Source organism: Lolium perenne, chromosome 3 (assembly GCF_019359855.2).
Source record: "Lolium perenne isolate Kyuss_39 chromosome 3, Kyuss_2.0, whole genome shotgun sequence".
In the NCBI taxonomy this organism is placed as follows: Eukaryota; Viridiplantae; Streptophyta; class Magnoliopsida; order Poales; family Poaceae; genus Lolium; species Lolium perenne.
In genome coordinates this window covers 26,902,022-26,974,110 of record NC_067246.2, presented here as the reverse complement: position 1 = coordinate 26,974,110, position 72,089 = coordinate 26,902,022, and the positions used below count along the sequence as shown (strand labels likewise).

The 72,089-nt window shown below is 45.3% G+C and overlaps 2 protein-coding genes and 1 long non-coding RNA gene across 5 annotated transcripts in view; all 3 read left to right on the top strand.

Annotated features, from left to right (window-relative positions):
- Positions 1-2,635, top strand: part of LOC127341018 (uncharacterized) — a 5,891-nt gene extending 3,256 nt beyond the window's left edge. For 2 of the 3 annotated variants that reach the window (XR_007875128.2, XR_011754697.1), the window contains 3 exons: positions 42-406; positions 1,327-1,514; positions 1,706-2,635. This is a non-coding gene — a long non-coding RNA (uncharacterized lncRNA). The remainder of the gene's footprint in view (positions 1-41; positions 407-1,326; positions 1,515-1,705) is intronic. The other variant, XR_011754698.1, reaches the window with a different exon arrangement.
- A 17,057-nt stretch (positions 2,636-19,692) lies between these two features.
- On the top strand, positions 19,693-20,793 carry LOC127341016 (horcolin-like). The gene is made up of 3 exons (XM_051366784.2): positions 19,693-19,873; positions 19,977-20,405; positions 20,509-20,793. The coding sequence occupies exons 1-3, from the start codon at positions 19,718-19,720 to the stop codon at positions 20,746-20,748; spliced, it is 825 nt and encodes a 274-aa protein (XP_051222744.1). The 5' UTR covers positions 19,693-19,717; the 3' UTR covers positions 20,749-20,793.
- Positions 20,794-21,308: 515 nt separating this feature from the next.
- Positions 21,309-23,321, top strand: LOC139837828 (uncharacterized). Its single transcript, XM_071827122.1, has one exon. It carries the CDS (start codon positions 21,309-21,311, stop codon positions 23,319-23,321), a length of 2,013 nt encoding a protein of 670 aa, XP_071683223.1.
- The last annotated feature ends 48,768 nt before the right edge of the window (positions 23,322-72,089 follow it).

Genomic DNA, 72,089 nt, shown 5'->3' with positions numbered 1-72,089 from the left:
TCGAGTCTCCAAATGCTTGACGTGTCTTTGTTTTGATTTAGGGACCCCGTGCCACCTATCGTCACCGAGCTCCTCTGCATCCACCATGTCCCTCCTCGTCATGTGTGGTGGCCAGAAGGCTCGCTTTACTGGAAGCGAGACAGACAAAGAGGCCAAGTCATATGCGCCATCGTCGCCCAAGTTGTGCACTGCCATAGAGACGAACAAGGAGGGGCCATCGCCATCATCCTTTCCCCTCAGTTTCCACAACAGAGCCCCTCAAACGCCACTGAGAGTCGACCTCGACGACGTCGTCATTCTCTCCTCAGGCTTGCCCCTTGCTATGTATAGCATCAGTGATCGATGATCGACTGAGACTACACAAAAAGAAAATAAAACTCCACTTGATGTCGAAGTCGAAACAATGGTGAGTGTCCTAAACCCTGTGTTATTAACCTTATGTAGGAACTTACATTGAAGGTAATTCCCAAGTTCTATGCATTTGTTTAAGAAAGGCAGAAAGTCCATTGTTTGAACGCTCTTTTTTTCAAAGATTTTTCCATGAACTCTTTTAGTTGATATCTACTTGTTTAGCAACGTTTTTTTCTAATCTGGCCGTAGATGATAGCTTTTAACTTTGTAGCTGCTGCCATTCTTTTTTCAGTGAAGAAAAACTATTTCATTTTCTTCAGTGTTCTGGAATCTTTTCCATAATTTTCATATGTGATATCAGCTTCTACAGTGAAGAAAGAATAGGTGTAAGATATTTTCCCCTCTTGGACAAGTGACCTGCTTCAAAGATATAGCCTATTTGGCCTCAGCGTTGTGATGATTTAGCTTACTAGATATGCCCACATATATCTGTGTATGCAATCCATCTTATCTCCGGAAGGTGCGGCTCTTAAGCACAAAAGTTAACCTACTTATAGTTTGGCCCCAGTTTAGTTTCGTTACCACATTTAGATTGATTGAATCCTTGCTGAACACTACAGATGTTTATTTGACTGCTCCTTTGGTTGTGGGAATTGGCAATTGCTCTAATCTAAAATGCGCTATGTATTTACAATACTCAATGAACAGTGCATTAGTTTTTTTTTATTTGCGTGCATTTATAATAGAAGAAATGTTCAGTCGACCTTACAATATCAGGTCATTTATAAATCAATAGTATTCTATCATTTAGGAAAACATTCAGGAATCACTGCTCTTTGCATTTTCATTCATTAGTCATTACTTGAGAATATCGTGTATTAGTTTCTTGACCGATTTTCCTGTCAAGCTGGATGGGTCATATGATCTTATGGTTCTAACAGTTTGGTCGCATCGTCCTGGTTGTATTGTCGCCAGCAGGACGACAGGACGGAGGCGCATCGGTGGAAAACTGGTCCTTGCTCCGGTTCATCAGGGAGGACAACGGTCAGGGGAACATCTGCAAGGCCTCATCTACGGTTTCTTCTTCGCTGAAGATGTTGGCGTGCCTTCGTCGGGCTATCTCTCTCTGTGGAATCCTGCTACGCGGCGAGGGCGGAGATCAGGTCATCGCTCGCACTCCTCCTATCCGATTTAATCCCAGAAGATCTCATCGATGCTTATAGGGTGTTCGATTAAAATCCTAGCTGAGATTAATTTATGTAATATTTATGCTCCATCTATCTATTTGCAATATTGCAATTAAGGTGTTGGGATGTTAAGGAGAGATGTCATACGGCCTTTTTTTTCCATCCAGGTTGCTGCCGCAGTTCACAAATGCCATGGTCTGAATTGACCGGTCATATTGGGCTCACAGGTTAATGTCTGTTTTTGTCCTTGACTGATTGCTTTTTCAAGGTGGTTTCATATATTTGTTGGGAGTAACCATTCCGAGGTTGCTCTACAGAAGAAGTAGCTCTATTTTATAGGACTGCTGTAACAAACCAGGAATCTAGACAATAAGCTTCATCAGCAGCAGCTTCCCTGGTGTATGTACTTGTTTGTTTTTCTTGCCTCTCTTTCTGTGATGTTTTAATACTGTCCGTCTTTATCATAATTGTTTATAGATTATGAATTATGAATTGCTAATACAACAGTGGACATCAGAACTGTATTCTTGAGCTCCCATTCTTAATTGGACACCACAAGAGTACACCAGTTTGCTCGACCTTTGTGAGCCCATCACGGTTCTCAAGTGCCTTGATGAAACACCGCATTTTTATTTCATAAAAGTCGATGGTATGGTTTTGCACTTGCTAAATAAATCTGTGTCGCTGTCTATTACCTTGGTACACATACCGCATTTTTATTTCATAAAAGTCGATGGTATGGTTTTGCACTTGCTAAATAAATCTGCGTCGCTATCTATTACTTTGGTACACATATCGGCATGTTTTCAGGTGCATGTATCAGTCTTGGTCTATGAGGAGATGCGTGATATTTATGATGATGTGCTGGTGGCGACCTCGATCTTGAGCCACCACACCTGGCTTCTACCACCATGCAGTTATCTTACTGCATTTAACTATATGCATTTTTCGTGGCGTTGTTTTTTCTTTTCCTGAACCTTTAGATATACCGATGCAAGGCTGTAGAGAGAGTATACTTTCGTGGGGAGCTGCCACCCCTTGTTGGCAGTGTAAACTTGGCCTTCTTTGGCTCTCTTCTGTGAGATTGTACACATTTCCATGGTGTGTTATCGAAAAAAATTACTGCAGCATCTCGATGTAATGGTGTGTCTTCGAAGAAACTAAAGCAGTTAAATTACGACCTATTTCTTATAATAATTAAATATTGTAAACTTATGGTTTAAATTTTGATTTGATTCTGTCATTTGCGCGATAGCGCAACCGGTCATCTAGTAGTGGAAGAGATGCAATACACAACGGGATGATAGCACAATGGTGGCAAAGAATGTTACGAGCGACCAACAGTAAGAAAAGAGGGCACCTTGTCTTCTTATGATGTGTGGGTGAAAAAAAGTGCCACATAAATGAATAGCCAAATGAAAATTAACATTTTCTATCAATTATATTTTAAACTATTTTTCTATTTCTGTAGCAATGCACGGATATTCAACTATTTTTTTGTAAAGGCAGGGCTGAAGCGGTTTTGAACTCGTGGAAAATTTGTCCCACTTTTTTGTAACTATCAAACTTCCGTAAATCACAGACTGAAACAATCACATATTATCAACTTTCAGGTTTATGGTTTCATTAGATAAGGGGTTTTACAATGACAGACGAATGACAGATTTGCTTCTAGTATAAATATAGGAAGAAATATAGATGCACCAGTGTTGTTCATGATTTGGTCGTCAAGCCTAAAAGAAATCTATACATTTATCAATCTATGTATACACCATGCAAGAAATATGCTCTTGCGTGAACGTGTGAAGCTGCTAACAAACCGTATTGTACTCCGTACTACTACACTGTACCACATGCCTACATTTCTTCTATGCCTTGCTTCCGTGCGTATGCGGCACCCAATACGAGATGCGTCTCTTACAAAGCGTCGTCATCAACAGATTGAAACAAGATCAAATCCATATGGTCGAAGAAATCCTATCCGTGGGCAGTCCATCACTGCTGCACCCGCTTGCTTCCTGGCGCCACTCGTCCAAAGTGTGGTCAATCGCCATAGCCAACTCGCGGTAGTCCAGTTGGTCCAAGAGAGCCTGCTCGTCATTGGACATCGGTAGCTGAACCTGATCGTCCTGCCCATCCATGACATGTTCTTGTGCAACCTCGCAGCTGGTAGCCAAGACAGTTTCACTAGCCGCGCCCATCTCCTCGACAGCCTCGGTGAAGTCGTCGATGTGTTGTATGGCCTTGCGGGCAGATCTCACCTCATAGTCAACATTTCCGGTGGTGGCCGCCGTGGTGATCATGTCCATGGCCTCGTCGATATCGAACGCGAAGTAGATCCTAGCTCTCTCTGCTTGGTGGTGCGGCATGACGTCTTCGGCAGTCGCGGATGCTGCTAGCATCTTAGGGAGGGCCTCCCTAAGCTCAGCCAGGGCGTCCAGCACGACGGTGTTGGTCTCATCCGCCGCGGCCTTGTCAATGGTCTCTCCGAGCACTCGGACGTAAGCGGCGAAGCCAGCCTCGTTGGCGGTTTGCTCATTGTCAGCGTTCTGCACCGCTGCCATCATGTCGACCTCATTCGACAGAACCTTATCGTTGACGTTTTCTTCTTCTTCTTCTTCTTCTTCTTCAACCAAGACAGTTGCCATCTCTGCCATCTCCTGGACGACCTCGGCGAAGTCCTCGATGTGTTGTATGGCCTTGCGGGCAGATCTCACCTCATAGTCAACATTACCGGTGGCGGCCGCCGTCGCGATCATGTTCATGGCCTCGTCGATGTCGAACGCGAAGTAGATCCTAGCTCTCTCGGCCTGGTGGTGCGGCATGACGTCTTCGGCAGTCGCGGACGCTGCTAGCATCCTAGGGAGCGCCTCGCTGAGCTCGGCCAGGGCGTTCAGCACGTCTTGGTCGGTCTCGTCCGCTGCGGTCTTGTCAATTTTCTCTCTGAGCAATCGGACGTAAGCAGCGAAGCCAGCCTCCTCGATGCATGGTTTGATATGTGACGGCGTTCTGCGCCGCTGCCATGATGTCGACGGCCTTCAAGGTAATCTGATGGTCGACGTATTCTTCTTCAACCTGGCAGCTGGTAGCCAAGGCAGTTTCTTTTGTCGCGGCCGTCGCTGCCATCTTCTCGACGACCTCAGCGAAGCCATGGATGACCTCTCTGGCCTTGTGCGCGGAACTCACCTTCCAGTCAACTTTACCCGTTGCGGCTGCCGCCATGACCATCTCCATGGCGTCGTCGATGTCGAACGCGATGTCGTTCCTGGCACTCTCGGCCTGGTGGTGGTGCTGGACGTCGTCTTGGGCTGTGGCGGACACTGCTAACACCTTTGGGAGGGCTACGGTGAGCTCCTCCAGGTAGTGCACTCTGTATTTGTCGGTCTCGTCCGCCGCGATCCTGTTGATGGTCTCTCCGAGCTTTCGGACGAAACCCGCGAAGAAGGCAGACAGCTCGATGTTGTGGGCGTTCTGCGCCGATGCCATCACGTCGAGAGCTCTTGTGCACGTAGAGAAAGGGCATGCATGTCGCTATATATAGGCAGAGGCCGCACAGGGAATATGGTTCCGGTGAGAGTCGGACATGGGAACAGGGTACGATTTCGTATCGATAGTAACTCTACCCCGGATCGGACTGGCCAGGACACGGTGGCACGAGGACATCTACACGACGCCCTTCTTTGGGCCATACCCGAGACGGATTACTACGGGAAAGAAGGACTTTGCCGTGCAACAATTCACACGGCAAAGGGCTCTATACGCACGGCAAAGACTTTGCCTTGCGACCCCGCACGGCAAAGATCGCACGGCAAAGTTTCCGACGGCAACGACATCTTTGCCGTGTGCGTCACGAATATTGCACGGCAAAGGCTTTGCCGTGCGTCGATTTCTTTGCCGTGCGCTAATAGCCTTTACCGTGCTGACTGCCTTTGCCGTGCGTCGTGAGGCTCTGCCGTCCAGGCTGCCTTTGCCGTGCGCCATTTCTAAATACCGCACGGCAAAGCCTAGTTTTGAATTTAAAAAAATTACTGTCCGCCACCGCTTGCATCTGCCGCTGCGTGTCATGGCGCCAGTCCATCGTCGCGTCCAGGTTGCCGCGCGCCAGGCCGCCGTCGCGTCCGCGTCGCCGTGCGCCATGCCGAGGCCGAGGCCGCCATCGTCGCGTCCGGGTCACCGCGCGCCAGGCCGCCGTCGCGTCCGCGTCGATGTGCGCCAGGACGAGGCCGCTGTCATCGTGCTCCATGCCGAGGCCGAGGCCGCCGTCGTTGCGTCCGGGTCACCGCGCGCCAGGCCGCTGTCGCGTCCGCGTCGATGTGCGCCAGGACGAGGCCGCTGTCGTCGCGTCCGCGTCACCGTGCGCCAGGCCGAGGCCGCCCTCGTTGCGTCCGGGTCGCCGCGCATCAGGCTGCCGTGCGTCCGCGTCGCGGCGTGCCAGGCCGAGGCTTCCGCGCCGCCGTGCGCCAGCCCGAGGCCGCCGTCGTGCCTCCGCGTCGCCGCACGCGAGGCTGAGGCTTCCGCGCCGCCGTGCGTCCGCGTCGTCGTGCGCCAGGCCGAGGCCGCCCGTCGTGGCGTCCGGGTCGCCGCACGCCAGGCCGCCGTGCCTCAGCGTCACCGCACGCGAAGCTGAGCTTCCGCCCTGTCCTGTCCAGCACGAGAGAGAGAGCTAATTATTTAGGAGAGAGAAGGGAAAGCAATGGAGAGACAGAGCGCGCTCACGGTGGAGATATTTTGGTTGAGGCTCCATGTGCGCGGGGTCCCCACATCCAGAAGGGAAAGCACAGGGAAGGATTGGAGAGATGAAGGCCGTTGGATTTTTAAAGATCTAACGGTGCAAGGAGTAGATCCGTGGGATATAGCTTCTTTGCCGTGTGTAGTGTCCTGGTACACGGCAAAGAAAACTGCCGTGCGGCGAATCTTTGCCGTGTGCTGGTTTCTTTCGTTGCCGTGCGTGTATTGTTTGCCGTGCGCTGATTTCTGCCATTGCCGTGCGGTCTTCTTTGCCGTGCGTTTAATCGAGTCTTTGCCGTGCGTCATTTCTTTGCCGTGCATTTTCCTAACTTTACACGGTAAAGATTTCTTTGCCGTGTGAGGACGCATGGCAAAGAAAGGCTGCACGGCAGTGCCTATTTTTCCCGTAGTGTATTCCAGTACATGCAGTACTCTAGCTGGCTTACCAGGACTAAGGTATCCTATCAAGTATCATGGACATGGAGACGACCCACCAAAACCAAGACACTTATTTTTGGAAGTCTTAATTAGTTCATCAGGGGAAGAGCGGCCATAGAAAACATTGCATTGGCGTCAGAGTTAGTGCAATACGCAAATATGAGAAGAACATGGTTTCAACATGAAGATACCATCACAAGAATTTCAATGTGAATAATCCGGCAGGAAACACCAATCGCAATCCATTACCTGGAAGATGGGATGCCTGAGGGGCTTGGAGTTGGAGCAGCCCGGGCAGTCCAGGACGTCCATCCCCATGAACACATTCTGCTTCTTGACCACGATGCCCTCTCCCTCTTGCCGGCTCAACTTGCTGCCTTTGCTGATCCCCTCCATCACCATGGTAGCCCGGACCTGCAGATTAGAACGCACTGGTCAATTCCAACAGTTGAACCTGCCTGATTTGTTAGGGGTATATGGCGGCGATTAGCAGAGAAGAAGCAACAATGCAACCTTTATACTATTAAAAAGAATCAAAAATTTCGTGTATAGAAAAAACCAACAAGTTCGTGCGCGAGTATGGTTTTCTCCAAGATTTTTTAGGGCACGTGTTGGTGTTGTGGGTGGAGGGTGGGGCAGTGCATGTGGCCAGGTTGTGGGGTTTAGCATTAGCAATGGCGCATCAGTACTGGTGCGCCACTCACATCCGAAACAACACATTTCCTGGACTTACCAGTGGCGCACCTTGGTGTGCTGCGCCACTGGTAAATCTGGCACTATGGTCAATTAGGTTTAAAAATAGCAATGGCGCACCTCTTTACATATTGCGCCACAGGTAATTTGCTAGTTGTGGAGCACCTGTTTTTGGTGCGCCACGACTATTATGGTGTGCCACTGATAGTGATTTTATGGCTAAGCTTTTTTCTAGTAGTGGACTATGGTAATTTCTCAGATTCTGGTGATACACCGTTGCCCGGGCGAGTGCTACATCCCGGACTTCATCCAACACGTCCACATCGTCTTCGATTTCTTTGGTCGATGCAACCTCTTCATATTCTATAACTCGTGGAGCTGGTGTGTAATTTATACTAGAAGAATGGCTTCGGTGCCATGAACCAAGAAGAATGGAGTATTCTGCGTGGCCGTGTTTGGAGTTGTTCGCAGGATCCATAGAATAGAGGGGAGCTCCTCAATCCAAACGCGCTTGGCCCTTCCCAATGGTGTTAACACCGTTTCTTGATGCCACTGCATTTAAAAAAAAGAACTAACAAGCAAAAAATAAAAACAAGCAAACAAAGACTAAAAACAAGACAAATAAAATACAATGCAAAATCAAAAAAGAGATAAGAGAGCTCACACTGATGTTACCTCCCCAAGGTTTGGTGAGACACGGTGGCAGAAATATCTTCAGGCGCCCGAAAATGTCTTGCAATTACCATGGGAATTGCTATGAGCTTCTCACGCAGCAACCACTATAATGTAACTCTTCTCAGCTCCACGGCAATGGAGCCAGAAAATGTCTTGATGACGTTGGGACTCCAAGTGCAGAGTGGTGTGTCAGCGTAGTATTTTCCACACAAGGGTGACTCGAGGGTTTATATCGAACTATCGGGGAACTAGATGTAAGAGTATTCTCCTCTCTCTTCTTCAAGCAATCCTGCAGGTAAAGTAAATGTCTTGTGTCCCCAACTCCACCATGTGGTTATCAAACACAAGGTTTCGTGTAAGTAAATAACACAAGTAGAAATAAAACAGGTAAAAACTAAACTGGATAAAATAACTAAGTAAAAACTGTAAAGAGGTTGATTGTTTTTGGTGTAATGGATGCAAATAAGAAAAGTAAATATTTTTGTACTTTTCGATTAAAATAGTGCAACAAATAGAAAACAAGGTAAAAGCAATATAAATGTGTTTCTTATGATAAAAAATGGACCAGGATTGATGGATTCAATTGACTATTCTCTCTTAAATTTGTGGTGGACAAAAAAGCAATTCATCAATAAGATATGAAGGTGCATATAATATTATATGTAAGATCAGAATTAATATGAGCATCACGTCCTATCATAGAGATGATACAACACACCTCTCTTATACTCCACAAGAAAGAAACTTCATCAATCTTGTATTAAGAATTAACAGAGCATAGGAATAAGTACTTTGACATGAAGTTTGAATAACAAATATGCTACCTTGAACAAACAAGATCATCATTACTGTCACATGATGAACATAGCACATGCATTCACTTTATCCCTAGTGAGGTAGCAAAAGAAAGGCAAATTCATAATAGATCTTGAACATATTGTCAATATCCAATCACTAAAACCATGCTACTCCATCTAATACACACATCACCCCACACACGTTCTTGCACATAAGTTTGATCAGAACAAATACTTAAGAACGGGGTACATAATATGCATCTTTCATACATCTCACCGTATAATAAGATCAGATCTCATAAAATAATATCATACAATAAGGATCCACCACATTGGTATTACAAATATGACCATAATCATGATAGGAAGCTCATATGGCACTAAGAACTATGAAGAACATGAGAGAAATAGATCAAGCTACTGTCACAAACCCGTAGTCCAGAGGTGGACTACTCCCTCTTGGTCATGGTGATGATGATGAAGACGTTGGAGAAGGTGGAAATCCCTCTGGCGGTGATCCCGACGGAGTTCCCCCCTCTAATCTTCTCTGCAGATGCCTCGGTTTCCGTGTTTTCTGTGTTTGTGCGGCGCTCTCCTCCCGAGAACAATTCGGGGTCATATACATAGTCGTTTTTGGACAAAAATACGTCGATTCGCGAAAGATAAGGGCAAACAAGTGATCGACGGCTGAAAGAGGGGAGGGTGGCACAACCTCCCTTTCTGGCCGCGCCACCTGGCCTGTTTTGGCCCTCAAGCCTCTCCAGGTGAGTTTCCAGGGCCCATGATGCTTCTCCCGATGAAAAAGTGACGCTCCAAAAATCCCCGGTCAATTTGACTCCGTATAGGTCTCTGAAAGTGAAAAATACACAAAACCTTTGGTTTTTCTGTTCTGCAGCGTTATAACCCAAATAAAGGGGATCATTGGTCAATCCCCATAAATCAATGTAAAACATGGTATTATCATCATATATGTTGTAAATATGTGGGAATTCAATATGATAAAGGACAAAGTTCATGTATGCATTTGACGTGCATCACATACGCATGTCAACCCCCTTGTCAATGACCTCACATGTCTCATCCTCCAGTACGCGGATGATACCGTAATTATTATCCGCTCTATTCCACTGCATGTGGCCAATCTAAAAAGAATCCTGGATGATTTCTCCTCTGACACCGGCCTCACCTTAACTTCCACAAAACCACTTTCGTTCCCATTAAAACTAACCAGCGCACCGTCGTTGTCAAGGCCACTTTCTTTGGTTGTGCTATCTCTTCCTTCCCCAAAGCTACCTCGGCCTTCCGATCTCTAACCACAAGCTCCGCATTGTGGACTTCAACCCCAATTATGTCGAAATGTGATATGTGCCTTTCCACGTACCATGGACGATCCTTTCCCATTGGGCGTCGTCTTCTCCTTGTCAACTCTATCGTAACTTCTATTATTTCTTATGTTATGTGAGCTGGTCTCCTCTCGGCTGTAGTATCCGATTCAATCAACAAAAGACGACACACCTTTCTCTGGTCTGGTGAATAAACACGAAGGCACTATCCTGTTCCACTTCTGGGTCAGTGGTTTCTCCTCACATGACTATCTACTATGACTACATGACACATGACCTACGACTAAAGTCTCTACTCGAGTCTACGACTTGGGCTACTAACATGGACACGAACCATCTGGTACCCAAAGTTACCATATAGGGTGCAGCCCAACAGGAGGCCCACTTGATGCCCTTCTAAGGACCACGAAGCCCATGATAATCTGGCAACTATGAAGCATTCCGAGCCCATGTTCCTAGCTTGTCGAATAAGGATAAGCCCAAGATTAGCGAACCCTACAATTCTCCTCTAACTTGTAACCGACCTGCTCATGGTACCTAAGACCTAGCCTCCTATATAAAGGCTAGGAGGGGTCGCCACGCGGGAGAAACAATCATAGAACACCATCATAGCCATCACATTAACATTGTAACCTTCATTGATAATCAAGATTAGACTAGCAGAAAGTAGGGTATTACCCTGCGGGGGTCTGAACATGTGTAAATCATGCCTTCTCCCTCCTTGTTATCCAATTAATTCGCAGTACATCTCTTTTTCCCTAAACCTAAGTTCATCCCATGAACTTTTCCATGGATAGCCCATGTCAATTGGTACTCAAAGCAGGAAAATCAGAAGGTTATACCCCCTGACCTCTACCAGCTAACATGCTTCTGTTCTTCTAATGCATATTATATATGCTGCATGATATGGTCGTGTTGGCACTGTTGTTGCTGTCGAGTCATGCGGTGATCACATTGGAAAGAGAATCGTGCTTCCACACATATTTCCTGGTGGTGACTGCGACATGCAGCATATGTTACTGGATGCGATAGGTCTTCTTAAATGTATCTAAGTGCATAACATTAAATATTTCTTTGTTTTCGATAGGTCTATGCAGGCCGGATTGCTCTCCATATATTCACAAGTTTGTTTTGTGGGTTAGGTGCATAGTATATTTCAATCCACAAGTAAATACACGGCAATATGTTTTTATACAAGAAGCTGTTGTTATGAATTGGCATGTTCGATATTATTCAAACTAGTAAGGTGGCCCTCGCAAATGCGAGGGCAACATCTTCACTCGTTAACTATTTTGTTATTTTTTCTATTTTATTATTTTTAATAATGTATATTCATATTATATCAGTAAGATATGATATTATTTTGTAACTACCAAAGATATCTTGTAAATTAATATTACAACTGCACCGAAGTTACACGGTCATTTACGCATAACCCTCGGTATAGCCAGGCATGAATTTATTGGGTTTATGTCAGATTATTTTCTTCAAAATTTGGCTATCAATGTTTGGATATCGAATTTTAATTAGCAATATTGATGTACTTTAAGTCTTTGTATATACAGGCTCATGTACGCGAATCCAACAATATAGCCTTCATGCATATACTCCGACCGTGTCCTAGTATTTTATACATTTTCTAAAACTTGTGTATCAATTTTTATATTTTAAATTTTAATTAGAAATATTGATGTATTCCGAGTACTTGTATATAGACACTCGTGTTTATGTGGCCGTCAGTGTAGCCTGGTGTGAATCTATTTAGACCATGTCCTAATATTTTGTATTGTTTTCCAAATTTGGGTATCAATTTTTAGATTTGGAATTTTAATTTGCGCTATAGATGTGCTTGAAGTATTTTTATTTGCACGCTCATGTGCGCGTAGCCAGCGGTATATCTTGGCGCAAATATCTTTGGACCATGTCCTACTATTTTGTATTTTTTCAAAATTAAAGTACCAAATTTTAGATTTTGAATTTTAATTAGAAAATTTAGATGTACTTCGATTATTTGTATATGGACGTCCATGTATGCATAGTCGGAAGTGTATCCTTGCCCAAATCTATTCAGACTGTGTCCTCATATTTTATACTATTTTAAAATTGTGGGTACTAATTTTTCAAATTTCAAGTAGAAGATTTAATAATCTGCCATGTTTCAGTTACTTTTTTTTTATTTTCTTTTAACTTCGGCGTTCCGACCAAAGTAGTTGATGTGTCCATGCATGTAGTGCTCTAGGTAAGTACGCGCTGAAGGATGGTTCTCTAAGCTAGCTTTGTTTCAAAAAAAAAACATGATGGTAGCGTGCGAGGATAAAACTCTAAACTGTTTAAAAGGAAAGAAACCAAACAACATATCTCCTACCATACTCGCAGTGTCCAGCCAAGTAAATAAAAAAACTATGTAACCAGATATGAACGTGGAAGTACCTATATAGTTGACATGTTACGTGTCAAACTGGTACGCGATAGGTTACGTAAATGATATTATTTTAGTAAATCCTAGCCGTAAATTTTAGATCTAACTAATTACAATAATTTAGATGATGTGGATTAATGTGGCGCTTCTATTAGACATCCATATTTTGCTTTTAGTATATAATAGATAGATTGTATGATTAGATGTGTTACAAATTCTAATTTTTTAATTATATACAATTATTTTAGTTGTAGTTTTACATATAAATTAATGGCCAAATTTTCATAATGGAGATTATATGTGTCCTCCTCTAAATCTCACATAGTTAATAAAAAATAAATTTCATTTTTTAATTATATATACTTATTTTAGTCGTATGTTCACATATAAAATGATGACCATCTTATCTTATATTTACTAATTGGAGGCACGTAAAAGGCTCCACGTTAATCCACATCAACATAATTAATTAAGACACTTAGATCTAAAATTTGTGGTTAAGATTAGCCTAAAAGTCGTGATTTATAATGCACAATAGAAAGTCACGCTGACACGTTAAGGTTGTTTTCTGTGTTGCACGGTACAAGATTCCACCTTAATCCTAAAGAGTAAAGTCTGTATTGAACCTTGAACTTGTAGAGGGTGTCGAAATCAAACCCTCAACTCTTTATCCCAGAAATTAGCACCCTATATTCATCAATCCCGGTTAATCTAAACCCTAGTGCAGTTCTAACTAGTTTGGCGCACCGGAAATAAGATGATCCTGGCCGGGATTAGCCTCTACTCTGACTGACTACCGTGGCCTATATGGCATGCCTATCTCCTTGATCTATTTCTCTCTCACGTCCACTGCCACATAAGTTTCCCCTTCACCATTCTCTCCTCGTTACTGCTCAGCCGCATCAACAGGCATCTCTGCAAAAGGACATCAACAGGGCTCAGCTCGTAGATAATGTCTGAACTAGGCAATAGATTCCACACACCTCCATATTGAGACCTTCAGGACATCTTCAACACGCCGATCCAAATTAGACGCGTTGGCTCGTTTGGATTGGGCCGTTTGGGTGGTCGTACGGACAACAAACACGTGGACCTGGCTGACGGTCTGTTTGGGTGCGCGCACCATCGTAAAATTAAAGACAACAAAAAAACAAAGTTCATTTAAACTTAGCCCTATTTTCGGAAAAAAATTACACAAAAGAAAGCCCTATATGGACTTTAAACTAAAAAAATGGTGGAAACCCTAGTCTAGGGTTTGGGACACGGTGGCCGCCGGCGCGCCACCTACTCCCAGTAGTACTCGTCGTCGTCGCCGTCGATGAGGACGACGCCCCCTGGCGACGACGCACTGTTCCAGCTGGACGCGCTGGAGGGCGCCGAGGACTCTGGCCAGGGTGAACACTGCGCCCTTTCCCAGGCGAAGTGCGGGTCCGGAGGGCTCGTCGGCCTGCGGAGGCGTGCCAGCCGCGCCGCCTCCTTCTGCCGTTGCTCCGCCGCAGCGGCCTGCAGCTTCGCCTCTTGTCGGAGCGCGGCCTGGCGCGTGGCCTCCTCCTGCCGGCGTGCCACGGTGAGGAACGCCCACTAGAGAAGGAATCGGTGGACGGGATCAGCATCACCGGAACCCGATCTGGGCTCAGGTGTCAGCCGTGGGGAGGTTCACGTTGCCCCACGACATTGGGGCGCCGGCCTCCCAGAAGATCTGCGCCACCACGACGGTGACGTAGATCCGGTCGCGCATCGGCGCCGGCGGCCCCATGTTGAAAGCCGCTAGCGCGGCACGCCGACTGCTGCCGGCCTCATGGTCATTCGCTGATGGCTCGAACTCGCGCTTCGGGGCCATGGCGGTGCAAAAGCTCGAGCTCGAACGTGCGTGCGGAGTGGAGCGGGAAGTGGGGATTAGATAGGGACAGCCCCCTGATGCGTGTAGTTGACACGTCCGTTGGGAACCCCAAGAGGAAGGTGTGATGCGCACAGCGGCAAGTTTCCTCGCAAGAAACCAAGGTTTAATTGAACCAGTAGGAGTCAAGAAGCACGTTGAAGGTTGATGGCGGTGGGATGTAGTGCGGCGCAACACCAGAGATTCCGGCGCCAACGTGGAACCTGCACAACACAACCAAAGTACTTTGCCCCAACGAAACAGTGAGGTTGTCAATCTCACCGGCTTGCTGTAACAAAGGATTAACCGTATTGTGTGGAAGATGATTGTTTGCAGAAAACAGTAAAACAATTATTGCAGTAGATTGTATGCGATGTAAAGAATAGGACCGGGATCCACAGTTCACTAGAGGTGTCTCTCCCATAAGATAAACAGCATGTTGGGTGAACAAATTACAGTTGGGCAATTGACAAATAGAGAGGGCATGACCATGCACATACATATTATGATGAGTACTATGAGATTTAATTGGGCATTACGACAAAGTACATAGACCGCTATCCAGCATGCATCTATGCCTAAAAAGTCCACCTTCAGGTTATCATCCGAACCCCCTCCAGTATTAAGTTGCTAACAACAGACAATTGCATTAAGTATTGCGCGTAATGTAATCAGTGACTACATCCTCGAACATAGCACCAATGTTTTATCCCTAGTGGCAACAGCACATCCATAATCTTAGAGATTTCTGTCACTTCCCCAGATTCACGGAGACATGAACCCACTATCGAGCATAAATACTCCCTCTTGGAGTTACAAACATTTACTTGGCCAGAGCATCTACTAATAACGGAGAGCATGCAAGATCATAAACAACACATAGATATAAATTGATAATCAACATAACAAGTATTCTCTATTCATCGGATCCCAACAAACACAACATATAGAATTACAGATAGATGATCTTGATCATGTTCGGCAGCTCACAAGACCCGACAATTAAGCACAATGGGGAGAAGACAACCATCTAGCTACTGCTATGGACCCATAGTCCAGGGGTAGACTACTCACTCATCACTCCGGAGGCGACCATGGCGGCGTAGAGTCCTCCGGGAGATGATTCTCCTCTCCGGCAGGGTGCCGGAGGCGATCTCCTGAATCCCCCGAGATGGGATTGGCGGCGGCGGCGTCTCTGGAAGGTTTTCCGTATCGTGGCTCTCGGTACTGGGGGTTTCGCGACGGAGGCTATTTGTAGGCGGAAGGGCAGGTAAAGAGGCGGCACGAGGGGCCCACACCATAGGTCGGCGCGGCCAGGGCTTGGGCCGCGCCGCCCTATAGTCTGGCCACCTCGTGGCCCCACTTCGTCTCCTCTTCGGTCTTCTGGAAGCTTCGTGGCAAAATAGGACCCTGGGCGTTGATTTCGTCCAATTCTGAGAATATTTCGTTACTAGGATTTCTGAAACCAAAAACAGCAGAAAACAAAGAATCGGCTCTTCGGCATCTTGTTAATAGGTTAGTTCCAGAAAATGCACGAATATGACATAAAGTGTGCATAAAACATGTAGATATCATCAATAATGTGGCATGGAACACAAGAAATTATCGATACGTCGGAGACGTATCACTCCCCTCTCCATTCCACATTTAATATGACTCGCCCGCCGACAAGTGGGCCTAGGAGGCGAGCAGGCGGACGCGCGAGGACGCCCCGTCCCATCAGCGCCCACGCAAACCTGAGCTAGATTTGGGCCAGGTTTGGATGCGCGGGGGCGGGGTGGGTCGACGCGTTGGAGATGGCCTCATTGCTATTGGCATTAACACAAACACCTAACCTGCAACGCTGCTCCATTCCCTCCAACTAGCCGCGTAGCGACACCGTGCTGGACGTCGGTTGATGTAAGTAGTAGTGCAGTTGGGCACTTGTGCAGGACCTCGCACGCCTAGATAGCTGGGGCGACGCATTACAACGCGCCGACGGAGTTGTTGCCGTGGACGATTTCTTAAACGACGCGAGCAAGGAGTCGGCGGAGACGCATGTTCGTGGCGGTCCAGGGAGGGACTCGAATGGAGGTGGAGTGACCGTGGTGGACGAGGCGGGGGCGGGGAGGGTCGTTGCTGCATGGGGAGGCGGAGTCGAGAGAAGCTGGGTTAACAGCCACGAGTACGTCGTGGTCGTGGCAACTGCCGGAGCTGGAAGTGGATGTGGAGTTCGAGAATCGGGAGCAGGCCAGGTACAGGGAGGCCTCCGAGTTGGAGCTCTCGCGAGCTGCGGTGCCGACGCCGGGCCGCTAGACGCCTGCCCTCCGTTGCTCCACTAGAGAAGGAACTTCAGATATATCGCCGCCGCGGAGCTTGAGCTCATCGTTGTTCTTCCGGGAGGCTAGCTAGGGATGCAATGATTATAACTGCTTCAGGCGAGAACGGCAAAGCGGTCGGTAGCGAAGAAGACAGAGAAATACATTAATGAGAGAGATGAACATGGCACGTGGGCCACGGTAATCAGTGAGACACATGTAATCCCGGATGGGATCTGTCTTATTTCCAGTGCGGCAAACTAGTTTTAACAGGTTCATGGTTTAGATTGACCGGGATTAATAAGTAGAGGGTGCTGATTTCAAGGATCAATAGTTGAGGGTTTGATCTCCACATCCACTACGAATTTAAGGTTTAAATCAGACTTTACTCAATCCTAAAAGTTAAATTTTTCACCCGTCCCTTTATCAGTATATGTTTTTGAAGCCATCGGACGAGTCATCATATGACTCGTTATCTCCTTGGTCTCCTCATAAATAGGAAAGATTCTAGGTATTAGTTAAGATCCATCAAGGCTGCAGGTCCTCACGTCCCCATTCCCTACGCCGCCGTCATGTATGCTATTGGTGCAATCGACATATCTCGATGCTTTTTTCCTTGAATTCAATCTATTTCTTTCCTTAAAAGTCAAGCGAACCTCAATCACCTGGACTAGGACGAGGGGCGTGATGGAGCCGTCGCTGGTGTATTGTCCCGTGAACCTCAGCTACTGCCATGTGCCCGGCGACTGATCGGCACACGCTTCGATCAGGGGCATACATGATCGATGCCGGTTCAGTTTGCCTCGCATCAGCGCTAGCAAAAAAGATGGCTAGCTGTTCATATGAGTAAGGCGTACAAAAAACACATGTGGTTCCTGCGGCTGTTGTAGAAACCAATGAAGCGCATGGGCGAGCAAGCTACATGTTTTATGGCGGCGGGAGGTGGAGATCACACAACAATATGACAGGGCCAGGCGCCCAATCTTCTGCTCGGGCGTTCCTAATCTCAGGTGAGCTTCTGCTGATTTAAATTCGTTGGGATATTTAACAGTGTTTGGAATTGAGCTGGCTCTTCGTACATGAAAGCATTGATTTGATCTTTCCAATGCCAAAACCGGCTGATATACACTCCCTAAAAAAATTAGCGAGGGATTTCAGCTGCAGTCTGGCTATGCCGCAAGTGCAAGTAAGTTCCCCTCTACTTGATCCATTAAGCCACCCCTGCTGAAGGTTAGTGAATATTCGTTCAGCTTATTTGGTATCTAATACAGTTGGTGAACAAAAGTTTGCTGCACGACAGATCGAGAAAGTGGTATTGTTTGCTAGAACAAGAAATATAGAACATGAAAAACAATTTAACTTTCTTAATAACTTAATAATTGCAATTTGGATTGGGACAAATTTATGTGAGATGATACAAATTCGACCCTTGGTTTCATCATATATGTTTAGATGTTTTTATTTTGCTCTCCAACCATCAGCACTCAAAATTCCCATCTATACACGTAAGTGTGCCATGTGTTTGACGAAGTGAAGATTAGAATAATAATTCTCACTGTCAGATGCCCTATGTGCCTTCTTTTGTTGAGAATAATAATTCCCATCTATGATTTGTAAATGTGCATATAAAATGTTTTTCAAATGTGTTTTTAATGTACTATTTTACTAACTAGCACGTGCAGGTGCACGGGTTGCTGACTAGTAGTGTCATAATGGAGATTATATATGTGTCTCTAAATCCCACATAGGTACTCCCACCATACCGTTTTACAGGGCAATTACGTATTTCGAGAAAAAGTTTAACTGTAAATTTGGTCAACAAAAAGTAAGATATAGTAGCATGCCATAAAAATTACACCATTGGAAACTCCTTTTGAATATGAATCCAATAATGGTATAATTTTTTATGGTATATATCTTATTTTTTGTTGATCAAATTGTAGTCAAACTTCTTTCTCGAAATGCGTAATTGCCCTGTAAACCGGTATGGAGGGAGTAATAGAAGTTAAATAGGTGATTCTTACTTGGTATATCTATTAACGAGGAAAAGTTGTTTAATTATTCTTTAGTTTATACAAAATGTTACATTTCCAGGGTTCAGAGATCATCTAAATTGCAACGATATGTTGCTCTGGTATACCCCTCATTCTTATGTCAACCACAATATGAAGGTTTTCATAACTATAGGTATACTAATAACATTAACCATACTGATATAACATATCATAACAAATATAGCTCGATTTGCTGATATATTGCAGAAAACACCACCCGTAATTGCTGACAGAAATAATATTTGACATATAATTAAAGACGACTAAATATGCTACCCATGTATATCATGTTTTTTACCACATCTTTGGTGTAGTTATATGATGGTATTATTTTTTATTACATAATGTGATAATTATAAAATCATAAGTTCATTCCTTGGACCCTTTTAACAAAATAAAGACGATGCCCACGCATTGCGATTGCGACCGTGCTAGTAGTATTTAGAAAGTCATGTACTCCACTGATGTAGCCCAATATATAACTGAGCCACAATTTGGGCACGTGAATAGTACCGGCTTGTCACACGACATAGATTACCCATCTTGGCCCTCAAAAAATAATTTCCTGGACTTCCACTGTCAGCACAATTGTACGTGCACGCTCTTAGTAGAAATCAATTCGCTGGCCTGCATGCCGTGTATACTCCCTTGTGCAAACCGATGTGAAACAAGACAATAAATCCTGTTTTCTGGACAAGGAGGGAGACGTAATAACCACGCACGTTGGATAGAAGACGAAACAACTTGGCTAGCTACAGCCGGTCCATCTTCCACTGCCACGTCGCTATATATTCCATCTGCTTCCGGCTCATCCCATAACCTCCCACACGCAGTAGGCAGTGCTCATCAGAGGCGCCAGATGGAGAAAACCGTCGCGAAGACGATCGTCAAGGCTGACCCGCAGCGGCATCTCTGCGTGAGCACGTCGGCCACAGCCGAGTTGATCGCCGTCGACAATCCGGAGGCTTTCAGCTGTCCCAAATGCCTTCAACGGCTCAAACCTCCAGTATTCCAGGTATATACGTACAACACATCTGCGTTGCAAGATCACCTGCTCGGTTTAATTTGATACTCCTACATCCCTTATTGGATCTGACGATTTGTTACCCGCGGTGAAGTGTGGAGCTGGGCATCTTGTCTGTTCCTCGTGTCACGACGAGCTCCAACAAAAGAACAAGTGCGCGTCGTGCTTCTTCAAAACGGAGTACACGCGCTTCTTCCTCCCCACGGAGTACACCCGCTGCAACGCCGTCGAGCGCATCCTGCAATCCATCAGTGTCGCCAACCCCAGCGCCATCACCGGTGTGAAGATGATCTGCCATGAGAAGGAGGAGCCCGAGAAGAGGCAGGGAGGCCTTGTGAAGATGGGCCCTTGCGGCGGCGGCGGTGGGGGCAGCTGGAAGACGGACGTGTGCGGCATCAACCGTATTGTGAAGCTGCGCGTCCGTCATGGTGGGGCGGTCGATGCCTTGCAGGTTTTACACGAGCGGCACGGCCTGAAGGAGTGGACCAAGAAGTGGGGTGGAGCTGGAGGAAAGCGATCGGAGGTACTAATGCTCATCACATAGTTTTTCTGGATTTTCGGAAATAAATCACCTGTGTGAAACGCCTTGGCGGTGGCGGTGACGATGATGCATCGATTTTTCTCAGATCTGTTTGGAGCCGGAGGAGTACCTCACCTGCGTGAAAGGACACATTGGCCATTACGACGGCTGGTTCATCGTGAAATCGCTTACTTTCGTCACCAACTTGCGCACTTTCGGGCGATACGGGAAAGCAGAAGGCCTGCCGTTTCAGCTCCCTGCAGCCGGCGGTAGAATTGTTGGCTTCCACGGTCGCTCCGGCAGCCTCCTCGACTCTCTTGGCACATACGTCAGGATGGACGCCTAACCTTTACTACCCTTTTCTTTTTCTGAGGGATCTTACCATGTCTACTCAAGGGCTTAGATCCTACTACTGCATTAGCAAATGTAAACGTTCCTGTGCATCGTCACTGAACGATGTAGACACACTGCTGTCAATTTGGACAATCCATCTCCAAATATCATGCCTGTTGCAGTACATGTGATTCTTGTGTTGGTGATTTTATGGCCTATTTTAACTTTTGCAGATTAAGTAAACAACTTAGTCGTAAATTTTATAATCTCCTACTCACAAATTTTCTAGTTGATAGACCTCAAGGTACAAACCAAATTGACCACTGCAGAAATATGTGGTTAGAACAGATCAATATTTAGCTATTTATGCAATGAAACTGGCAAGTGTACTGCATAGTACTTACAGAGTGTCTTTACATCAGTCGACTGATATTCTGTTAAGTCAGAGTACATGGATTTCTCGTCACTCTCTTATATGTCCCAGCCTATTGGGCCGAGTGAGCAGCAGATAAACAAGATAGAGCCTTCGTATCGGGCCAATATAACAAACAACAGGCAAGTGATGAGGGTGCAATGCAAGTGAATACTATTCTGGAGAAATACTGTAATGCCTCGGGACAGCGGGTGAATCTGGATAAATCCTCGATTTTTTTCAGTAAGGGCTGCACGGAGGCAAGAAGACAGTCGGTAAAAAACATTCTGAACGTCCCTAATGAGACCCTTAATGAGAAGTATTTGGGTATGCCATCTGATGTGGGGAAGTCCAAGAATGGTGCGTTCAAGTATCTGAAAGATCGCATGTGGAAGAAGATACAGGGATGGTTGGAACAACTTCTAGCTTCGGCGGGGAAGGAGGTTCTTATCAAGGCTGTGGCTATGGCGATCCCAATTTTCTCCATGTCTTGCTTCAAGCTACCGAGAGGCCTGTGTGAAGCTATCAATGCAATGCTCAGGAGCTTCTGGTGGGGTAACAAGGATGGGAAACGGAAGACCTGCTGGGTGTCATGGGAAACAATGTGCTCCCCTAAATTCTCCGGGGGAATGGGCTTCCGCGACATCGAGATTTTCAACTTGGCCATGTTGGCGCGCCAAGCCTGGCGCATACTTCAGAACCCGGCTGCCTTGAGCTCTCGTATTCTGAAGGCGGTGTACCACCCATCCTCTGATTTCCTTGAGGCGAGCCTTGGCTCTCACCCATCTCAGGTTTGGAGGGCGATAGTGGAGGGAAGAGATGCCATGAAGCAAGGCCTCATAAGAAGGATCGGCTCGGGGGAGAATACGCATGCATGGAACCAAAATTGGTTGCCGCGTGATCATATGCTCAGGCCCCTTGCTCGCCTCGAGGCTGTCGGAGATCCCCCGGAGCGGGTGTCTAGCTTCATTGATGCCACGAATGCGACGTGGAATACCGAGCTACTCCATACATGGTTCCTTCCCATGGATGTGGAGGTGATAAAAACCATACCTCTGTCAACCCGGCGTCTCGAGGACAGATGGGCATGGCACTATGATAAGAAAGGGGTTTTGACTGTGAGGTCCATGTATCACCTCCTTGTCAATACGAAGAAGCGAAGGGAGGACTGGCTTGATGGGCGAAGTGCAAACTCAGACACCAGGAGGGACAGTATGGCATGGCGCCGACTTTGGTCTGCAAATGTGCCCCCCAAAATACGTGTCTTCTTATGGCGGCTGGCGCACCAATCCATCCCTACGGCGGATGTTCGCTGCCGACGGAATATGGCTACGTCGAGTGCATGCTGCCTGTGCGGGGCGGCTGATTCCTGGCGCCATTCCCTTATTGACTGCGCAGCTCGGTGTGTTTGGGCTTTGGCTGATGAAGGTGTTGTGGAGCACCTGTCCAAGACTGACACTCCAGTGGCTAGATTGTGGCTAGCGGAGATGACGGAGACTCTCTCGCAGGACGACTTCACCCGCGTGGCCATCACGATGTGGGCGATATGGTATGCGAAGAGGAAAATTATATATGAGGAGGTTTACCAAAGCCCCCTCTCTACCCATCTTTTCATCGAAGGATTCCTAAGGGACCTGGCTATCCAGAAGCCGAGTGAGGGAAGAAGGGGAGCTCCGAAGCCGGTGCACCCGAGGTGGATACCACCGGCACCGGGATGCGTGAAGCTAAACGTGGATGCAGCGATGCGGAAATCTTCTCCGGGAGGCGCTGTAGCTGTGATCTGCAGGGGTGAGGCGGGTGATTTCATGGGAGCCTCAACACTGACGCTGGAAGGGATCACCGACCCGGCGACTATGGAAGCTATCGCCTGTCGGGAGGCCATGGCGCTGGCTCATGATCTTATGGCGGACCGTGTAACGGTTGCGTCTGATTGCTTGACAGTCGTCAACGCTATCCACAGCAATTTTGCTGGGAGTTTTAGTGTAGTTATTGATGAGATTAAGGAAGCAGCAAAATCTTTACCGCTGGCTTCGTTTAGACATGAGAGTAGGGAGTCAAATAAAGAGGCTCATAGACTGGCACGCTCCGCCACATCCAGCGGATTGGGACGTCGGGTTTGGTTTGATCAACCACCTGATGGTCTTTGTATCAGACACTTTGTCATGAATGAATAAAGTGCCATGTCGTTTCTCAAAAGAAAAAAAAAACAAACAACAGGCGGAAAATGCATGTTCAAATTTTCTATAGGGCTGGACTAGGAAAATCGGATTAAAAAACAGAAGTCTGTCGGATGGACAATGCAAAATAAGGGAAACAAATGCAAGTGTTCCATGTAAACATATGGAACTTTAGTGTTTTGAAAAGTGTTACTAGTGATTATATTAAAAAATACAAAATTATATTAAATGTGCACCTCGTTTGAAAAACCACTTGTTAATTACATGTTTTTTGTGGAAAAATGCAACTTGTACCACAAACCTTTGAAAAGCGCGCCTTATATTGCAGTTGGTTGAATTGCATATTTCTTGAGAAAAATACAACTTGCAGCCGGTTGAGTTGCATGTTGGAGTCGCCAACAAAGGAGCCTAAGGAAGATTTTCAGTCCACGATAAATGGGTTTCCACTTGTGTGCTCTTCACCCTATGCTTAAGCAAGGTGATCTGCAAAAAGAACTGAGCTTTCCATTCTTGGAGAGTAGGTCTGACATTCTTAAAATCCATCTACACTAGTAGAAAAATGGGCATCCATCTAAGCCTTTAGTACCGGTTAGGGGGCATTAGTACCGGTTCCAGGGGTGGGACATCTATACCGGTTCGTTAAGGCTCTTTTATACCGGTTCGTGTTACGAACCGGTATGAAAGGGTTTCTGCCCAGTTTCCAGGCGGAGGTAGGGCCAGGGCTGCACCTTTAGTACCGGTTCATCTAAGGAACCGGTACTAAAGGGTCCATGCCTATATCAGCGCGCGCCGCCCCGCCCGAGCCCCTGCATCTCATTCTCCAATTCTCATCCTCTCTCACATTTCCAAATATTTTGCACCTCTCACACTCCAATAATCTTTATTTTTCTCCACCATTTTAACAAGATTAACGACATACATCTATCCAAGGGTTAGCAATATCATCCTTTCTTCCGGCGTTCCTAATTTAGCTCATTTCTTTGGTAGCTTTAACTCGTACTATTTTTCTAGTGCTAGCAAGGTGTTCGATGAAATGCCTAAGTTAGAGATTTTATTTTTTTATATGCAATTTGAGCTGAAATTATGGTATGTTTTGTAGGTTTTAATTAGTATCATCCCCGTCCTCACCGCCGTCGATCGCCAGCGTCGTCCCCTAGCCGGCACGGTACCACCTCGGTGAGCCCCTCTTCTTTTTTATAAAAAAATTAGTTTTATGTGATGAACTTGAATATTAATTAAGTTGGTCACTCATATATCCACGATGTTGTGTACTTAATGATTTTTGATATACATATAAAATGCAGATGAGTCGACAGTGGATGTACGGTGACCGGTGCCATCCCGAGTTCATTAATGGCATGCATTATTTTCTCAACGTGGCTGAGGCAAACATGCGGTCGAATGGTTTCATGTATTGTCCATGTAGTTCCTGTAAGAATATGAAGGATTACTCTACCTCAAAGACCCTTCACGTCCACCTGCTGGAGAACGGTTCCATGCCCAGCTATAATTGTTGGACCAAGCACGGAGAAAGAGGGGTTATATTGGAAGACAACGAAGAAGAAGAGGATAGTGACAACTATCCCTTATTCACTGAAGACGGTGATAGTAGAATGTGGGAAGACGAAGCTGAAGAAGAGTCCATTTTCGATGAGCCGATTTTTGATGACCCGGATGACGATTTGGGTCGGGCCATTCTTGATGCGAAGATGAACTGCGGAAATAAAAAGGAGAGGTTGAAGTTGGAGAAAATGTTAGAGGATCACAACAAACTGTTGTACCCAAATTGCGAAAATGGTCAGAAAAAGCTGGAATTGCTGTAGTGGAAGGCAGAGAATGGTACTTCTGACAAGGGATTTGAAAAGTTGCTGAAAATAATAAAGAAGATGCTTCCAGGGGAGAACGTATTGCCCTCTAGTACGTACGAAGCAAAGAAGGTTGTCTGCCCTCTAGGATTAGAGGTGCAGAAGATACATGCATGCATCAATGACTGCATCCTCTACCGCGGGGAGTACGAGAATTTGAATGCATGCCCGGTATGTAGTGCATTGAGGTATAAGATCAGGCGAGATGACCCTAGCGATGTTGAGGGCGAGTCCACCCCCAGGAAGAGGGTTCCTGCGAAGGTGATGTGGTATGCTCCTATAATACCACAGTTGAAACGTTTGTTCCAGAACAAAGAGCATGCCAAGTTGTTGCGATGGCACAAAGAGGACCGTAAGAAAGATGTGATGCTGAGACACCCCGCTGACGGGTCGCAGTGGATAAAAATCGACAGAGAGTTCAAGTCATTTTCAGATGACGCAAGGAACTTAAGATTTGGTCTAAGTACAGATGGCTTTAATCCTTTCGGGGAGCAGAGCTCCAGTCATAGCACCTGGCCAGTGACTCTATGTATCTATAACCTTCCTCCTTGGTTGTGCATGAAGCGGAAGTTCGTTATGATGCCAGTGCTCATCCAGGGCCCGAAGCAACCCGGCAACGACATTGATGTGTACCTAAGGCCATTGGTTGAAGAACTTTTAGAGTTGTGGCGTGACGAAGGTGTACCTGTGTGGGATGAGCACGAACAAAAGGAATTTAACCTACGAGCGTTGTTATTTGTAACCATGAATGATTGGCCTGCTCTTGGTAACATTTCAGGGCAGTCAAACAAGGGATACAATGCATGCACACACTGTTTAGGTGAGACTGACAGTAATTATTTGGGAAACAAGAATGTGTACCTAGGGCATCGTTGATTTGTTCCAAAACAACATCACGTAAGAAAGAGAGGAAAACATTTCGGATGTGAGGCAGATAACCGAACGAAGCCTACCCGCCCTACTGGGGAAGTTATATATGATATGGTCAAGGATTTAAAAGTAATCTTTGGAAAGGGTCCTGGCGGACAATCTGTTCCGCACGATGTTGACGGACACGTACCCATGTGGAAGAAGAAGTCGATATTTTGGGAGCTACCCTACTGGAAATTCTTAGAGGTTCACTCTGCAATCGACGTGATGCACGTGACGAAAAATCTTTGCGTGAACCTACTTCTTGGGCGTGTATGGGAAGACAAAAGATACACCGGATGAACGGCCGGACCAGCAAAGTATCCACGAAGGAAACAACCTGAATCCAGAGAAGTATCAAGGTCCTGCCAGCTACGCTCTTACCAAAGAGGAGAAGGAGATCTTTTTTGAAGTCCTGAGTAGCATCAAGGTCCCGTCTGGCTTCTCGTCGAATATAAAGGGAATAATAAACATGTCAGAGAAAAAGTTTCAAAACCTAAAGTCTCATGACTGCCACGTGATTATGACACAATTACTTCCGGTTGCATTGAGGGGGCTTCTGCCGGAAAATGTTCGAGTACCCATCGTGAAGCTATGTGCGTTTCTCAATGCAATTTCTCAGAAGGTGATCAATCCACTTACTCTACAAAATTTACAGAAGGATGTGGTCCAATGTCTAGTCAGCTTCGAGTTGGTGTTCCCACCATCCTTCTTCAATATTATGACACATCTCCTAGTTCACCTGGTCGAAGAGATTGGCGTTCTCGGTCCTGTATTTCTACACAACATGTTCCCCTTTGAGAGATTCATGGGAGTCTTAAAGAAGTACGTTCATAACCGTGCTAGGCCAGAAGGAAGCATCTCCAAGGTCTATGGAACTGAGGAGGTCATTGAGTTTTGTGTTGACTTTATTCCTGACCTTAAGCCGATCGGTGTTTCTGAATCGCGCTATGAGGGGAGACTGCGTGGAAAAGGCACGCTAGGAAAAAAATCAACAACGTGTATGGACGGACATTCTTTCACTCAAGCACACTACACACTTCTACATAATTCCATCTTGGTGGCTCCGTACAAAGAGGAACACAAGGATATCTTACGCTCTAAATACCCGGAGCAACGTGAAGATTGGATTGATGGAGAACACATGAAGACTTTCGGCGGTTGGTTGCAAACACGTCTCATGAATGTCACCGATGACGAGCAGCTGTACTTGTTGGCCAAGCAACCATCTTCTACTATATCGACTTTTCAAGGGTACGAGATTAATGGGAACACATTTTACACTTTCGCCCAAGACAAAAAGAGCACCAACCAAAACAGTGGTGTCCGCTTTGATGCAGAAGATGGCAATGGGAACAAGGTCACATATTATGGGTACATAGAGGAGATATGGGAACTTGACTATGGACCTAATTTCAAGGTCCCTTTGTTCCGGTGCAAATGGTTCAACCTGAAAGACGGGGTACAGGTAGACCCGCAGTACGGAATGACTACAGTGGATTTCAAGAATCTAGGGTACGACACCGAACCATTCGTCCTAGCCAGTGAAGTGGCTCAGGTTTTTTATGTGAAGGACATATCTAGCAAACCGAAAAAAGAAAAGAAAGGCAAGAGGACACATCATACGATGAGCCAAAGCGGCACATAGTTCTTTCAGGAAAAAGAAACATCGTGGGAGTAGAGGACAAGACAGACATGTCAGAAGATTATAATAAGTTTGACGATATTCCACCCTTCAAGGTAAGAATTGACCCAAGCATCATCTTAAACAATGAAGATTGTCCATGGTTGCGTCGCAGTATGAAGAAAGGGAAACATACGAAGAAAACTCAGAAGTCTAGCTAGATATAGGGATCATAACTTGTGTATCTCAATATGGAAATCACTTTTGTGTAATGATGTTACTGCATGTAAGATATTAACAATGGAGATGGTTGGCTTGTTTTACTAGTTAAGTAGCTTTCACCGGCTTGCAGGGAAATTTTTCCGAGGCGGAACTTCCGAATATGCCATATATAGGGCATGTGCACCAAGGGCATATTCGAGAAGTTCCGCCACGGGAGATTTCCCAACCCTTTCCCCAACATTGTTAGAGGAGATGGAGTCTTTCACGGGCTTGCAGGAAAATTTTTCCGAGGCGGAACTTCCGAAGATGCCATAGGGCTTGTGCACCAAGGGCATCTTCGACAAGTTCCGCCACGGAAAATTTCCCAACCCTTTCCCCAACATTGTTAGGGGAGATGGAGTCTTTCACGGGCTTGCATGGAAATTTTTCCGAGGCGGAACTTCCGAAGATGCCATAGGGCGTGTGCACCAATGGAATCTTCGACAAGTTCCGACACGGGAGATTTCCCAACCCTTTCCCCATCCATGGTGATGAAACTCTCCATCCGGCCATGTTGGCTTGTTGAGCTGCTTGCCATGGCATATTGATGCTTCTTTTATAGGCACGGCGCCGCTTCCTCCGACAGGGCGTCGTGCGCTACATGCTTTATCTCATCGAGCAGGGCGTCCTTATCCTGCCGACAGCTTTAGTACCGACCCTTTCTTTCCCGCCTTTTTTCTCCCACGCGCGGCGTCGTGGCGGAAAACAGAATAGAAAAAAGAAATAGAAAAGAAACAACAAAAGAAAAGGAACATAAAAAGGAAAAAGAAAAGAAACATACAAGAAATAGAAAAGAAACAGCAAAGAAAACATAAAAGAAATAGAAATAGAAAAGAAAACATAAAAGAAATAGAAAAGAAATAGAAAAAAGAAATAGAAAACAAGAAATAGAAAAGAAAACAAACAGAAAAGATAAAGAAATAGAAATAGAAAAGAAACATAGAAGAAAAGAAAAAAGAAAAGAAAAAGAAACAGAAAAGAAAAGAGAAATAGAAAAGAAAACATAAAAGAAATAGTAAAAAAGAAATAGAAAAGAAAACAAAGAGAAAAGATAAAGAAATAGAAATAGAAAAAACAAAAAAAAACCCTTTGGTACCGGTTGGTACCACCAACCGGTACGAAAGGTCTTTCGTACCGGTTGGTGATGTATTTCACTTAGCCGCGCGGCCAAATTTCCCCAAATCCCCATTTCCTCTCCTCACGCACAGAGACCCCGCGCCGCTCGTCGCCGTCGCCGTCGTCGACACACAGAGACCCCGCGCGCTCCTCGCCGTCGCCATCGCAGCCTCGCCGTCGGCCGCCGCCCGCTCCTCTCCGCGCGCCTCTGCAGGTATGTGTGCGCCGCCCGTCGCCTCCCTCCCCTTCTCCGGCGCCGTTGCCCGCCGCCGATGCGCCGCCACCGCGCGAGACCGTGGCCACCGCCGCTGCGCGCCACGCCGCCGTTCCCCTGCTGGAGGCCGTCGCCATCCGCGCCACGCCGCCGTACACCACCGGTGGAGGCTGCACACCAGCTGCTCGACGGAATGCACGCCGCGCACCTCTCCCGCGCGCCCAGTGACGAGGGAGTACCTCGGCAATGCCTACGTATTGTAGACTTGGGTTTCGGGAGAGAGCGACAATGGAGATTCTGGGAGCAAGATTAGGCACACGACGTACCCAGCTTCGGGTCCCCTTGGTGGAGGATCCCTACGTGCTGCTAGCAATCCAGTATATGATCATAGATGTGTTTACAGGGTGCCGCCGTAGCGGAGTTATGTTGTCTATATTCTGTCTATCTGTTGGTTGGTCCCTATTTCGGGTGCCCTGGCTAGCTTTATATATGCAACCAGCCTAGGGTTTTACAAGAGTCCTAGTCGACTACTTCTTCGGGTTGCCTTGTTGGCCCTTCTCCATATTGGGTCTTCTCCATATTGGGCCGAGCCGGGTATACTAATAATGGGTACCCGAAGGGTATACCCATGTCACCCAGCCCCTGCCCGACCTCCACCTGCACCGTCGGCCGCCATGGCATCACCGAGGCACTGGGCCAGGACGATGCTGTCCTCGAGCGCGGTGCACGCGCGCCCTGCGCCAGGTCAGGCGTCGGGGGGTGGAGCGCGTCGCCGGCGCCGTCCTTGCCGTCCGGGGAAGGGGACCAGGTGAAGAACCAGTAGACGTCCGTGTCGTTCTCGTGGGCACGACGCCGGCGCGGAAGCCCTCGCCGACGAGATGCAGGATCTCGGGCTCGAAGCCGTGGCCGCCGTCGGGGTAGTGCGCGAGTCCCCTGGTGGCCAAGCGGCAGGAGTCGGACAGCTTGGCGAGGCCCCAACCATGTGTTTTCTGCTGATTAAAATGTTTATAATGTTCCTTATTTGTACGTGAATCAAATGATATACGGTTACGTGTTCAGAGGCAAAGACGGCCGGTTTTCGATTCGTGTTCAGAGGCTGCCGTAGCTAGCTAGCTAATTTTGCTTTCGTCGTCCTGGTCGCGCGAGCCACCGAGGTCGGACCGCTGGAGGCAGAGCAGGCTTTGCACCGCAATTGATCAGCTTTTCATGCTCTATCCAACTACGAACTTAGTTTTGGGTTTTGATTAACTAAAATTTGGACAAAATTAAAATCTGAATTAATTTGAGTAATATGGCATAATTCATAACTTCAATTCTACAATTCCAAATTCTACAAACTTTATGTCTATTCTCACCAGAAAAGTGAGAGGATTTCAAATCTTGCATTCTCATGCATCATTGGCATCATCTCTGAATTATCCAAAATAAAACTTGCAAAGTGAGAGGGTTTCTGGTCCGTTAGGGTTTTTTGCTTTCTTCATTTCAATTGTTATTCATCTAGCAATCTGTTATATGGTCATTACATGATGAATGAAATACAATTGCTTTCTTAATTTTGCAGTGACATTGAGGTATGGAGGACGGCACCTTCGTCCGAGATGAGGAGGGGGAAGAAGCGGTGCAGAAATTGATCTATGATAGTGCCCGTGGTCCGGAACTCGATGGAGATGACAACGAGTTCCAAGACTTTCTGAATGATTTCGGCGAGGGACTTGAGTCTGAACAAATTAGAAGAGACAACGAAGTGTCCATCACAAACTCCGGGGAGGTGTATATTTATGTATCAATTAGTCTATGTTCATCCCTAGATGCATTCATTTATTTGTATTGCACTTATTAACGAATATTTTTTCTTTTAGCCTTCTGGATCATCGAGCAAGTCTGTTAGAACAAAACGAGGCTCGACGCAACTGCTAAAGGGCGAGGGCAGGTTAGCCCTCACGGCATTAAAGGCTAATGGTGAACCAGAGCATCCCAAAGAGTTTTGCCGCAAATTTACCAGTCAAGCCGGAGTTCTGGTTAGGGACCATGTACCGATCAGCATTCAAGAGTGGCATAAGCCGAAGAACGCGGAGAGTGGTGCTAGTTATGTCAACGACACGATGAAAATTTTTCTTTGGGACACGCTGCTGACAAAGTTCAGCCTACCGGAAGACATGACGGAAGGCCAGAAGAATAAAGTCAAGGAATGGACATGGAAGAAGATGGCCATACAATTCCAGTCCTGGAAAAAAAAATTATGGGACAAATATAAGAATGAAGATCCAGTATTCGATGATAATCTAGTGAAGATAAAAGATCACTGCCCCGCATTTAAGAGGTATAAGCAATCGTCTACTTTTGTGTCCCGATCGAAGAAAAATACCGAAAATGCTTCAAAGAAGAAACTTCCGCATCATTTGGGGTCAGGTGGCTACAAGAGTGCCATTCCGAAGTGGACAGCGTTTGAAAATAAACTGATGAATGCAGGAATCACTCCACAGACATGGGACTGGCCCGAACGGTCCAAGTTCTGGTTGTTCGCTCATGGGGCAGGGTTGGACCCAAAGACAGGGCTGATCGTTGCGAAGGGAAAATGGAAGGAAAAAATTGAGGCAATTGTACCGAAGCTTGTGGATGCAATTGAAAAGGTCAGAAAGGGAGAGTACATTCCCGATCGAGAGAATGACGAGCTGACACTCGCTCTAGGGAACCCTGAACACGTTGGAAGGGTACGAGCTCGCCCAGGTCTCACCATGAAGGAAGCGTGGCCGGACAGCGCTGACACTTATAGAAGCCGTTCGCGAAAGAAGAAGAAGGACGCCGACACGTTAACAGAATTATTAAATAGGGTGGAGGCTCTTGAGAAAAATTAGAGGGCACCTGATCAGCCGCTGTTTCTACAGGATCCACAAGCCGATGCTGCCCCATCTCAGCGAAGAAGCAGTGTCGGTTCCTTGCATCTTGACGGATGTGGAGGAAGCTACCCCGTGGATGATGTCACAGAGAAGACAGATTGCGCGCTACATATGTTATTCAGGACCGCGTCCGTTAAGGTGGCGGTCGGCTATGTGTACCCAAGTGATGATGGAGCAATGCACCATCATATGCCCATTCCACCTGGTTGTGTTCGTGTCGGGGTGGATGAAGTTGTTCCGGGTTTTGAAACAGTGGAGCTTGATATTCCTAGAGGTGAAGATGAGAGGACACTGGCCGATGTCAAGCACAGTTTCGCCCTATGGCCGAAGAAGTACATCGTCCTTTTGCAAAGGCCACCGACTCCTACACATGAGCAGCAAATGCCATCGATTCCTCCTGGTGGCAGTCCTCGTGAGCAGCCAAGTCCACACCTACCTGAGAGGGACCCCAGCGTGAGTCCACCATCTCGAGATCCTCCGCGTAAGACAGCGTCCGTTAAGCGGAACGATACGCCGCCCAGGAAGAGATCTAGAAAGGAGAAACCACAGCCGCCCATTGAGAAGTTACCTTGGGAAAAAAGTGTCGAGGAAAACAGGGAAGCCGTTGAGGCCGAGGTGAAATTTGTTTTTGCACCGAAAGTGCCAGAGATACCTTTCGAGAAGACACTAGATCCAGTGAAAGTTGTGCGTACCGTTGAGAATCTATATGACCCTGTACCATCGCCGCCATCTGACTATGTGTGTTCTATTGAAAGGTCGTATGACAAGATGATCGAGGCGACAAAACCCGATCAATCGGGTATCAGGGAGATAAAAGGGATACACCAAGTCTACCTGCTCGGACAACAACCCGTTCAATCGGTCGCCCCTCTCAAGGTGTTTGACGGGAAGCCCGTTCAAAGTTCTCGACAAGACACAACTGATTACGCCTTCGCTGAACGAGCATATCAATTTGTTCAAGGGAAAGATTTGGTCGAGAATCTCAGGAAGGTACCAACATGTATGCGTAACTTGCATTCGTGGTACCTTAATGCCTCAAAGAAAGGGATCGAGACTATCATGGTGCGAGTTAGGGAAGAGCACTACTTCCAGGAATATTGTGTGAACGTTGACTTCGGCGAACTCTTTCAGTTATACAATCTCCGGGCCCTCGATAAATCAATCATCAGTTGCTATTGTCTGTAAGTGATTTATTTATTTATTTTGAGAAGTCTTTAGCTCAGCTCGTTCATTGTCTGCAGATTATAATCTTTTGTGCGCTATATTATGCAGATCGAAGATGCTCGAATGCAAAAGGGACGAAATCACGGACATTGGGTTCATTGACCCGCACACAATGCATGTTAAAACCATAGAAGATCCCCTCTATAACAAGGATACACTAGATACTTTGCTAAGGTTTTTGAAGCGACAACGTGACAAAAAGCTAATAATTTGGCCTTACAACTTCGAGTGAGTCTTACTGTCTTAAAACACAATATATTTTGCTCACCGTATGTCAAAATTTTAACTAATGACTTATATATATGACACTACATATTTAAACGTGCGTAGGTTTCACTTTATTCTTCTCGTCATCAATATGCACATTGGAGAAGTTGAAGTCTTTGACTCACTAATAAAAAATCAGAACTATACATGTCTTGTTATTTAATGCTCAAAAGGTAATTTTAATTCTTATCGGTTTGTTTCGTTAATTTCCTGCTATGAACTAATTGATAACTCTTTTATGCATTTTCTTTTGTCGGGCAGCGTATGGGAAACTTTCATCAAGTAAGATAAATCCCATGAATGGACACCGAAGCTGCGATGGCGTGCGAAAGTAAGTACTACTACCTAGGTCCACACACCTTTAATTATCATACTTGACTATTGTTTGATTGAATTATATTCTTGTAAAGAAATGCCCGCAACAACCAGAAGGGACTGATCTCTGTGGATTCTTCGTTTGCGAGTACATCCGCAGAATTGTCAGCGAGAGAATGAATAATGAAAGAAATAAAGAGGTACGAAAACAATATTCACAAATTTGTTTTCTTATCATAAGTTGTGCTGAGTTTCAGTAATAGTTGTTTCATTGTGGTTTGAATATATATATTTACAAACACACAAAGCTCATGTATTCATTTGTATCTTATTATTTTATAGTTGGCAAGAAAGCGGAACAAGCTCTCAATCGATGACCGCTTCATAGCAATAGGCGAGGAATTGGCGGGATTTTTCCTTCGGGACGTCATACCACCATTCGCAGAGTTCCACTATGAATGAAGATGTACATGTTAAATATATAGTTGACTCGAAGAGTACCACTATGCTACATGTAATAGACATATATAGAGTACGCCTCGGAGAGTACCACTATGCATGAAGATCGATCTTCATGCATAGTGCTACTTAATTTGCGATCTTATGCAGTTACATGTGTGTTATATTATATGCACCACCTTGCTATGCATCATCTTGATCTTCATGTACTACCTAAACCCAAACGCGTTTCTGGTGCATCGACGCGATATGAAACAAACCGATATCCCTAAACCCCTCCAAAAACCCTAAAACTTCAATTCTCTGCCGCGGCAGAGATTTGTGCAAATTCCCTGCCGCGGGTGGGAACCTTTGGTACCGGTTCGTATTACCAACCGGTACCAAAGCTCCTTGCCCCTAAGCTCTCCTGGTGGCCACGCGGAGGCCCCTTTTATACCGGTTCGTAAGCAACCGGTACGAAAGCGGGGGCCTTTAGTGCCGGATATTTTATACCGCTTGCTCAACCGGTACGAATGCCCCTCTGGAATCGGTATTGATGAGAGATTTTCTACTAGTGCTATTTCTCTGTTTCCATATACACCAACAAGCCAACAAACAACTATAACAGTTTCTGTGAAAAGGGGGACCAGGGAAATATTTCTTTGCTTGCATGAGATAATCAATAGTTACTCCAGGTTACAAGATACTATATGTAGGTAATTCCAAACCCTGGTGCTAAGGGTGAAGTTAAAAACAAATGTCTCCAATCCTCAAAATGACTCCTAGGATAAATAACACAACTATGATCATTGGTAACTTGCCAATGTATCCTAAGCAACATATCCTTGGTATTAATTATGTCATATAGAATAAGCCATGCAAGGAACTTATGTTTAGAAGTGCACTTCGCTTCCATATCTATAATGAGGGAGGGTGATTATCAATATTGTAGAAGAGTTATTGGAGATTGCACAGCACCAATAGGGCCGGCTGCTCATATATATATAGGCGGACACATGTACAATTATAGGTACAACCCTGAGAAAACACAGGGACCTATACCTATACAATATGTTACTCAACACCCCCCCGCAGTTGAAGGGTCGGCACCGTCACATAGACTGGAGCGAAACTCCGGAAAAGTCGTGGACGGCAATCCCTTCGTCATGATATCGGCAAACTGCTGAGACGTCGGTACGTGAAGAACTCGAACGCGACTGAGGGCAACTTGCTCACGAACGAAGTGGATGTCCAACTCGATGTGCTTGGTTCGCCGATGATGAACGGGGTTGGCAGAAAGGTACACGGCCGACACGTTGTCGCAGAAGACCACTGTAGCCTTGTCAATAGGACAAGAGAGCTCGGACAGAAGCTGGCGAAGCCACGTGCACTCGGCCACATCGTTGGCCACAGCGCGGTACTCAGCCTTAGCACTGGAGCGAGACACGGTGAGCTACCTCTTGGAGGACCAAGAGACAAGCGACGAGACGAGGTAGACGCAGTAACCATTGGTGGAGCGCCGCGTGTCCAGGAATCCCGCCCAGTCCGCGTCCGAGTAGGCGACAAGGTCGGTCGACGTCGAGGGCGAAGCATGCAACGACAAGCCGTAGCCAATGGTACCACAGACGTAGCGTAGAATCTGCTTCACCGCGGCCCAATGAGCATCCCGAGGAGCATGCATATGCAAGCACGTACACCTGCTGCATAGCGTACTGGAGCTCCGGGCGCGTCAACGTCAAGTACTGGAGAGTACCGACGATGGAGCGATAGAACGGCGCGTCGGACGCCAGCGACCCATCACTGGCGGAGAGCTTGGCCTTTGTGTCGACAGGAGTAGGTGCAGGGTTGCAGTTAAGCATCCCTGCACGCTCGAGAAGCTCGTGGGCGTACTTCCGCTGATGAAGTAAGAACCCGTCCGCACGCCAGAAAACCTCGATGCCGAGGAAGTAGTGGAGCGGGCCAAGGTCCTTCAACGCGAACTCAGCGCGAAGACTGTCGGTGAGCTGTCGAAGAAGCCCAGCAGTGGAGGCCGTCAGGATGATGTCGTCGACGTACAACCGTAGGTAGGCCATGTCGTTGCCGGTCCGGTAGACGAACAGCGACGCATCCGAACACGTGGAGCGGAAGCCAAGCTGATGCAGGAAGTCGGCGATGCGCTGGTACCAGGCGCGGGGCGCCTGCTTCAGTCCATACAAGGACTGAGAGAGCAAGCACACATCATCGGGGCGCTCGGTGTCGACGAAGCCGATGGGCTGCTGACAGTACACCCGCTCCTGCAAATGGCCATGGAGGAAGGCGTTGGAGACGTCCATCTGGTGCACCGGCCACGCGCGAGAGGCGGCAAGGTGCAACACCGTGCGGATCGTGCCCGGTTTGACAACCGGGGCAAACGTATCCGTGAAGTCGACGCCAGCGCGTTGCTGAAAGCCGCGCACGACCCAGCGCGCATGTAGCGCGCAAGAGTACCATCGGAACCGAGCTTGTGCTTGAAGACCCATTTGCCGGTGATAATGTTGGCGCGAAGGGGCCGGGGAACCAGCTCCTAGGTCCGGTTGCGCTGCAGCGCGTCGTACTCCTCCTGCATGGCAGCGCGCCAATGTGGGTCGCGCAAGGTGGCGCGAGCCGAGGTGGGCACCGGCGAAGGAGCGGAGGAGGATGCAGCAGCGGTCGCCGGGCCGGTCGCAGTGCCGGTTGAACCGGCCGGTTGACCGGACGGGCTGGCCGGGGGACCGGTTGGACCGGCTTGCTGACCGGACGGTCCGGCTGGGGGGCCGGTTTCAACCGGCGGACGACCGGGCGAGGGGGCGGAGGCCCCTGGATACCACTCCGGTTGGCACCAGTCAGAGCACCGGTTTGGACCGGGCCGGCCGGTCGCCTGGCCGGTCCGACCGGGTTATGGGCCGGGTCGGCTGCTGGAAGGTACGTCGCCGTCGTGCGGCAAGATGCTGTTGCCGCTGGCCCAGAAGGCAGACGCGGTGGACGGAGACGCCATGCAGACGTACTGGTCGGCGGGGTAGCGTGTAGACGGCCACCGCACACCCGCACGGGCGCAGGTGAGCATGGGCTCAGGGGCCACAGCGATGGGCGGTGAGGCGGGAGACGAGGCAGCCGACGAGGAGGCGGCCGAAGGGGACGCCGCGGGCGACGGGGGCGCCTCGGGCGCCGCGGGCGACGGAGACGCCGAGGGACCAGGCGGGGCTGGCGCAGAGGCGGCCGCCGCGGTCAGTCATCGGCGCGCGGCCGCAAGAGGGCCAGCGGGAGCCGGGGGCGTCGTCGGAGGTGTCGCCAAGAGTCCCTGCTAAAACGAAAAAACCAACTCGTCAAAGTACACGTGCCGGGAAGTGAGGACACGATGGGAGACCGGGTCGTAGCAGCGGTAGCCCTTGGTGTTGGCGGGGTAGCCGAGAAACATACAAGGGAGAGAGCGCGGCACAAGCTTATGCGCGGCGGTGGCAGCAGTGTTAGGATAACACCGGGAGCCGAAGATGCGAAGGTCATCATAGGCGGGCGGCGCACTGTAGTGGAGGTGATGCGGCGTGTAGGACCAACGCACACGACACGGGTGGATGTTTATGAGGAGAGTCGCCATGGCGAGGGTATCCGGCCAGAATCGCGGGGGCATGGAGGCGTGGAACAGAAGGGTGCAGACGCAGTCGTTGAGGGTAAGAAGCATCCGTTCGGCACGGCCGTTCTGTGAGGAAGTGTATGGACACGTGAGGCGGAAGACGGCGCCGTGGGTGGCGAGAAGTGAGCGAATGGTGATGTTGTCGAACTCATTGTCGTTGTCGGTTTGTAAGGCGTGGATGGGGCGACCGAACTGAGTGGAGACAAAGGCGAAGAAGGTGGTGAGGGTGGCAGCAACATCTGATTTACGGCAAAGGGGAAAAGTCCATACAAAATGCGAGTAATCATCAAGAATCACAAGATAATAATTATAACCAGAATTACTCAGAACCGGCGAGGTCCAAACATCACTATGAATAAGTTGAAACGGAAAAGACGCGACTGTGGAGGAGGAACTAAATGGAAGGCGAACATGTTTGCCTAGACGATATGCTTCACAAGAGTGGCCATCCGTTTTATTACAAGTAAAGGAGAAGCCTTGCATTATTTGATGCAGAGCGGCGGAGCTAGGATGGCCTAGACGGGCGTGCCAAAGGTCGACACCGGCGGAGAGTGCGAGTGGGCGGCCGGTGGTGGTGGAGGCCGCGCCAACAAGGTAGAGATCGTCGGGGCTGTCACATCGGCGAAGGACCATACGGGTACGACCATCCTTGATAGAGAAACCAAAAGCGTCAAATTCCACAGTCACAGGGTTATCACGACAGAAAGACTTAACGGAAACAAGATTTTTAATCAAGTCAGGAGAAACAAGAACGTTATGGAGAGAGAGAGAGGAGTGGAAGTGGAAGGAAAAGAGACAGAACCAGTGTGAGTAATGGGAAGAGCATGAGCATTGCCAACGATGATGTGAGAGGAAGTGGAAGCGGGTGTAGAAAATGAGAGGTTACCGGGGTGCGCAGCCATATGCGCGGAAGCGCCGGTGTCCATGAACCAGTCGCCACCGCCACCATACGCCCCAGCGGAGGGGGCGCTCTGGAGGGCGGTCAGGAGCGCGAGATCCCACGGGGTCGTGCCTGGGGGGCGGCTGTCAACACCCGGATTTTTAAGTCCAGATGCCTATTATGCCATTCATCGCAATCCCAGGAATATTGTTGTTGCGAGACATCACAGTCGATATCATAAGTCGTCATTCATTACAAACCATACTTGTCTTACAACTTCAGATCACATGATCCAATATTACACAAATAGTTGATCTAATGATCAACGAACAGAATTCATCGCGGAAGTGTAATAAAAGGGGACTATCTAGTCCACAGGCCAACGCTTGACGTTAGAAGATTCCTAGTTGTCGTAGGCGTCCTGCTGGTCGTCACCTTGGTAGTTCTGCTCCTCTTCATAGTCTGGCCATTTGAATAGACAGGGACACAGCCGTGAGTACTTTAAGTACTCGCAAACTAATACTAGTGTAAGTACTATCAATTCTAGTAAGGGGGTGCTAAGCTCTAGTTTAATTTGCATAAAGCCAATTTTAGTTCACAAATATTTGATAAAGACTTTTCATGTGCTAACTAACTCAAGTGGGAACATTAGTGTCACTCCCACAACTCATTTGTGATTCAAGTCAAGTCACCATTCATTTCATCAACATTTTCAAGAAATATCTGACACCGGAGACAGTATGTCCTTTCCAAAAATCCGTAACCGTGGACACGGCTATTCGAATAGATTTACACTCTGCAGAGGTTGCACACTTGTGCCACAACATTTGACTTCATCCGTCAGGGATAGCCCTGAATCATCGTAACTCGGTACGTGGATCATCAACCATAACCTTTCACTTACATACCCTAGTATAGGTACCTCTCCCCATGAGCTTGGCCTCCCAGTGAAGACCAACTGTCAACCTGGGAACTGCACAGGGCTTGGGCCATACATTCACCTCATTTCACATCATTTCTCATTCTACGGCAGCAGTCTCGGCATAACCCCTATGATGCTTGTTCAGAGGGAACCCATACTAAGATGTATAAACTTCCAGTTAAGCCCTACCCATAATCAGGTATTGTGGGGATACTCAAAAATTGGAAAGGTATCGCATCCAAACCAATATCAGTTTTAATCAAAATCCACCATATCATTCAAGTCATATTCACCTTCAAGGCTCTTGTCAATGGAATGACTCATCATTCCAAAGTTTTCAAATTCATTTCAAATCACAAGTTCCCCGCAAAAAAAAAGTTCCCATCTAGGGTTGTCAATTTTAGTTGTTTAGCACTAGCTCTAATCATGAGGGGTGCTATCTTGCTTATCCTTCTTTGAGGCTAACTTTACTACTCTTATACACTCTAAACTTAGACCAAAGTTAACTATAAAAGTAGCATCTTAATAAACAAAGTAAAAACTTGTAAGGTAAAAACTTGTAAGGTAAAAACTTGGGATGGGATTGTTGCTCATAAATTAAAAAGTAAGGTTGCCTTGCTCAAATAGAGCTTTGCACTTGCAATAATATCAGCTTGCAACAATATAACTTGCATTAGTCTAGCTTGCCTTGGTTGGGGTAGTGATCACAATTCTCTTCTTCCTCTTCTGGGTAGAAGCCCTCCTCCTCTCGATATTCTCCGGTACTAGCGTCTAAAAACGAATACGAGATACAATCACCCAACAAGGTTCAAGAGCTACACTAAGCACACCATGGCTTCACACAAACTATTCTCGTATCATGACACACATATCAAATTAATTGCATTTGGTTTTCTTTCTTTAAGAAAAATAATTTCCTCTCATTACATATGTAGATTATAGTTTCCATCTAGTTCTTGGAGGAAATAATTTCCTCTCATTGAATCTTGTTAAGATTTAATCTCCTCCAATAATCATCCATGAATCCATGTTGACCACAGTCAACCATTCATCATCATCATTTGGGAAAATAACTTAAATGAGGTAGAATACCTCATACCATTAAACAATACCCATTTATGATTTAATATCACCAAGTAATTCAAAGTGAGAGTAAATAGACCAGGGTCACAACATCACATGAAGTTACTTGGGACAAGATTTAAATGAGAGCAAGCCTCTCATAAAATTTACCTAATAGTTTTGGACAATATCAATTGACTAGAATAGCCATAAAGTCCTTTATTTACTTTAGGCCATGATAACTCAAAGTAACTGATACGTCCAATTTGCATCAATATTTTATATCATAATTTGCTGTTATCCATTGATATATTTCATGTTTGGACACAATACTTATGTTATTTCATCTATTTTGCATGTTTCATCATTATTGGAGGATCGAGCACCGGAGCCAGGATTCTGCTGGAAAAAGCACCGTCAGAACGCAATATTTCGGAAGATCAACTGTGGAAGGAAATTATACCAAAAATCCTATTTTTCCAGATGACAAAGGAAGCCAGAAGGGGGAGCCGAGAGGACCCAAGGTGGGCCCAGACCACAGGCCGGCGCGGCCCATGGCCTGGCCGCGCCACCTGGTGAGGAGGGGGCCCCACAGCCCCTCTCGCCTCCTTTTCTTCGCGAAATCCTTCGTACCGAAGACCTAAGCCACAGAGGGTACCTCGCGAAGAGTTACAGCCGCCTCTGCAAGGCGGAGAACACCAGAGAGAAAAGACCTCTCCGGCGGGCTGAGATCCGCCGGGGAAATTCCCTCCGGGAGGGGGAAATCGACGCCATCGTCACCGTCATCGAGCTGGACATCATCTCCATTACCATCATCATCATCTCCACCATCATCACCGCTGTCTCCACCGCTGGACTTCGTCACCGCCGTAGCAATTTGGGTTTGATCTTGATTGTTTGATAGGGGAAACTCTCCCGGTATTGATTTCTACTTGTTGTTGATGCTATTGTGTGAAACCGTTGAACCAAGGTTTATGTTCAGATTGTTATTTGTCATCATATCACCTCTGATCATGTTCCATATGATGTCTCGTGAGTAGTTCGTTTAGTTCTTGAGGACATGGGTGAAGTCTAAATGTTAGTAGTGAACTATGGTTGAGTAATATTCAATGTTATGATATTTAAGTTGTGGTGTTATTCTTCTAGTGGTGCCATGTGAACGTCGACTACATGACACTTCACCTTTATGGGCCTAGGGGAATGCATCTTGTACCCGTTTGCCAATTGCGGGGTTGCCGGAGTGACAGAAACCTGAACCCCCGTTGGTATATCGATGCAGGAGGGATAGCAGGATCTCAGAGTTTAAGGCTGTGGTTAGATTTATTCTTAATTACTTTCTTGTAGTTGCGGATGCTTGCAAGGGGTATAATCACAAGTATGTATTAGTCCTAGGAAGGGCGGTACATTAGCACAGGTTCACCCACACAACACTTATCAAAACAATGAAGATTAATTAGCCGTATGTAGCGAAAGCACTAGACTAAAATCCCGTGTGTCCTCGAGAACGTTTGGTCATTATAAGTAAACAACCCGGCTTGTCCTTTGTGCTAAAATGGATTGGGCCACTCGCTGCAATTGTTACTCTCGCACTTTACTTACTCGTACTTTATTCACCTGTTACATCAAAACCCCTGAATACTTGTCTGTGAGCATTTACAGTGAATCCTTCATCGAAACTGCTTGTCAACACCTTCTGCTCCTCGTTGGGATCAACATTCTTACTTATCGAAGATACTACGATACACCCCCTATACTTGTGGGTCATCAAGACTATTTTCTGGCGCCGTTGCCGGGGAGTGAAGCGCTATTGGTAAGTGGAATTGGTAAGGGAAACTTCTACTGTTTGTGCTGATTTTATTTCCGCCTGCTGCCATAATTCATTATGGAGAGTTCTCCTTTTGAATGTTTATTTGGGAAATCCGCTACTACTGCAAAGGTAGTGGATGAGGCGCCAGTGTGCAGGTATTGCTATGGATGAAGTGAGAAAGAAACTATTCTCTATATCGCTGTCTGGTAAAGCGGCGCATTGGTATAAATTACTGGATAATGGGGATTCTCTTGAATGGAATGATATTGTGCCCCGGTTTTATTCTAAGTTCTATCCTCCAAGTGAAATTCACAAGGATCGGAATCGCATATATAATTTTTGGCCTCATGATGGAGAGAGTATTGCCCAAGCTTGGGGGAGATTGAAGTCTTTAATGCTCAAATGCCCCATTCATGAGCTTCCTGGTAATGTTATTATTGATAATTTCTATGCAAGACTTTCTTTTGAAGACAAGACCTTGCTGGATACTTCTTGTTCTGGATCATTCATGCGTAATAAGGAAGAGTTTAAAAGGGACCTTCTTAATAGGATCCAGGAAAATACTGAAGGATGGGAGATCGACAAAGATAGAGAATCAGGTATAAATTATGATTACAAATGCATTGAAGCTTTTATGGATACTGATAAATTTCGTAATATGAGTGCTACTTATGGTCTTGATTCTCAAGTTGCTGCAAATCTTTATAAAGCTTTTGCCTCTCGTTATGAATTGCCTAAGAAGAATTTTGATAAGTATCATGAACCGTATAAAGATAAAATTGATTCATCTATTAATAAATGCCTTGTAGTAGAAACTGTTGATCATGTTATTCCTGAAGCTTATATTGAAAAAACTCCTTTCCCTGCTAAAATGAAGGAGTACTCTGTTATAAATAGTGTGGTTCATAAAAGTGAAAAGAAACCTATAGAACCTGAAGAACAAATAAAAGTTGAACCTGCTGTTGCAATAGTTAAAGATCTTGTGACTGAAAATTTAGAGGAAGGTCATATTATTTTCTGTGAAGATGCTTCTAATATTGTTTCACATCCTAATAAACCCAAACAAGCTAGTGTTCCTATGCTATCTGTTAGAATTGGTGATCATTGTTATTATGGTTTATGTGATATTGGTGCAAGTGTTAGTGCTATTCCTTATGAGCTTTACACGGAGATTATGCATGAAATTGGTTCTTGTGAACTTGAAGATATTGATGTGGTTATTCAGCTGGCTAATAGAGAAACTATTTCTCCAATTGGTATTGTTCGAGATGTGGAAGTTCTATGCGGTAAGATTAAATATCCTGCTGACTTTTTGGTACTTGGTTCTGCTGCTAGTGATTATTGTCCTATCATTTTTGGTAGACCTTTTCTAAATACTTGTGGAGCTATTATAGATTGCAAGAAATAGAAAAATTTGACTAAATTTGCTGGTGAATCTTATGAGTTTAACTTCTCTAAATTTACCAAAACTCCTTATAAAGCTGATTTGCCTAATGATGATTTTAAAATGGAACAGTGTGCATCTATTGTTCTTGTTCCTACTAATCCTTTGCAGCAACATTTGGAGAATAGCGAGAGTGAAGTTTTTAGGAAAGAAAGAGATGAGCTTGAGGAAAATTTTCTTCGCCAACCTATTCTCAAGCATGATTTACCGGTGGAAGATCTGGGTACAACACCGCCACCAAAGGAAGATCCTGTCTTTGATTTAAAACCATTGCCTGATAATCTTAAATATGCTCATATTGATGATAAGAAAATATATCCTGTTATTTTTAGTTCTAAGCTTACAGAGTTTGAAGAAGAAAGGTTATTGGAAATATTGAAGAAACACCGAGGCACTATTGGCTACACTCTTGATGACTTGAAGGGGATTTCTCCCTCTATTTGCCAACATGCCATTAATATGGAAGATGATGCGAAGCCTGTTGTTGAACCTCAGCGTCGTCTCATTCCTAAGATGAAGGATGTGGTAAGAAATGAGGTATTACGACTTCTTGAAGCTGGTATTATATATCCTATTGCTGATAGTAGATGGGTTAGTCCTGTGCATTGTGTTCCTAAGAAAGGAGGAATGACTGTTGTGCCTAATGATAATGATGAGCTCATACCTCAAAGAGTAGTTGTAGGGTATAGAATGTGCATTGATTATCGAAAAGTTAATAAGGTTACTAAGAAAGATCATTACCCTTTGCCTTTTATTGATCAAATGTTAGAAAGGTTATCTAAAAATACTCGTTTTTGCTTTCTTGATGGTTATTCTGGATTTTCACAAATTGCCGTTAAAACTAAGGATCAAGAGAAAATCACTTGCACTTGTCCTTATGGAACTTATGCTTATAGACGTATGCCTTTTGGTTTATGTAATGCTCCTGCTACTTTTCAATGATGCATGTCTGCCATTTTTCATGGCTTTTGCGAGAGTATTGTAGAGGTATTCATGGATGATTTTTCTGTCTATGGGAATTCTTTTGATAATTGCTTGCGGAACCTTGATAAAATTTTGCAGAGATGTGAAGAAACTAACCTTGTTCTTAATTGGGAGAAATGCTATGGTTAATGAAGGAATTGTATTGGGACATAAAATTTCCGAAAGAGGTATTGAAGTTGATAGAGCTGAAGTTGAAGCAATTGAGAAGATGCCATATCCTAGGGATGTTAAAGGTATTCGTAGTGTTCTTGGTCATGCTGGGTTTTATAGGAGGTTTATTAAAGATTTCTCCAAGATTTCAAAGCCTCTTACTAATCTTCTTCAAAAAGATGTACCATTTGTTTTTGATGATGATTGTAAGGAGGCTTTTGAAACTCTAAAGAAAGCCTTAACAACCGCTCCTATAGTTGAACCTCCTGATTGGAACTTACCATTTGAAATTATGTGTGATGCTAGTGATTTTGCTGTAGGCGCTGTTCTTGGACAGCGGGTAAATAAAAAATTGAATGTTATTCATTATGCTAGTAAAACTCTTGATGCTGCTCAAAGAAATTATGCTACTACTGAAAAGGAATTGTTAGCTGTAGTTTTTGCTTGTGATAAGTTTAGATCTTATATTGTTGATTCAAAAGTTACTATACATACTGATCATGCTGCAATCAGATACCTTATGCAAAAGAAAGATGCTTAGCCAAGGCTTATTAGATGGGTACTTCTGTTGCAAGAATTTGATTTACATATTGTAGACAGGAAATGTGTTGATAATCCTGTTGCTGATAATTTGTCTAGATTGGAAAATATTGCTTATGATCCTGTTCCTGTTAATGATAGTTTTCCAAATGAACAATTGGCTGCAATAAAGGTGAGTTCGCGAGACAGTCCTTGGTATGCTGATTATGCTAACTTTATTGTTTCCAAGTACTTGCCTCCAACCTTTTCAGCTCAGCAAAGGAGGAAATTCTTTTATGACTTGAGGCATTATTTTTGGGATGACCCACACTTATATAAAGAAGGAGTGGATGGTATTCTGCGAAGATGTGTTCCCGAATATGAACAACAAGAGATATTGAGTAAATATCATGGTAGTGCTTATGGAGGACATCACGCCGGAGAAAGAACCGCGCAAAAGGTTCTACAATCAGGTTTTTATTGGCCAACTCTCTTCAAGGATGCGAGAAAGTTTATTTTATCTTGTGATGAATGCCAAAGGGTTGGTAATATCTCTATACGCAATGAAATGCCTATGAATTATACTCTTGTTATTGAACCGTTCGATTGTTGGGGATTTGACTTCATGGGACCTTTTCCCTCTTCAGAAGGTAACACTCATATACTTGTTTCTGTTGATTATGTTACTAAATGGGTGGAAGCCATACCTACAAAAAGTGTTGATGGTGAGACCTCTTTAAGAATGCTTTTAGATATTATTTTTCCTAGATTTGGAGTTCCTAGATATATTATAACTGATGGAGGTTCTCATTTTATTCATGGTGGTTTTAGAAAAACTCTTGCTAGATATGGTATTAATCATAGAATTGCTTCCGCTTATCATCCTCAAACTAGTGGGCAAGTAGAATTATCAAATAGAGAGATTAAATCTATCTTGCAAAAGACTATTAATAAAACTAGAAAGAATTGGGCTAGTAAATTGAAGGATGCACTTTGGGCTTATAGAACTGCTCATAAAAACCCCATGAGAATGTCACCTTATAAAATGGTTTATGGAAAAGCTTGTCATTTACCTTTAGAACTAGAACACAAAGCTTATTGGGCTGTTAGAGAATTAAATAAAGATCCTAAACTTGCCGGTAATAAGAGGTTGTTGCAATTGAGTTCTCTAGATGAATGGAGAAGTGAAGCTTATGAAAATGCTAAACTCTTTAAAGAGAAAGTTAAGAAATGGCATGATAGAAGGATTATCAAAAGAGAATTTAATATTGGGGATAAAGTCCTATTGTATCGGTCTCGTCTCAGATTCTTTGCAGGGAAATTACTCTCGAAATGGGAAGGACCATATGTCGTTGAGGAGGTGTATCGTTCAGGAGCAATCAAAATTAGCTCTCTCCAAGGCAATGCTACACAAGTGGTGAATGGACAAAGACTCAAGCATTATATCTCAGGTGATTCTTATAATGTTGATGTTGATATTATTCGAGTGGAAACACCGGAGGCCTTCATCAAAGGACAAATTGACAGTCCACCAGAACTCGACTTTGAATAGGTAACAGTACTGGTAATGAAAAGTTCGTAATTTACTTTCCGAACAATATTTTTGCTGTTTTTGGAAAATATGAAAAATTACGAGATCGAAACGGAGTGGAGGAGATGCACGAGGGCGTGCCCTCATAGGCCGGCGCAGGCCCCAGCCAGGCCGCGCCGCCCTATGAGCTGGCCGCCTCGTCGCCCCTTTCCGACTCTGGTTCGATCTGGTACTTTCTTTTTGTCGTGAAATTTTTTGCTATATAATCCCCCGGACCCCTAGAGGTCCGCATATCGATTTCTCGACGTGTTTTGTTTCGAGCTGTTTCTGCCAGGATCTGTTTTCAGTTTAGAAGCACCATGGTCTCCAAGAACAAGGGCAAGGAGCTTCTGGATGAAGATAATCAAGATCTTGAGTGGAAAGAGGAGGACAAGAGCGTCAAGGAAGAGGATGAAGAAGAGGTGGAGGAAGACTCGCGCGCACACCCGCGTGCCACCATCGCAAGCATCAAGGTGGTGGATAACCCTTTTAGTGCAAACAAGAGTGCAAGAATTCGCACCGGAGGAGGGGTTCCACGTCATTACCTAGCTCCGAAGACATCTTTATCAGGCACTCACCATCCCTTCCGCAATCTAATTTTCAATAATCAAATTGAAAGGACTCCCAGGGCAGCATTGCCTAGCAATTGGGATATAGATTGTTCTAACACTGCAGGAAGGATGAAGCCTGAGGGTGAAGAGTGGGGAAATAACTCCAAGAATTGGGACTCGCCGTCGGACATACTTCTTAACCGCGTCGAGCACAATTCGGAGATTATTCGCAACCTCACGTACAAGATTGATGAGCTTCAGGAGCTTGTTGAGAAGCTTGTCAGGAATTCATCACCACCATCGCCGAAGGAGTAAAACATCATCGGTATTGGCATCCCCTTGGTTTGTTCCAAGCTTGGGGGAGTGCCGCGGTATCACATCATCACTACCTTTTACTTTTTACTATCAAGTAGTGTCATATCATGAGTAGGGAAGTTATCATATAAGATGGTTTGCAGTTTGGAAGTATCTCTCCTTTAGTTGGTTGTCTATGTATCCCTTGGTGTGAGTTATCGTTATGGAATATCAATGAGAAGTCTTATCATTTACATATTGCACATCTTATTTTAGTTTGCAATCTCTATTATATGATTTACCTTGTTGTTGGTATTGGTATCACTTTGGGAGCATTGAATAAATCTATTTGGTTTTGGCAAACTTAGCATTGGTCAATAGCAACAACACTTTGAGGTTTAAGTAGAAAAGAGAAATACATGTAGTTGTTTCATTGTCTTTCTTTCTTGTTAGCTCATAGCTTATTATCCTGAAGTTAAAATTGTTTGTGCTTACAAGGAAGATGCATGATTGTTTCTATCACATGTATATTTGTTTGTTTCCTTCAACTCTTATGCTTGCTAATTAACCTTGCTAGCCAAAGACCTGTACCGAGAGGGAATACTTCTCGTGCATCCAAACCTTAACCCAAACCTATGCCATTTGTGTCCACCATATCTACCTACTACATGGTATTTCCTGCCATTCCAAGTAAATACTTCGTGTGCTAACTTTAAACAATTCAAAATTTACTATCTCTTATTTGTGTCAATGTTTTATAGCTCATGAGGAAGTATGTGGTGTTTTATCTTTCAATCTTGTTGGGCGACTTTCACCAATGGACTAGTGGCTTCATCCGCTTATCCAATAATTTTGCAAAAAGAGCTGGCAATGGGATTCCCAGTCCCAAATTAATTAATCTAAAAGACACTCCTCCATGGTATGTGATTGATGGACGGCACCCGAAGGATTCGGTTAGCCATGGCTTGTGTAAGCAAAGGTTGGGGGAGTGTCATCATAATAAAACTAAAATAAAAAGGCACTCCTTCATGGTATGAGATTGTCGGCAGGCACCCGAGGATTCGGTTAGCCATGGTTTGTGAAAGAAAGGTTGGAAGGAGTGCCACACAAAATAAAAATAAGATGGGAGCCGCTCTTTGAAGGTTTTTCTGGCAAGGGGGTTAGAGTACCCGCTACCAGTCGTTGACAACAACAAACACCTCTCAAAATACTATTTTTATTCTCTTTATATGGTTTCAAAACTGAAAAAGCTCTAGCACATGATTTAATCCCTGCTTCCCTCTGCGAAGGGCCTGTCTTTTACTTTATGTTGAGTCAGTAAACCTATTTCCCTCCATCTCAAGCAAGCATTTGAGTAGTTGTGATCAAACCATTATATTGTGATTTACTTCATCATTTCTTTTACTTTTCCTTGTTTAGTACAAGTTTTATCTGAATGAATATAGCTTTCCAAGTTATCAATGATCATGAGGAGACTATTATGATTGAGTATGCAAGTTGTGCAATATAGATTTTAACATGAGAGCATTGCTCGATAGATAAGTATAACCTGTCAATTGTTCTCTGACCAAGAACGAAGTTTGCCATCACCAACTATGATTTCTTATGCACCTTTATTTGTGATTACCTTATACTTGTTTCAAGTTGAGTTATATGAGGAAGTTGTTTACTAGAATGTCTTGTGTGAATGAATATGATGCTTCTTGTCCGTATTTTATTTATCGACTCTTCACTCCATAAACATGTGGTCCTGTTTACCGAGTTCAGTTTCGCTTGGGGACAAGCGAAGTCTAAGCTTGGGGGGAGTTGATACGTCCAATTTGCATCACTATTTTATATCATAATTTGCTGTTATTCATTGATATATTTCATGTTTGGACACAATACTTATGTTATTTCATCTATTTTGCATGTTTCATCATTATTGGAGGATCGAGCACCGGAGCCAGGATTCTGCTGGAAAAAGCACCGTCAGAACGCAATATTTCGGAAGATCAACTGTGGAAGGAAATTATACCAAAAATCCTATTTTTCCAGATGACGAAGGAAGCCAGAAGGGGGAGCCGAGAGGACCCAAGGTGGGCCCAGACCACAGGCCGGCGCGGCCCATGGCCTGGCCGCGCCACCTGGTGAGGAGGGGGCCCCACAGCCCCTCTCGCCTCCTTTTCTTCGCGAAATCCTTCGTCCCGAAGACCTAAGCCACAGAGGGTACCTCGCGAAGAGTTACAGCCGCCTCTGCGAGGCGGAGAACACCAGATAGTAAAGAGCTCTTCGGCTGGCTGAGATCCGCCGGGGAAATTCCCTCCGGGAGGGGGAAATCGACGCCATCGTCACCGTCATCGAGCTGGACATCATCTCCATCACCATCATCATCATCTCCACCATCATCACCGCCGTCTCCACCGCTGGACATCGTCACCGCCGTAGCAATTTGGGTTTGATCTTGATTGTTTGATAGGGGAAACTCTCCCGGTATTGATTTCTACTTGTTGTTGATGCTATTGAGTGAAACCGTTGAACCAAGGTTTATGTTCAGATTGTTATTTATCATCATATCACCTCTGATCATGTTCCATATGATGTCTCGTGAGTAGTTCGTTTAGTTCTTGAGGACATGGGTGAAGTCTAAATGTTAGTAGTGAACTATGGTTGAGTAATATTCAATGTTATGATATTTAAGTTGTGGTGTTATTCTTCTAGTGGTGTCATGTGAACGTCGACTACATGACACTTCACCTTTATGGGCCTAGGGGAATGCATCTTGTACTCGTTTGCCAATTGCGGGGTTGCCGGAGTGACAGAAACCTGAACCCCCGTTGGTATATCGATGCAGGAGGGATAGCAGGATCTCAGAGTTTAAGGCTGTGGTTAGATTTATTCTTAATTACTTTCTTGTAGTTGCGGATGCTTGCAAGGGGTATAATCACAAGTATGTATTAGTCCTAGGAAGGGCGGTACATTAGCACAGGTTCACCCACACAACACTTATCAAAACAATGAAGATTAATTAGCCGTATGTAGCGAAAGCACTAGACTAAAATCCCGTGTGTCGTCGAGAACGTTTGGTCATTATAAGTAAACAACCCGGCTTGTCCTTTGTGCTAAAAAGGATTGGGCCACTCGCTGCAATTGTTACTCTCGCACTTTACTTACTCGTACTTTATTCACCTGTTACATCAAAACCCCCTGAATACTTGTCTGTGAGCATTTACAGTGAATCCTTCATCGAAACTGCTTGTCAACACCTTCTGCTCCTCGTTGGGATCGACATTCTTATCGAAGATACTACGATACACCCCATATACTTGTGGGTCATCAGTAACCAAGCCATATTTTTACATAATCAATTAGAGTATGTGAAATGTGATCTATGAGAGTTTAAATCAACTCAATAGCATTTTGGTTGATTTTTAATAATTGTTTGAATGTGCAAAAGTCCCTGCCTTATTCTTTTTGTCAGATTTAACTTACAAGGAATCTCAATATGAGACCAGTGTAGTTGTGTTGATATTTTTACTAGCTTTCCAACGGTATGTAATTCATTAAATTTGATTGAGCCAATTTGAATCTATTGAATTTTGAAAACAGGGCCAATATTAAAATTTGACTTAAACTGGAAAATCCTATTTTGAATTAACGGGCCGGCGGGAAAACTAAACGGGCCCATTTCATTTAAACAGGCAAAGGCCAGCCCACCACGCATCCACGCACGCGTGGGCTGCCTGACGGGTGGGCTCCACCCGTCAGCGTCTATTCAAAACGCGAAGCGGTACGGGGCGTGGGAAGCGTTGGATTAAAACACGATCTAATGGCGCTCGTTCGTTGTCGTTGCCGGCGAGAAGAACTCACTGGCGTGGCGGAGCTAGGGGGTCGGAGGGCTCACCGTGGATCCAGCGGTGGTTGGCAGTGTGCGCGGTGAAGGTGTAGTCGACGGGGAAGCTCCAGGTACCGGCGGCGTGTCCTGGGGTGGCTCCAATCGACGGCGAGCTTCCGCGGCGGCGCACGGCAGTGATGCTGCGATTGGCGAGCTACGGCGGCTAATGTCGAGCGGCGAGTGGCTGAGGAGGTCGAGGGAGAAGAGGGGAGTGTGATAGTGTGAAGAAATCGTCGAGGGAAGGTCTCCTTTTATAGGCGCGGAAGGGTACCGAGGTACGGCGGCAATGTCGACCACGGCGCGGGTTCTCCGGCGAGCTAGCGAGCTAGGCGAGGGCGACATCCTGTTCAGCACGTCCAGACGGTCCTCTAGGCGGCGCTAGCTAGCTTAAGCGGTGCCTAACGCGGTCGGGCGGTCGCGAGGCGTTGCGCGCCCGAGGCGGGGTTTGGTCACCGTCTCCGGCAACGGCGGGCGCGGGTTGGTGTCGAGCGCATGTCTGGTGGCGTCGCGGTGGCACGGCGATGATCAAGGAAGAGAGGGGGGGTCCAGGCGTGGCGCAGAACATCGAGGCGGCGCGTGTCCAGTGTGTGCCCGTGGGCGTGCCCACGCCATGATCGGCATGCGCAGGACGTCATGGGCGCGTCCTTGTCTAGCGCATGCAGGGCACCTCCTCGATCATGGCTATGGTAGGCAAGTGCAGTAGAGTGTGGTGGCAGTATTTGGCAAGGTGGCCAGGGCTGGTGAGGAAGATGGAGAGATGGGAGGCATGCCATGGGGAACATGGCCGGCATGGCCATGGCTATGCCATGTGTAGCCCTCCACTTAGGGTTGCTATGACCTGGTGAGAGTGAGAGGGGACCAGGGAACATGTAGGAGCCAAGTGGTGGCATAGGGTTGGCCAACACTATTTGAAATAGTGATTTTGGGATTGGTGTTAAATTTGAATTCCATACTTTTGTCAAATTTGCCCTATGAAATGTAATTCCAAAATTTGAAATTGGGTTGGTTAGACTTGTTGCAAATGACCAGAGACACACAATGGTGGTTGTGGCATTGCAAAAATAAAAGAAATGCAAAATTTGCAAAGTGGTGTGATGTTGAAGTTGTTAAAAAGTCCCAACTTTGCTTGAGCATAGTTTTTGATCCAAGATGAATTTGTAGTGGTGGTCTTTACCAAAGTTGTTCACCTTGATGTGTACTTGGATGAGGTGCAAAGAGTTGGATTTGTTTGGTTTGAAAATCTCTAAATATTAGTGATCAGACTGAAAATGGCAGATTTGACCATTAGTGCATGTGATCACAATTTGAGTTCAAATTTGATTTGATTTGAGTTTCTTTGATTCCAAAAGTGTTAATAAGTGTTTAATAACATAATACAACTAATGGTGAAAGCCAAATTGGTCTAGGTTAAAGATTTGCAAAAATGGCATAAACCATATGTGAGGGTTTTAGGGTTTCTCCATTTTATTTTCTTTATTTTTCTTTGATTTGATTTGTGATTTTCTCATTATCAATTTAGGGTTTTAGGGTGTAGTACATAAGCACATAAACAATCATCATGGTATTTCACACAATAATGCACAAGTCCTATGCATAGCACTATATGCAAAATAAAAGTTTTTCTTGGTTCCAAATTTTGGGTAATTGAATTCCTCTTCTTCATTTATTTGAAATTTGGGATGTTACAAACCCTTCCCCCTTACAAAAGATCTCGTCCCGAGATCTTAAAGAAAACTAGGTACTAAAGAGATCTGGGTATTCCTTCTTCATATCGTCTTCGCTTCCCAAGTGGCTTCGTCTTCGGTATGGTTCCTCCATTGTATCTTCAGGAACTTGATACTCCTGGTGCGAGTGGTCCTGAAAGCTTCCTCCAGTATGCAAATCGGCACTTCGCGATACATCAAGTCCGTATTGATATCCACCAATCGGTGATCGATGTTCTTGAAAACCTCGGTCTTCTCGGGCACTTCTAGACACTTCCGGAGTAATGAGATGTGAAACACATCGTGCACGGCTGGCATTTCTTCTGGTAGCTCCAGTTGATAAGATACTTCTCCTCGGCGACTCAGAACTTTGAAAGGTCCAACATATCGGGGTGCATGCTTGCCTTTCAGCCGGAATCTTTGCATTCCTTTAAGGGGGGATACTTTGAGATAGACAAAATCTCCGATCTCAAAGGTCAACTCTCGGCGTCTCTTGTCGGTGTAGCTCTTCGGTCTTGATTGCGCCGTCTTGAGGTACCCGCAGATCTTGTGCACCTTCTCTTCGGCTTCTCAAAGAACATCTGGTCTAAAGACTTGGCTCTCTCTGACTTCTGACCAATTCAGAGGGGTACGGCACTTCCTTCCGTACAGGGCTTCAAAGGGAGCCATCTGTAAACTGGCTTGGTAGCTGTTGTTGTATGAGAATTCTGCGTAAGGCAGGCAGTCTTCCCACTTGGATCCATATTCCAGTACACATGCTCTCAACATGTCTTCAAGTATCTGGTTGACTCTTTCCGTCTGTCCATCAATCTGCGGATGATAGGTGGTGCTGAAATTCAGCCGGGTTCCTAGTCCTTCATGCACTTTCTGCCAGAATCTTGAGGTGAATTGGGATCCTCTATCTGACACAATCGACTTCGGGGTTCCGTGCATGGCGACTATTCTGGAGATGTATAACTCAGCTAACTTGGGGCCTTGGTATGTGGTTTTGACCGGGATGAAATGGGCTACCTTAGTTAATGTATCGACAACTACCCAGATTGAATCATTTCCTTTGCTGGATTTGGGCAAACCAGTGATAAAGTCCATTCCTACGGAGTCCCACTTCCATTCTGGAATCTGCAGTGGCTGCAGCAATCCTGCGGGTCGCTGATGTTCCTCCTTGACTCTCTAACAGATATCACACTTGGTGACGTAGCTTCCAATTTCTCTCTTCATTCCGTGCCATCAGAATTGTTCCTTCATGTCTTGATACATCTTGGTACCTCCGGGATGAATGGAGTAAAGGGTGTCATGGGCTTGTTTTAGGATGACTTGCTTCAACTCTGAGTCTGATGGTACGCAAAGGCGTCCTTTGTATCAAAGAACTCCGGCTTCATCTTCGGTGAATCCAGGTGCCTTTCCTGCAGCTATTTGGTTCTTGATTCCGTCGATGCTAGCGTTTCCCTTCTGGGCTTCCTTGATCTGACTAATCAAGGTGGGTTGAAGCTCTATGCTGGCTAGGAATCCTTCACTAACTAGCTCTAGTCAAAACTGTTCAAACTCATGAAACAGGCTGGGTTGCTCGATTGCGATCATGGAATTCAACTGACACGGCACTCGACTCAGGGCATCCGCTACCACATTGGCCTTGCCGGGGTGGTAGTGAATTTCCATGTTGTAATCCTTGATCAATTCTATCCATCTGCGCTGCCTCATATTCAGCTCCTTCTGGGTGAAGATATACTTCAGGCTCTTGTGGTCGGAGTAGATCTCGCATCGATTACCCATGAGGTAATGATGCCAAACTTTCAGTGCTAAGACTACGGCTGCAAGCTCTAAGTCATGGGTTGGATAATTCTGCTCATGTTGCTTCAGCTGTCTGGACAGATATGATATCACTTTGCCTTCTTGCATAAGCACACATCCAAGACCAATCTTGGAAGCGTCGCAATAGACGTCAAAGGGTTTGGTGATGTCCGGCATGATCAATATTGGGGCTGAGGTCAATCTATTCTTGAGTTGCTGGAAACTCTCTTCACATTTATCAGTCCATTCGAACTTCTTGTCCTTCTTCAACAGTTGGGTCATGAGTCTAGCTATGCTTGAAAAGCCTTCTACAAATCTGTGGTAATATCCGGCTAATCCAAGAAAAGTGCGGACCTCGGTCTGAGTGGTTGGGGCTTGCCATTCTGTAACAGTTTTGATCTTGGCGGGATGTACGGCAATTCCTCCTGCAGACAAGATATGTCCCAGGAATCCTACTTCCTTCAAGCAAAACTCACATTTGCTGAACTTGGCATACAACTTGTGCTGCCTAAGGGTTTCTAGGACAACCTCCAAATGTTGCTCATGTTCTTCTTCGGATTTGGAGTATATAAGGATGTCGTCGATGAAGACAACGACAAACTTATCCAAAAAGTTCATGAAGATCCTATTCATGAGGTTCATGAAACAAGCTGGGGCATTTGTTAATCCAAATGGCATGACGTTGTACTCATACAACCCATATCTGGTGGTGAAGGCAGTTTTGGGGATATCAGTGGCACGAATCTTCAGCTGATGATAACCAGTCCTAAGATCAATCTTAGAAAACACTTTGGCACCGGTCAACTGATCAAACAGGTCTTCTATCTTGGGTAGGGGGTATTTGTTTTTGATGGTGACATCGTTAAGCTTAGGGTAATCCGTACATAAACGAGTGGCACCATCCTTCTTGTCCACAAACAAAACTGGTGATCTCCAGGGTGATGCACTTGGTTGAATCAAACCTTTGGCTAACATATCATCAAGTTGCTTCTTCAACTCCACTAGCTCTGTGGGGTTCATACTGTAGGCTCTCTAGGCTATAGGTCCAGTTCCGGGGATTAACTCGATGATAAACTCGATATCCCGATCTGGGGGCATACCGGGTAGATCATCCAGAAACACATCAGGGTATCGACAGACGACCCTGATCTGATCCAGAGTTGGCTTGGCTACACTTTGGTTGCAGGTAAACTTTCTGGGAAGCCTTTCAGATACATGCTCTACTAGGATACCAGTGCTACTAGTCATGGTGATGGCTTTCTTGGCACAGTCAATCAATCCATGGTGTTTTGACATCCAGTCCATTCCTAGCATGACTTCCAAACCTTTGGTTCCCAGAACAATCAGGTTGGCATAAAAATCTACTTCATGGATTCTGATAGGCACATCTTTGCAAAAATTTCTAGCTTTGGTGGTTGACCCAGGTATTTGAACTATCATGACATGCTTCAAACTGATGGGTTGGATTTTACTTGTGCATGCAAAGTCTTCAGTGACAAATGGATGCGATGCTCCAGAATCAAACAACACTCTGGCGGGTATTGAGTTAACAGAAAACATACCCAATACAACATCTGGTGCTTCTTGGGCTTCTTCTGCGTTCATGTGGAAGAGACGGCCGTTGCGGTTATTGGGGTTGTTGGGGGCGAACTTTCTGCCGGTGGAGACACGGTTGCTGAGCAGGTGCAGCGGTGTTGGCGGCATTCTTGGCTAACCTCTTGGGGTACTCGTTGGAGTAGTGCCCCACCACGCCACAATCATAACAAGTGATGGTGGACCTGTCCTTGGGGGCGACGGGGATGGCGTTTCTCCCAGTACTCGGAGAAGTGTTGGTGTTGTTGTGGTTGTTGGGGGCTCTGGCGGAGCGCGGTTGAAGTTGTTGTTGTTGTTGTTGTTGTAGTTGTTGTTGTTGTTGTGGCCTCCTGGCCTGGGGTTTCCTCCACTCCGGTTCTGATAACCCGGGCGTGAAGTCTGCATCTGGGGCTTATTGTTTCTTGGGGTGAAACCTCCGCTTGAGCTGGGGAGATACTTCAGAGCATTGCTGGGCCCACTCTGGTGCATCATGCAGCGTTTGCGGTTCTCGTTGGCTTGGTTGAGCTTGCCCTCCATCTGGATGGCGGAATCCACCAAGGCTTCAAGGTCGGCAAAGGGGATGTTGACTAGCACAGTCTGCATCTCATCATGCAGTCCGTTCAAGAATCTTTCTTGCCTCTTCTCGGTGGTGTCGGTCTCGTCGGGGGCGTACCTTGACAGTGTAAGGAACCTGTCACGGTATTCTACCACCGTCATCCGTCCTTGCTTGAGTTCTCTGAATTCATCCCTCATCTTCTTGATTAGACCCGGGGGCACGTGGTACTTGCTGAACTTGAGCTTGAAGTCTGCCCAAGTCATGATCTGTCCGGCGTTCATGGCACGGGTGCTGGTCCACCAGGCTCGGGCTGGTCCTGCAAGATAATGGGTTGCAAACAGGACCTTCTCGGCGGCTTCGACTCCCGCTACTTCCAAGTCCCCTTGTTTAAAAGTAAAGATCAATTCCTCAGGTGACAGAGTAACAACTACAGGACTAGTCATGATAACAAAATAAAGTAAATGCAAGTAACTAATTTTTTAGTGTTTTTAATATAAAGAAAGCAAACAAAACAGAAAATAAAATAAAGTAAAGCAAGACAATAATCAAAGTAAAGAGATTGGATGTGAGAGACTCCCCTTGCAGCGTGTCTTGATCTCCCCGGCAACGGCGCCAGAAAAAGAGCTGCTGGCGTGCAGTTGACGTGGGAGTTAGAAATCTCTGTGGTGTAACTTTTCTTCAGGTCCCCGGCAACGGCGCCAGAAAAAGAGCTTGATAACGCGTGAAGCACACGTCCATTGGGAACCCCAAGAGGAAGGTGTGATGCGTACAGCAGCAAGTTTTCCCTCAGTAAGAAACCAAGGTTATCGAACCAGTAGGAGATGAAGGCCACGTGAAGGTTGTTGGTGAAGGAGTGTAGTGCGGCGCAACACCGGGGATTCCGGCGCCAACGTGGAACCTGCACAACACAATAAAAATACTTTGCCCCAACTTAACAGTGAGGTTGTCAATCTCACCGACTTGCTATAAACAAAGTATTAAACGTATGCTATGGAGAATGATGTTTGTTTGCAAAGAACAGCAGAGAACAATGGTTGATGTAGATTGTATTTCAGATGTAAAAGAATGGACCGGGGTCCACAGTTCACTAGTGGCGTCTCTCCAATAAGATAAATAGCATGTTGGGTGAACAAATTACAGTTGGGCAATTGACAAATAGAGAGGGCATAACAATGCACATACATATCATGATGACTAATATGAGATTTACTTAGGATATTACGACAAATAACATAGACCGCTATCCAGCATGCATCTATGCCTAAAAAGTCCACCTTCGGGTTAGCATCCGCACCCCTTCCAGTATTAAGTTGCAAACAACATACAATTGCATTAAGTAATGTGCGTAATGTAAACATTACAAATATCCTTAGACAAAGCATTGTTGTTTTATCCCTAGTGGCAACAGGACATCCATAACCTTAGAACTTTCAGTCACTGTCCCAGATTCAATGGAGGCATGAACCCACTATCGAGCATAAATACTCCCTCTTGGAGTTACAAGTATCAACTTGGCCAGAGCCTCTACTAGCAACGGAGAGCATGCAAGATCATAAACAACACATATATGATAGATCAATAATCAACTTGACATAGTATTCCATATTCATCGGATCCCAACAAACACAACATGTAGCATTACAAATAGATGATCTTGATCATGATAGGCAGCTCACAAGATCTAAACATGATAGCACAAGAGGAGAAGACAACCATCTAGCTACTGCTATGGACCCATAGTCCAAGGATGAACTACTCACGCATCAGTCCGGAGGCGGGCATGGTGATGTAAAGTCCTCCGGGTGATGATTCCCCTCTCCGGCAGTGTGCCAGAGGCGATCTCCTGAATCCCCTGAGATGGGATTGGCGGCGGCGTTGTCTCTGGAACTTTTCTCGTATCGTGGCTCTCGGTAATAGGGTTTTCGCGACGGAGAGAATATATTGGCGAAGGGGCAGAGTCGGGGGACGCTCGAGGGGCCCATCCCATAGGGCGGCGCGCCCCCCCCCCTCTTGGCCGCGCCACCAGGTGGTGTGGGGCCCCCTCGGCTCCTCTCCGTCTCTCCTTCGGTGTTCCAGGAACAATCCATGGAAAATAAGACCCTGGGCTTTTGTTTCGTCCAATTCCGAGAATATTTCCTGTGTAGGATTTCTGAAACCAAAAACAACAGAAAACAGGAACTGGCGCTTCGGCGTCTTGTTAATAGATTAGTGCTGGAAAATGCATAAAAATGATATAAAGTGTATATAAAACATGTGAGTATTGTCATAAAACTAGCATGGAACATAAGAAATTATAGATACGTTTGAGATGTATCAGTCGCCGACGAGGACGAACCACGGCCGTCCGATCTTCTTTATATCCACGACCCCTATTCACGCGTACCGCTTCGGCGTTATAATGCACTGACGCGTGGGTCCCTCCCTGTCAGGCAGCCCACTGTGCACCAGCGCGTAGCTGGGCCGGCCCAAATCGTTTTTCCCTCTCCTGGCCTAACTTCGTTTCCCGCGCAGCCCATAAATTCAAACTCAGATTTATAATTCTAAATCAAATTCAATACTGATACAAACTTCAAAATTAAAAATAGGAAGATCTACTGAGCCAAATTTCATGAACTTTATATCTTTGTAAAGCTTGTGAAAATATCTAACTAACTACACTGGTCTCGTACCTAGTTTTGTTATAGAATTAATGTAGCAAAAATAACAAGGCAGAGCCTTTCTCAGATTCAAACATTTATTAAAAATCAACCATAAATGATTTTGAGTTGATTTCAACTATCATAAATTACATTTCATATTGTCTAATTGATTAGGTAAAAATATGACATGGTTGCTTCATATGATCATGAGCTAGATTCAAATAATGACTATGTAGACATTTCTAGCTCATTTAAATCATTTCAAATGTGGAATTTCAAATCTATGAGATATAGCATCTCATTTAATTCATCTTCCCAAGTAATGTGAAGTAAAGTGATGACCTTAGTTGCATGGTCTCATCATTGCTTACTTGAGTATATTAAATCAAAGTAGGATTTAAATTGCATGAGGTATAGTACCTCATTTAAATCATGTTTCTCAAATGATAAGTGTGAAGTGTTGACCTTGGTCAACATGTGTTCCTAACTTGTTATTTGAGGAGATTAAATCTTAACAAGATTCAATGAGAGGAAGTTATTTCCCCAAAGAACTAAATAGAAACCCTAATAGAATTTTCAATGAGAGGAAATTATTTTACAAACACTAAAGAAGAAATCCTAGTATGACGTTGAGTGATGGTTGGGATGATGCTAGATCATCTTCTGTGAGCCATTAAGGCTTATTAGTCTACTTAAGTATTGTTTGGTGATTGTACCTTGTATTCGTTTATAGACGCTAGTGCCGAGGAGTACCAGGAGGAGGAGGTCTACTTTGAAGAAGAAGAGGAGAAGTTTGATCACTACACCAACCAAGGGAAGCTAATATTCTTGCAAGTTGCCCTAGTGCAAAGCTCTACAAGAGCAAGGCACCATTACCTTCTACTTTAGGCTTAATGATCCCATCCCAAGTTTTTAACTTACAAGTTTTTGACTTTGGTTTATCAAAGTTTATTTTTGATTCATGATTTACGTGATCTAGATATGGAGTAGTACAAGAGCATCACACTTAGCCTAGAGAGCTACAAGTTAATTAGTACCCCTCATGACTAGTTGCTAGTGCTAACAAATAAAATTGACTACTCTAGATGGGAACATGTGAAATGAAATGACTTTGAAAACCTTGGAATGATGAGTCATTCTATTAAAATATTTTGAAGGTGAATGTGACTTGAATGACATGATGAATTTGATAAAAACTGATGGTTGGATTCGGATGCGATACCATTCCAATTTTACAAGTACCCCCACAACACCCGGTTATGGGTACGGGCTTAACTGGAAATTTATGGGCTTTAGTATGGGTTCCCTCTAAACAAGCGTCATAGGGGTTATGCTGAGGCTGCCTCCATTGAAATGTGAACTGGTATGAAATGACGTGAAATGAGGTGAATGTCCGGCCCAAGCCCTGTGCAGTTCCCAGGCTGATGGTTTGTCTTCACTGGGAGGCCAAGCTCATGGGGAGAGGTGCCTATACTAGGGTATGTAAGTGAAAGGTTATGGTTGGTAGTCCGCACACGGAGTGTGATAAATCAGTGCCAGTTAACCCTGACGGATTATTATAAATGTTGTGGCAAAAGTGTGCGACCTCTGCAGAGTGTAAAACTATTTGAATAGCCGTTTCCACGGTTATGGATGGTTGGAAATGCCATACTGTTCCGTCATCAGACCAATTTCAAAAAAAGTGACATGTGAAGGGTGACTTGTGACTTGAACTTGAAAGGTGAATTTGAAATGATCACAACAGAGTTGTGGGAATAACACTAATGTTCCCACTTGAGTTAAGTTAGGAAAATGAAGAGTCTTTTATTACTAAGTGCTTATGAAATAAAACTTGCTTTATGCAAATAAACCTAGAGCTTAGAACCCCCTTACCATTATTGATAGCACTTACACTAGTATTAGTTTGCGAGTACTTTAAAGTACTCGTGGCTTTGTCCCTGGCTATTCAAATGGCCAGACTATGAAGAGGAGTACCAGAACCAAGAAGATGGACAGCAGGACGTCTATGATAACTAGGACTACTCCTGACGTCAACAGTTGCCTGTGGAACAGATGGACCGCAACCGCTACTTCGCTTCCGCTATGTGTTTTGTAATTGGATCCTTAGATCCACTATGTTGTATTAAGACTGGATCATGTGATCCTTTGATGTAAGACAATTATGGTTTGTAATGAATGATGTTCTGTGATATCAATCTATTATGTCTCGCAAAAACAATATTCCTGGGATTGCGATGTATGGCCTAATAGGCATCTGCACTTAAAAATCCGGGTGTTGACACAAAGTTTTCATGGATGGTGGAAGCGGACTAAACCTGATTTTCCTTGACACGATCAAAAGTATGGGAATTACAATGAGGTTGCTAGAAGAGACAGACACTTGTTTTCATGGGATCCTCCCCACCTCACCGGCGTACTCTATCGGCAAAGTTTATCCGAACGTTGTCTTTGGTAAACCCGACAACTTCACGAAGGAAAAAATCGAGTTCGAGGTGGTAAATTGGGAATCACAGTACCACACTATACTCGGACGGTCAGCTTATGCCAAGTTCATGGCTGTGCCGCATACGCATACCTCAAGATGAAAATGCCTGGGAACAACTGGACAAACATCACAGTCTATGGAAGTTTTTCACGCTCGGATAATTGTGATCGTGATTTTCATGCAGGAAGCTATTGATCTCCCCTCAAAGTCATCGGCACACGATAGTAAGGAAGATGAACGCGTCAGAAAAATGAAGAAGAAGCCAACCGATCTTGCCCTAGAAGCTTCGACAGTGAAAACTTCGGCAACTGATGGCACAACAGTCATAGAAGAAAACAAAACACTGGCAATCACCGCCGGGACTCCTGGTGAAATCAATGATGCCTCCAAAATTGTTGACGCGAGAGACAAGCTAGAAGATAAGAAGAACCCTCCTCTTGCTTAAGCGGACACATAGTATTTAGTTTTCTCTTTTCAACAGGGCCCTTTTTCGCCCCTTAGTTTCTTGCTTACTTTATTAATGAGAACTTAAGTTTTGTTTCCTCAAAAGCATTGCAGCAATTCGGAACACCCGAACAACATCATCATGAACCTTGTTTGCATATTTCGGCGAACATTGGTGCGATGCAGAACACGTCCAAAGATTGCACTCCAAAAAAGCCTCTGAAATTATGAGTGCTAAAAGATGCAAAATCAACGAGGACCCTGCTCTTTTCCTTATTTATAGATGCCTCAAAGAGTGCCGCAAATAGCAAGGATCAAGAAACACGTATATTAACGACCCACGTTCGGTACTTTACTTATGGAAGTATCAAAGAACGACGGAGTCATCGGCAGAACTAGTGCTACCGATATATTCGGGAGCTGCTGTCAGGTCATACATCGGTTGAAAGCAAAGTTGCACATACAACGGGTTTAGCAAGACCCGCAACACAAGCTGATCACTCAAATAATTTACTGACCAACGAACACACATGCGCTTAAACAAGTAATTAAGATTTGCTCCCCCAAAATGTGCCAACGGCATTAACATGGTAAAAGTGCATGTATATGCACCTACCAATAAAAATAGTTTAAGCCTAACAATCCAAACACTCGGATGTAGTAAGTAACCAAGTATTCTATTTACAATAGGGACACGATTCTGAATTATCCCTGTGGAGTTTCTTTTTCTTCAGATGCCTTCGTGGTCTCCTCAAGCCTGTTAACAAATATATTGGAAGGCAGTCCCACCTTCGGGTACAGCAGCTCCAAATCGCCCACCACATTGGCAATTGCTAGCAGGTTTGCCAAAGGATAACACAAGAGGACGAGGGCAAGCGTAAATCTAGCTCCTGCAAAAAGTTGAGCTCGAACCAAGTCTCGGATTTTCTTAGTGTTACTAAATTCTGACATCAGAGTCAACAGCGTGGGAGGGACCGCATTCAAAGGGAACATCATCTTCCATATTACTCTCAGCCCCTTGTAGCACTTGTCGAAGAAGCGATGGACCTGCTGGACCCGATCTTGGAACTTCACGACAGCCGAAGCCTTCGAGTGCTCTTTCCAGAAAACCTCATCTGATGATGATAGTTGAGTCAATGCGTTCACACGCTCGTGAATCCGCTTGTTCTCCTCTGCAGGGTTCAGAGCTATGACTAGCAAAGGAAACAAGGGAAGTTAAGATGATGCACTTCGTAGAAAAACAAGGAGCAAAAGGACAAGGGGGCTTACAGTTCAAACTTTCTGTGGCCCTATGTAATTCAATAAGAGCATAGCGCTCTACGTCAGCTGCAAGCTCGCTCTTCTTTTTGATAATAGCAGCCAAGGCATAAGTACTGCGCATATCCTTTTCCATCTGTGTGATCCGATCCTTCATCCGCTGGAGTCGATCACTCTCAGAGACAGCACCCGAAGAATCATCAACAAATGCGGGCACATGGAAAACCTGCAAAACATTGTTAAAGGGCATGATGGATTGATTGGATTCAACATTGGAAGTTACTCCCATCGGGAGAGTGCAAGTAAAAATGACATAGTAAGAGTACACTGGCAACATTGCCAGCATGAAATTTATTACAACCACACAAGCCTTACGGCAGGACATTGTTTTAATCAAACTAAGTTACAAGAATCAGGGGGCTTGGGTCTGGTTTGATGAGCTTGGACCAGCTGATGATTTCTTTGCGGAAACTAGCTCAAGAAGCTGGCAAGCACACTTGAGAGCCGAGGTTTTAAAGACACCCAGGTCGACAAATTGCCCATCTTGCTCTTTCGGCAACTCTTTGGACATCTCTTCAATATTGGCTTTGAAGCCATGACCCATCATGAGTTGAAAGGCTAGGAGGGCGCCATAGGTACATGAAGTACGTTTGGATACCTTGATAACCTCCTTGGTGTTGACGGTGAAAGCGTCGATCAGCTACCCCCAAAGTCTTGTCTTGTTTAATCATGGGGAAGATCATCGAGTGCAGCCGCGCCATGGCTCCCTTGTCCTTCTGGAGGAGGTCCTGCGTGAGCCGATGAAAAGCAAGAGTCATCAACAGAGCGTTCGCCGGGGAATTGTCCAGAAGCTTATCCAGAGCTTCGACAGGGATATCGGCAGCCTCTGTGAAAGAACGAAATAAGAGAAGTTCATTAAAAAAGGATTGAATTAGCAAAGCATTAATCAACAAGAAAGGAGAAAGGGAATTACTGAGCAAAGCTAAGGAAGATTGGCGAAGAAGATCATCCTTCTCAACCGCCCAAGCTTCGGCGGCCAGCCTGGATGCCTCTTCGTCCTTCAGCCTCTTCTTCATCCCCTCGAGCTCCTCCTTCAGGGAGTCGACTTCCTGGCGAGCTTCGGCAGCTATTTTTATTGCGCCCTCCAGCTTCGAGGAAGAAGACTTGACCTCCTTTTGCAGTTGAGCCTTGTCAGCTTCCAGGGAAGTGTATTGGGAGGCGAAAGTCTCTAAAGAAGATAAGACAGCTCGCAAATCCTTAAGAAAAAAAGGAAAAACAGATATTTGATGAAGGATTACTAATCAAGGTCCATTCAGGAAAGCTTGCGTTGCGATAGAAAAAAGACTTACAGGTTTCCTTGAAGGAGTTGCGGCAGTGGCAGTCGAAGGAGTATCCTTCCCCTTGGAAAGGGAGGAAGCAGTAGATATATGGGCCATGGGGGCTGCAGCAGGGGCCGAAGCCTCGGAAGCTGCAGGATTCGGCAGAACAGCATCAAATTTGGCCTTCTTGGATGGAGGCTCGATGAAACCTTCGTCTCTACGAAAAAGAAAAATTTGCAAAGTCAAAAAGAGAATGTGAATGGTAAGGACAGAATACGAATTCTGGGAAAGGAAGCAACGACATACAGATCGAAAAGATCATCTTCGTCGGCAAAGCTGCCGGATGGTCTCTTCACGGGCGAAGCTTTAGCCTCCTCCACAGCTGCATCAACAAAGGCAGCATGATCGGCGTCGTCGTCACGCATTGACCCCGCTGGGGATGGAGGATTGATAAAGTCAGCTTCAGAATTCATCGGATCATCACGTTCATCCTTTGGGCTTGCGTTCTCTTCGGTATGACATCCTACAGGGGCTGAGGAATCTCTTCCGTCAGAAGTATCGTTCGGCAGGTCTCGCAAGTCTTCAGGAGCTATGGGGGTCTGTCGAAGCAAACCAAGTAAGAACAATGACAGTCACATTGATCAAGGGAAACAGCACAATAAGAGTATGGAGAGAAAAATTTACCTCCATTGGCGGATGATCAGCATCAAACGGTGGATGGGAAGATATCAGCGGGATTGAATCTTCCTGGCTGAAGAGAGTGAGGCGCGGAACTTCATCAAGCAGTTCCTTTTCTGATAATTCGGCGATATTTATCCTAGTCTCGTCCTTGGGACCCGAATATCACCACATCGGATGAGCCCTAACCATGATCGGCTGAACTCGACGCTTCAGAAACACAGCGGTTACCTCTGTACCTATCATGGTCTGGCCATCGGCTTCTTTGATCTGAAGAAATCTATCAAATGACTTGTCGACTCCTGTCTTTTCGTCGGGAGAAAGAGTATTCTTCCAAGATTGCTTAGGCTTGGCTTCGAGAACATCAGAGAAGCGAGGAAGCTGGGATTCGATCGTTGAAGAGTCCCTGATGACCCACAAGTATAGGGGGTGTATCGTAGTATTTTAGATAAGTAAGAATGTCGATCCCAACGAGGAGCAGAAGGTGTTGACATGCAGTTTCGATGAAGGATTCACTGTAAATGCTAACAGGCAAGTATTCAGGGGGTTTTGATGTAGCAGATGAATAAAGTACGAGTAAGTAAAGTGCGAGAGAAATAACTGCAGTGAGTGGCCCAATCCTTTTTAGCACAAAGGACAAGCCGGTTTGTTTACTTATAATGACCAAACGTTCTTGAGGACACACGGGAATTTAGTCTAGTGCTTTCGCTTCATATAGCTAATTAATCTTCATTGTTTTGATAAGTGTTGTGTGGGTGAACCTATGCTAATGCACCGCCCTTCCTAGGACTAATACATACTTGTGATTATACCCCTTGTAAGCATCTGCAACTACAAGAAAGTAATTAAGATAAATGTAACCACAACCTTAAACTCTGAGATCCTGCTATCCCTCCTGCATCGATATACCAACGGGGGTTCAGGTTTCTGTCACTCCGGCAACCCCGCAATTAGCAAACTAGTACAAGATGTATTCCCCTAGGCCCATAATGGTGAAGTATCATGTAGTCGACGTTCACATGACACCACTAGAAGAATAACACCACAACTTAAATATCATAACATTGAATATTACTCAACCATAGTTCACTACTAACATTTAGACTTCACCCATGTCCTCAAGAACTAAACGAACTACTCACGAGACATCATATGGAACATGATCAGAGGTGATATGATGATGAATAACAATCTGAATATAAACCTTGGTCCAATGGTTTCACTCAATAGCATCAATAACAAGTAGAAATCAATACCGGGAGAGTTTCCCCTATCAAACAATCAAGATCCAATCCAAATTGTTACAGCGGTGACGATGTGCAGCGGTGGAGATGGCGGTGATGATGATGGAGATGATGGTGATGACGATGGAGATGATGTCCAGCTCAATGACGGTGACGATGGCGTCGATTTCCCCCTCTAGGAGGGAATTTCCCCGGCGGATCTCAGCCTTCCGGAGAGCTCTTTTCTCTCTGGTGTTTTCCGCCCCGCAGAGGCGGTTGTGACTCTTCGCGACTATCCCCTCGAGCTTAGGTTTTCGGGACGAAGATGTACGCGAAGGAGAGGAGGCCAGAGGGGGCTGTGGGCCCCCTCCCCACAAGGCGGCGCGGCCAGGCCTTGGCCTGCGCCGGCCTGTGAGGTGGGCCCATGGCGGCCCTCCTCGGCTCCTCCTTCTGGCTCCCTTCGTCTTCTGGAAAAATAGGATTTTCCATATAATTTCCGTCAATTGTTGGTCTTCCGAAATATTGCATTCTGACGGCGCTTTTTCCAGCAGAATCCTGACTCCGGTGCGCGAACCTCCAATAATCAGGAAACATGCAAAATAGATGAAATAACATAAGTATTACCTCTAAATGAAGGAGATATGCCCCAGAGGCAATAATAAAGTGGTTATTATTTATATCTTTATGTTTATGATAAATGTTTATATATCATGCTATAATTGTATTAACCGAAACATTAGTACATGTGTGATATGTAGACAACAAGAAGTCCCTAGTATGCCTCTTAAACTAGCTTGTTGATTAATGGATGATTAGTTTCATAATCATGAACATTGGATGTTATTAATTACAAGGTTATATCATTATATGAATGATGTAATGGATACACCCAATTAAGCGTAGCATAAGATCTCGTCATTAAGTTGTTTGCTATAAGCTTTCGATACATAGTTACCTAGTCCTTAAGACCATGAGATCATGTAAATCACTTATACCGGAAAGGTACTTTGATTACACCAAACACCACTGCGTAAATGGGTGGTTATAAAGGTGGGATTAAGTATCCGAAAAGTATGAGTTGAGGCATATGGATCAACAGTGGGATTTGTCCATCCCGATGACGGATAGATATACTCTGGGCCCTCTCGGTGGAATGTCTTCTAATGTCTTGCAAGCATATGAATGAGTTCATAAGACACCACATACCACGGTATGAGTAAAGAGTACTTGTCAGGAGACGAGGTTGAACAAGGTATGGAGTGATACCGAAGATCAAACCTCGGACAAGTAAAATATCGCGAGACAAAGGGAATTGGTATTGTATGTGAATGGTTCATTCGATCACTAAAGTCATCGTTGAATATGTGGGAGCCATTATGGATCTCCAGATCCCGCTATTGGTTATTGGTCGGAGTGAGTACTCAACCATGTCCGCATAGTTCACGAACCGTAGGGTGACACACTTAAAGTTGGATGTTGAAATGGTAGTACTTGAATATGGAATGGAGTTCGAATATTTGTTCGGAGTCCCGGATGAGATCCCGGACATCACGAGGAGTTCCGGAATGGTCCGGAGAATAAGATTCATATATAGGATGTCATTTTATGTGAATTAAAATGTCGCGGAAGGTTCTATGGAAGGTTCTAGAAGGTTCTAGAAAAGTCCGGAAGAAACCACCAAGGAAGGTGGAGTCCACATGGGACTCCACCTCCATGGCCGACCAACCCTAGTGGGGGAGGAGTCCCAAGTGGACTCCCCCTTAGGGGGCCGGCCACCCCCCATATGGGAGGTGGAAACCCCACCTTTGGTGGGAGTCCTAGATGGGCTAGGTTTCCCCCTCTTATGGAAGGTTTTTGGTTCGGGTCTTATTCGAAGACTTGGACACCAACACTTGGGGATCCACCTATATAATGAGGGGCCAAGGGAGGGGGCCGGCCACCCCAAGACTACAAGCTGGCCGCCCCCCTTGAAGTGGCCGGCCACCCCCTCCCAAACCCTAGCCGCCCCCCCTCTCCTCCATATCTCCCGCGTAGCTTAGCGAAGCTCCGCCGGACTTCTCCACCGCCACCGACACCACGCCGTCGTGCTGTCGGATTCAAGAGGAGCTACTACTTCCGCTGCTCGCTGGAACGGGAGGTGGACGTCGTCTTCATCAACAACCGAACGTGTGACCGAGTACGGAGGTGCTGCCCGTTCGTGGCGCCGGAACCGATCGTGATCAAGATCTTCTACGTGCTTTTGCAAGCGGCAAGTGATCGTCTACCGCAGCAACAAGAGCCTCCTCTTGTAGGCTTTGGAATCTCTTCAAGGGTGAGACTCGATACCCCCTCGTTGCTACCGTCTTCTAGATTGCATCTTGGCTTGGATTGCGTGTTTGCGGTAGGAAAATTTTTGTTTTCTATGCAACGTTATCCTTCAGTGGTATCAGAGCCGTGTCTATGCATAGATGGTTGCACGAGTAGAACACAATGGTTTTGTGGGCGTTGATGCTCTTGTTATCTTTAGTTTGAGTACTTTGCATCTTTGTGGCATAGTGGGATGAAGCGGCTCGGACTAACTTTACATGACCGCGTTCATGAGACTTGTTCCTCGTTCGACATGCAACTTGTATTGCATAAGAGGCTTTGCGGGTGTCTGTCTCTCCTACTATAGTGAAGATTCAATTTACTCTTCTATTGAAAACATTAGTATCAACGTTGTGGTTCATGTTTGTAGGTAGATTAGATCTCTCTCGAAAACCCTAAACCACATAAAATATGCAAACCAAATTAGAGACGTCTAACTTGTTTTTGCAGGGTTTGGTGATGTGATATGGCCATAATGTGATGATGAATATGTATGAGATGATCATTATTGTATTGTGGCAACCGGCGGGAGCCTTATGGTTGTCTTTAAATTTCATGTTGAGTAGTATTTCAAAGTAGTTGTAATAGTTGCTACATGGAGGACAATCATGAAGACGGCGTCATTGACCTTGAAGCTACGCTGACGATGATGGAGATCATGCCCGTTGATGATGGAGATCATGTCCGTGCTTTGAAGATAAAGATCGAAGGCACAAAGACTAAAGGGCCATATCATATCACATATGAATTGCATGTGATGTTAATCCTTTATGCATCTTATTTTGCTTAGATCGCGACGGTAGCATTATAAGATGATCCCTCACATTAATATCAAGATAATAAAGTGTTCTCCCCTCGTATGCACCGTTGTAACAGTTCGTCGTTTCGAAGCATCTCGTGATGATCGGATGTGATAGACTCAACGTTCACATACAACGGGTGTAAGCCATGTTGCACACGCGGAATACTTGGGTTTGCTTGACGAGCCTAGCATGTACAGACATGGCCTCGGGACAACGGAAACCAAAAGGTTGAACACGAATCATATGGATGATATGATCAACATGTTGATGTTCACCATTGAAGCTACATCATCTCACGTGATGATCGGTTTTGGTGTAGTAGATTTGGATCGTGTACCACTTAACAACTATGAGGGATGTTGTATTAAGTGGGAGTTCATTAGTATTAGATTAAAACATGAACTAATTATCATAAACATAGTCTGAGTAGTATTTTGAATTAATTTTGTAGTATTGGCATCCGTTTACTACTATGCGCTAGTCTTGTAATTGAGATAGAAATACTGTTAAAATCTGATAAGAAACTTTACGGATTGGTACCGTATTGTTAAAGAATCAAGAATTGATTAAGTCCTATTGCAAACTTTTAGTAAACCTCATATTGTTGATTCAATGAACTATGGTTTCAATTAGTACCTAAAGTTATCTTGTCTCCGTGAAACTTGAAGTTCAAATATGTTTGAAAAGTAAGGAGCTGAAAATTTAGTTTTCAGAAATAATCAAGGTATGAGATATATGTGATATCTAAGACCTTATTGCAAGATGATAGAATATAAATTTGGTGAGACTACATAAACTCATAAGTTTTATAGGAATGTATGAAGGTTGAAGACGCCAGGCGTCACAATCCTCCAAATATTGGGGCACTAATAATATTCGCATATCCATGAAATTATCATCCTTAGTATGCACCGTTGCTAAGACTCGTCGTTTCGAAGCATCACGTGATGATCGGGTGTGATAGATTCTACGTGTGCATACAACGGGTGCAAGCTAGATTTGGACATGCAAATATCAAGGTTAAAACTTTACGAGCCTAGCATGTACAGACATGGTCTCAGAAAGTCGTCATGATATGATGGATAAAATTATGAGTGAAATTGTTCATCATATTACAAAGTTACTAATAGTGAAATCTGG

What these genes read in the sequence shown, in the direction of transcription:
- LOC127341016 (XM_051366784.2), top strand. Translation starts at nt 19,718, where the DNA reads ATGGAGAAAACCGTCGCGAAGACGATCGTCAAGGCTGACCCGCAGCGG. An exon ending in TCAAACCTCCAGTATTCCAG is followed by an intron (nt 19,874 to 19,976) that starts GTATATACGTAC and finishes CCCGCGGTGAAG; the next exon opens with TGTGGAGCTGGGCATCTTGT. An exon ending in CTGGAGGAAAGCGATCGGAG is followed by an intron (nt 20,406 to 20,508) that starts GTACTAATGCTC and finishes GATTTTTCTCAG; the next exon opens with ATCTGTTTGGAGCCGGAGGA.
- LOC139837828 (XM_071827122.1), top strand. Translation starts at nt 21,309, where the DNA reads ATGCAAGTGAATACTATTCTGGAGAAATACTGTAATGCCTCGGGACAG.